Raw genomic sequence first — 72,089 nt, forward strand, 5'->3', positions numbered from 1 at the left:
TCCAACGGCCCCGCTCCTGAACAGCCGCCGTGGAGGACCTTGTGGCCGCCGCATGGTAGTCTCCCCAATCCGTAAGGAATGGGTACCAAAACCTGCACACTGCAAACCCAAGAAAACCCCAAAACACAGCGGCAAACTGCAACTTAGTGAGAGAACCAGCGAGCGCACGTAACAGCAACTGGTCATCCCCGGAGGCCCCTGTATACTCATGCGCCAGGTGCCGCGGGCAGACACCCACCTCCTCCAGGGCCTCGGACACCCAGCGACCCCGAGCTGTCTGATCCTACTTGGACCGCACGATCCTGCAGAGCAACCGACCATCCAGCAACACGCATTACCATCACTCGCATAATCTAAAAGCCTCGTAAGAAAGCCAAAGCAAAGGCTAAACTAAATAGGGGCCACCTCGAAACACCGATCCGGCGACACGAGGCTGCACACCCAGCATCTCCGCCAAAATTGCGACGTAACAGTCCCAGGTAATTGCAGGCGCGGGGCGCACCCTAGCCCAACCCTGAAGCGCTTATGAAAGGAGCAAAAGACCTACTTCCCAGATAGTACTCCCCCATGAAAGCCATAAAAACCGTCTCCCAGGGACATACCCGCTGAAGAAACCTACTGAAAATACCAGGCCGCCACGGCCCTAAGCAAAGAAGGAGCTAACGCAAGCCTAGCCAGAGCAGCTCCCCGGAATTAATACTGCAGCGCAAGCAGACAAGCAGATGACGGAGCAGTCGCAATGCCTGGGTGTAAGAAGCCGATTGTCAATAGCGTGACCACTCCCAGGCTGTCGTAAAGGACCAAACGTCCCTTAACCGAGAACCTGCCGGCCCCTAATACCAAGGATACCAAGATAGGAAACAACTCCCCACAGCCGAAATTCCAAATGAAAACCCGGGAGACCAAGAGGGAGGCCACGGAGCGGCCCACGATCAAACGGCAAAACCTCCCAGTAGAAAGACTCCAGGAATGAAAACCAAACCCGCAATCACAACCGATCCCGCGGGAGAGGTAAAACGCGTGATGCTACCTGGCGGCCCCCTCAGCGGCCCCTACAACGTTACTGTGACATATATACACCCATGGGAACAAACCTAACCGCAAATTTGAAGGGCAAGCAACGACCGAAACTACGTAAGCCGAACTTCGCGCTTTCCCAATCAAACCCAAAAGTTCCTGTGCTTTGTCAGCGGGGAGGTGACAGCACCGCCACTGTGAAGATATCAACTCCAGAGATGAGACGGTTGCCATAATGCCTTACACCCCATATGGGACCAGAACCCACCATCCCTGCTTGGGAGGCCAGTGCCTTATCCATTAGGCAACCGGCGCTAAGTGATAACAAACCCGTTCCAGGTAAGCCAAGAACTACCAACCTACGCGTTGACCTGGTAACCCACAAAAGTATTGCTGCAACCGAACTGTCCCCCGGACCTACGAAGAGAAAACCGGCCCGATGGTGAGAAAAACCAGGGTGCTGGAGGCAGATAGTATGCACCAAAGAAAGACAGAGCCGAATTTCTACCATAGGCACACGAGACGGAAAAAACCCTGTGGCAGGAACCTATAAACCTAAAACCCAGCACATAAACTGAAAGTGAATAGGGGCGCAGGGGCAGGGACGAAAATCCAACTACAAGTCCCAATTTAGCCAACAGGCCACCCAGGACCACCGTCCCGAACCAAATGCAGGGCCTACTGAAAGACTGATACTCACTCTGCACACGGCCTGGGGAATGGAGACCTAAACCAGGGCCGAAACTAGGACTAACGGCACCCAGGGCAAGACAGAAATTTAGAGCCCCCCCCCACAAAAAATAATAATTTGTAAATAAATAAAAATAAAATAATAATAATAATAAAAAATTATATATATAGATATATATATATATATATATATATATATATCTGTCAATAAAACATATAGAGGGGGCGCTCCATAGTGCATAAACTTTTTTTATTTTAAAAACAAACACGAAGGTGCTTAAAACAAATGTAGCTATTACACTCGTACCGGAAGGCAACCAGGGTGGGCTGGTTACCACATGATTCCACAGAAAATCACCAAACAGAACTGGAACAAAGATTGGACCAAATCGCGAAGGAATCCTCCACCCGCCGGCGGCGATTTCCCCTGAGGCTTACGGGCAGGATTACACACGTCCGTGACCACTCGCTCAGTCAACTGCAGGGATTTCGATACGTCACTCGACTCCGCCTTAACGAAGTCGATGACGAAATCGCCGCCGGCGGGTGGAGGATTCTTTCAGGATTTGGTCCAATCTTTGTTCCAGTTCTGTTTGGTGATTTTCTGTGGAATCATGTGGTAACCAGCCCACCCTGGTAGCCTTCCGGTACGAGTGTAATAGCTACATTTGTTTTAAGCACCTTCGTGTTTGTTTTTAAAATAAAAAAAGTTTATGCACTATGGAGCGCCCCCTCTATATGTTTTATTGACAGATATCTATCTTCGTGGGAGTTCGGATTGATTAAGGGGAGCAGCGATCCTGAATTATCCAAGGAGGATCTAGTGCTTTGAACACTTATATAGTGACTTGTGATTCCACTTACATATCCAGATATAAAAATTTTGTGTTCCATGCTAAATAACCAGCGCTGTATCTATTGTTTTCTTATATATATATATATATATATATATATATATATATATATATATATAAATAAAATAGAAAAATAAAATAAAAATAAAAAAAAAATAACCCCGCCAGCGCCGAAAAACAGAAGGAGGGCCAGGCAGGTGGAACAAGGCTGCCGCAGACGGCCGCGCCGCCACGATCCACACCGTCCCAGCCTGCAATGCGGGGGCACCTGCAAGCCGGGAAATGGGGGGGGTGGGGGCGCAGGACGGAACAGCCAAGCGTGAGAAGGGGGGGGCACGCAGGTGAGGCCCCGCTGCAAGCACCGTGGCCGGAGGCCCCCACTAAAGGGGGGGCCACCCAACGCACTCACGAAACGGTGCCCACCAGCGAAAACCTGCACTAAACCCAGGGAGCCCAGGCCGGAACACCCTGCCCACACCCAGCGAGGGACCCCAAAAACCTGCCCCCCGCCTGGGGGACCACCCCAGCTGCACCCAGCACAGCAGAAAGCTGTGGGGACGCTGCAGAGCTGCTGCCCACAGCTACACTCCGCTCATCAGAACACACAGTGCGCCCCCCCCGCAGCCAGCCCCGGGCCGCCAGCAGACAAGCGACGGGGGGGGGGGGGGAGGAGAGGAGAGACGCTGCATAGCGGGGGGGCACAGGAGCCACAAGCACCAAGAGAAATAAAGAAAGTCACGTAGGAAGGAGGGGACGGGGATGGGGATAAAACCAGTGTGATGAGAAAAAGTATACACGTATTAGAAGTGGGATAAGAACCCACACAAAAAGCAACAACTATGAACAATATATAATGCCAGCAGTACTCAGCCTTCCTGGGCCATTCCAAAATGGCAAGAGGAAGTCTGAGGCACCTGACTGGGATTATATATTGTCCTAAACCCACGCCCCCTAAAACCTTGATGGACAGCCCAACAATCCTAAAGGAAAAATTACCGCAGAACCAAAAAACTACCTAGTAACTGCTTAGTCATAGACAACCAATCACAAAAAATTGGGCTCTTATATGGCCTCAGGCTTATGCAGCCTTCAGCTAATCTTATTTCAATTTGTTTATGCTTTGCATACATTTCCTGTTTCATTTTGGTTCTGAGCTGTCTGTGCATGGGGGTAGGCTGGCGGTATGTGGGGGCGGAGTTGACATTGGACATCTACACAGTTTTCTTGTCAACATGGTAAATGTCATATCGTGGAATGTCAGAGGCCTTAATGATAAAATAAAGCGCTCCCTCGTACTGAGGCAACTCAGGGCCCATTCCCAAGCCTTGGTGTGTCTTCTTGAGATGCACCTTGTTGGTTTACGTGTTCTCTCCCTTAAAAAACCCTGAGTGGGTTGGGCCTTTCACAGTGGCGTAACTAGAAATTTTTCTCCCCCAAGCCAAAAAATCCTTCGGCGCCCCCCCCCCCCCCCCCATACACCCCGTAATTGGCACTAGCAAAGGTAGAAAAATGCGTGCGCCGCAGGCGCGCGCTGGCAAAAAGGGTGTGTGGCTTTGTCGGAATGGGCGTGGCATTGCGTGGAGGGCGTGGCATTGCAGGAAAAGACTACCGTATACCCCACTTTTGCAACCTGCACGCCCAGACGTTGGCCACCACAGGAAAGAAAAATAATCCTGATTCATGCCCCTTACATTATTTGTCATTTTTCCTCCTTATAGTAATGCCCAGTATACATTATTCCACATACTGCAATGGCCCTTAGACATTATTCCACACACAATCAGTGATCGCGCTGAGCCAAAAAAAAAGTGGGTCCCAGGGACCCTTCACTTTTAAAAATTGGGGTCCTACCGGTCTTTTTCTGGGTCCCATCGGAATGAAGGTTCTTATTAATTTTAATCTTGTTTGGACACTACAAAAGTGTTGCAAGATGGGGGGGATGGGGTGACAATGCTGCTGGGCTGTGTAGCATGCAGGACACCCTGCACCAGAGCTGTAACTAGACATTTTGGTGCCCTTAGACAGAAAGTGAATTGGTGTTAGACCACTCAGACCACAAAGAACAGGTAGTGCGCGCCTACGGCGCGCCGCAAAATTTTAGGGGCGTGGCTTCATAGGGAAGGGGCGTGACCACATAATAGTGTCAATTCACATTACACCACACAGTAGTGGCGCTTATACACATTGCACCAGGTAGAACCTCCTATGCACACTGATCCAGGTAGATCACGTCATACACTTTGCTCCAGGTACGGCACGTCATACACTTTGCACCAGGTACAGCACGTCATACACTTTGCACCAGGTACAGCACGTCATACACTTTGCACCAGGTAGAGCACGTTATCATACACATTGCCGCTAGGTAGAGCACGTTATCATACACAGTGCGCCAGGTAGAACACGTTATACACACTGCGCCAGGTAGAGCACGTTCTCATACACATTGCGCCAGGTAGAGCATGTTATCATACACATTGCCGCTAGGTAGAGCAAGTTATCATACACATTGCATCAGGTAGAGCATGTTATCATACACATTGCCGCTAGGTAGAGCAAGTTATCATACACATTGCGACAGGTAGAACACGTTATTATACACAATGCGCCTGGTAGAGCACGTTATTATACACATTGCACTAGGTAGAGCACGTTATCATACACATTGCGCCTGGTAGAGCACGTTATTATACACATTGCACCAGGTAGAGCACGTTATCATACACATTGCGCCAGGTAGAACACGTTATCATACACATTGCGCCAGGTAGAACACGTTATCATACACATTGCGCCAGGTAGAGCACGTTATCATACACATTGCGCCAGGTAGAACACGTTATTATACACATTGCGCCAGGTAGAACACGTTATTATACACAATGCGCCTGGTAGAGCACTTTATTATACACAATGCGCCTGGTAGAGCACTGAGGCACATTGCAGTAACCACTCACTTATCACCTCCAGTTGCACGAAGGGGCCGTTTGACACAAGTGGTTCCGCCCCCAGCAGCAACTCACTGACACTCACCATTTTTTCTGACAGCACAGTGCAGTGAGTGCACTGGCACAAGTAGCCAGCCTGCGCCTGTAGTAGCCGCAGCCTGGAGGAGCTCTATGTGAAATCGCAAGCAGAGGCTGTTCTCTGGCAAGAAGGAGCTCGTCCAATCGCTTCCCCTGACGGGCTGGCCACTGCTAAATATACCGATAATCAGTTCCAACTGTGTAAAGTAGTGGAGCCCCAGGTGCAATGGGAAAGTCAGTGTCACTGCACAGCTGTACTGATTACTGGTATATTTAGCAGTGGCCAGCCCGTCAGGGGAAGCGATCGGAGGAGCTCCTTCTTGCCAGCCTCTGCTTGCGATTTCACAGATAGCTCCTTCATGCTGCTGCGCCGGCTGGCTACTTGTGCCAGTGCACTCACTGCACTGTGCTGTCAGAAAAATGGTGTCAGTGAGGCCCTGACACTCTGAGCGGCCTCACATTGCACACACGGAGCTTGCAGCCCCCGGACATCCCACATCTGCACCAGCTACTCCAGGTGAAGCGGGGCGATGCAGCACTGTCTACTGCTTACCTACAGCGGGAGCTGCGCAGCCCGGCCGGCTCCTGCTGGAAGGTAGTTGTCGGGTCTCGGTGGGGCGTTGAGCGGGTCCCGGGTAGGGGGGTGGCGGCGGGCAGATCCGGAGCTGCACTCCCAGTCGCAGAGGAGGGTGCTGGCGGGAGAGCGGCAGTGGAGCCGGATGAGCGGGGCCAGTCTGTCAGCCCTGCAGCACAGATTCATGTGCTGGCGGGGAGCAGGATTCAAAGCGGGAGATGCTGCAGGCTGTAATTGGTTGGAGACTACAGGAGGTGATTGGCCGAGGAAACAGCCAGTCACCTCCTGCATTCCGCTGACAGGCTTAACACATGCAAACACATATTCAGATGAGCGCGTCCTGTGGGACCCGCTCATCTTCTAAATGTGAGTCCCGGGCGGCTGTTTCTGGGTAAAATACGCACCATAGCGCGTTTTTGCGATCACTGACAATAATGCACATGACACAATATGCACACACCGTAATGCCCCCTACACATTATGCCACACACCGTAATGCCCCCGACACATTATGCCACACACCGTAATGCCTGTGACACATTATGACAGGAATCGCAATGCCCGTTATACATTATGCTACACACTGCAATGCCCCTGATACATTATAGCACATACAATGTCTGTGACACAGTATGACACACACCACAATGATCCTGAGACATTATACCACATACCACAATGCCCGTGACATAGTATGCAACACACCGTAATGCCAGATACATTATGACACACACTGCAATGTCCGTGATACATTATGCCACACACCGTAATGCCCATTACACATTAAGTTCTACAGTAAGGCTTCTAATTACTCTTAAATTACCTGCTCGTTGCCAGGGGTTTCATGCTCTTGGTTCCATGCACGGTGCCAGGATGTCATGCTCGTTGCCAGGGGTTTCATGCACTGGGTGTCATGCTCGTTGCTAGGGGGTAGTGCTTGTTGCTAGGGCCGTGCTCCCAGTGCCACATATGCTCCCAGTGCCAGATATTCCCCCACAGTGCCAGGTATATGCACCCAGTGCCAGATATTCCCCCACAGTGCCAGGTATATGCACCCAGTGCCAGATATTCCCCCACAGTGCCTGCTTCCCCCCCCCCCCAGTGCCAGGTATATGCCCCCCCAGTCCCGGGTATATGCCCCCAGTGCCGGGTATATGCCCCCCCAGTGCCAGGTATATTCCCCCAGTGCCAGGTATATGCCCCCCCAGTGCCAGCTATATGCCCCCAGTGCCAGGTATATGCCCCCCCAGTGCCAGATATTCTCCCACAGTGCCAGATATTCCCCCCCAGTGCCAGGTATATGCCCCCAGTGCCAGGTATATGCCCCCAGTGCCAGGTACATGCCCCCCAGTGCCAGTTATATGCCCCCAGTGCCAGGTATATGCCCCCAGTGCCAGATATTCCCCCCCAGTGCCTGCTTCCCCCCCAGTCCCAGGTATATGCCCCCAGTGCCGGGTATCTGCCCCCCCAGTGCCAGGTATATGCCCCCAGTGCCGGGTATATGTCCCCCCAGTGCCAGGTATATGCCCCCAGTGCCAGGTACATGCCCCCAGTGCCAGATATTTCCCCCCAGTGCCTGCTTCCTCCCAGTGCCAGGTATATGCCTCCAGTGTTGGGTATATGCCCCCCCCCAGTGCCAGGTATAAGCCCCCCCAGTGCCGGGTATATGCCCCCAGTGCCAGGTACATGCCCCCAGTGCCGGGTATATGCCCCCCCAGTGCCAGGTATATGTCCCCAGTGCCAGATCTGCCCCCCCCAGTGCCAGGTATATGTCCCCAGTGCCGGGTATATGTCCCCCCAGTGCCAGGTATATGCCCCCAGTGCCAGGTACATGCCCCCAGTGCCAGATATTTCCCCCCAGTGCCTGCTTCCCCCCAGTGCCAGGTATATGCCTCCAGTGTCGGGTATATGCCCCCCAGTGCCAGGTATAAGCCCCCCCAGTGCCGGGTATATGCCCCCAGTGCCAGGTACATGCCCCCAGTGCCGGGTATATGCCCCCCCAGTGCCAGGTATATGTCCCCAGTGCCAGATCTGCACCCCCAGTGCCAGGTATATGTCCCCAGTGCCGGGTATATGCCCCAGTGCCTGCTCCCCCGGCCCCCCCCTATGTGTTGGAGGGACACGAGCGCATCGCGCGTCTCTCCTGTGTCCCTCCTGGCTCTCCCCCAGCTGTCTAATAAAGGAAGTGCCGTTCGTGAGCCAATCAGAGCTCACGAACGGCACATGCTTCCTTAGACCAGCCGGGGGAGAGCCAGGAGGGACACAGGAGAGACGCGCGATGCGCTCGTGTCCCTCCAACACATAGGGGGGGGCCGGGGGAGCAGGCACCGCAGCAAGGAGGGAGAGGAGACCGCAGATTGACATGCGGACGCTCGTCCGCATGTCAATCTGTTCTAAATCAGTGGCGCCCCCGCAGCCCCTGCCCCCAAGCCACCGCGAGGACTGCGGGGGCAGTAGTTACGCCACACCTTTCACACTAACTCTAGAGGGGTTTCCGTATTAATACATAAAAACATGGGCTTTGTGTGCCAGAGAGTTCACATTGATCCATTAGGCTGTTACATTTTCCTGGCAGGTACTCTGCATAATATACCCTTAGTTTTGCTTGCCATATATATCCCCCCTCCATACCAGCCCACTATTATCACTAAGGCTTGCACGTTTATTCAGGATTTTCCTTCTATGCCGGTCATCTGTGTTAGAGATTTTAATGCTGTTATGAACATGTACGGTATGTGTGGGTACCCCTCTTGTGGCAGCCCGCTTTTATGACCATTTTCAGGAGGTGTATAAGTACCGAGTGAATTATTCTGCATTATTATTATTATTATTATTATTATGCATTATAAGTTATCAGCTTATTTAGTTGGTATTGAGCTCCCTTGTTTGTGTACTGATTCCCAACAATCCTTAGAGGACCCCTTTACATTGAAGGAGGCTGAGCATGCCATTCAGTCCTTTCCCAATAATAAAGCCCCGGGTGTAGATGGTCTCCCTATTGAATTATTATTATACAAGATGCATCTACATTTTTTTGCACCAAAACGTTTGCTGCTATTTAATTCACTGTTGGAGGTGGCTCCCTTCCTCCCTCCATGGCAGAGGCATTGGTGGTGTTGATACCCAAGCCGGGTAATAACCCTCTCTCTCCTGACTCTTACCGTAATATCTCCCTACTGTCCACTGATATAATAATACTGGCAAAGCTGTTGGACCTTCTCCTTAATGCAGTGGTGCTTGAGCTGGTGCACTTGGACCAGACTGGCTTTATGCCTGGCAGACCGACTGCCCTCAACCTTAGACGTTTATTTACTTATATTCAGTGGGCCAGTGGGGGGATGGATGAAGCGATTATTGTATTATTGGATGCTGCCCGTGCTTTTGATTCTATAGAATGGGTTTATCTTTGGAAGGTTTTGTTGAAGTTTGGATTGGGCCCTAACTTTCTTGCATGGGTTAAATTGTTGTATTCTTGTCCTGCCGCTAGGATCACTGATAACGGCTTCACCACTGATTCTTTGACTCTGGGGAGAAGGACAAGGCAAGGCACCACTACTTTTTGCTGTTGCTGTGGAACCACTGGCGTGTCGCATACGGGTTTCTCCTGATGTGCAGGGATTTTAGGTTGGGGATAGAGAGGAAAAGATTGGCCTATATGCGGATGCAGATGACATGATTCTATATCTATCAGAGATGCTAAATTCTCTGCCTACGCTCCTTACTCTGATGGAAGATTTTGGTCTTTATTCTGGGGTCCACATTAATTGGGATAAATCAGTGGTGTTTCCGTTAATCTATCCTACTTTGTAGCCCTCTACCTATGATTTTCCTTTGCAATGGTGCACACAGTTTAAGTACTTTGGTATCCAAGTTACTCACTCCCCTGCCGACTTTGTTACCCTTAGTTTGGCCCCACAGGTTGATAATTTACATAAAAAGGCCCGCATCTGGCAGTCGCTCCCTTTATCAGTTACGGGCAGGGTTAACCTGATTAAAATGGTTGTCCAACCAAATTGTTTGTATATTCTTCAGAAGTCCCCTGTTTATATATCCCAGCTTCGCAATTTCAGCTTATTGCTCACCACACTGCTTCTTTTATTTGAGGTTGCAAGCGTGCTTGTAACGTTCTTAAGATGCTACATAGATCCAGACGTGAGGGTGGCTTAGCTTTGCCTGATATGTGCCTGTATTATTTTGCTACTCAGCTGGCTCAACTAGGTAAGTGAGTCACACCCGGGGAGTATGGCAACATTCTGGTGGCCCTTCTGGACAAGGTGGGTCTCCCTTTTTCACTGTTGCAGTTCCTGCTGGCCCGTACTCCACTGGCATTCCTCCCCCCCCCCCCTTCATTCTCCAGCAAACTCATAGAATATGGGTAGCAGTTGGGTGTTTGATGAGGGATCCTACTATTGACCCCTTTTCTCCTATTTGGAAAAATAAGAACTTTCCTGAACTTTGTACATTGGGGGGTCATATAGGTTGGGTATCCTTTGTGGTCTCTGCGCTGGGCCAACTGTATCAGGATGGGATATGTCACTCCTTTGACTATCTGTCTTCTACTTGTGCAATTCCCAGACATTATTTTTACCGCTATCTTCAGCTTCGCCATGCCGTGACTGCACAGTGGAAGGGGAATGCTTCACTACTCTCAGAAACCCCTATTCATGCGTTGATGCGCAATATGCCATGCCACAAAACAATTTTGGCCCTTTACTCCTCTCTCCTCTCCGTCTCTGGGACAGGCAGACTGTGTGCGCTTCGAGCTAAATCGGTGACTGATTTGGGGGCATTGGATGATGAGGATTGGGACCATTTTGTCCGCTCTCCTAGGGGTGCCACTGCATATGCCAGGTTCCAGCAAATTCAACTGTATATTCTACACCACAGGGTCTACTGGACTCCGAGTATATTGCTATGGATTGGTGGTTTACTATCAGATGCCTGCCCTAAATGCTCCACATCGGGGGCTGGTTTCTGGCATCTGCTGTGTCCTCCGGTGTCCTCCTTCTGGGAAAATGTAACTTCAAGTATTCGTAGTACGGGTGTTCAAATCCCGCTTATGTCCCCCTGCATTTGTGTGTTTGGCTTGGGATTGTAGGAATCCCTTTCTGCTCACCCCCAATTATATGTCAACAATCTCCTTACTCTGACCCACGTTTGTATAGCCCATACCTAGAGGGGCCCTGACTCGACCCTCTCATGCTGCCTGGGTTGCACTGGTTAACACCACACTCTCTCATGAGCGTTTCATGTATACCAAACGCAACTGCGCTGAAAAATATGACAAAATCTGGTGTCTCTGGCAGAATCCCCGAATCTACCTTGAACCCATTGATTAACTTGTTCTTTATCTGTCTGGCTCTCCTGTCCCTGGTTTGCGTCTAGCCACCCCCATGCACATGCTTATAACGTCATAGTCTACATTGTTTAATAGAATTACCTATAACGCACTACAGCTCTGCCTTTTTGATCCCTATCTTTGTTGTTTTTCCTGCAAGTATTATTGTCAGACACTTTGTCCTACAGGGGTGTATTGTATTATATGTTTGACTGTGGTTCTATGCTGCACTTACTACTATTTTCGACAGCTATACCCACTGTGTTCTATGTTTTCACTCTTAGGAAATGTAACCATTTGTCTTTGTATTGTTTGTATTTTATATGTTTTTCAAAAATATAAAACAATAAAATATACCTGATTTAAAATATGCTAATGTCTACAAAGCTTACCCAAGTATAGGGACACTCACTAGTATCTTCTCATATCTACCCGACTTTGGGGGTACTTCCAAGTTGATCGCAGCAGGAATTTTGATAGCAGTTGGGCAAAACCATGTGCACTGCAGGGGAGGCAGATTTAACATGTGCAGAGAGAGTTAGATTTGGGTGTGGTCACAGTGTGTTCAATCTGCAATCTAATTTGCAGTGTAAAAATAAAGCAACCAGTATTTACCATGCACAGAAACAAAATAACCCACCCAAATCTAACTGTCTCTGCAAATGTTATATCTGCCCCCCTGCAGAGCACATATTCTGTGGCTCACCTGACATGCAAAGAGCTGTCATGCTGCTGCGATGGAAATGACACGCCTACGTTTGTCTGACCACCCCCCTTACCTTCCCCAAATGCTGGCTATCTGTCATTTATTAAGTAAGTGAATCCTCTAACTATGCCATTAGCATTGTATTCAATCACTGCAAGTGCGCAGTACAGCTGTAGTGCATATGCAATGGATAACAACTGGTCCACTTGCATAAAATATATTCAGTTGTGTCTGTATCTAAATCAATCCCATTGTATTCGTTCTTAATATAAATGTTCTAGCAATATTTATTGACCACATTAACACAGTTAGACTGAAATATATTACCATTATTGTTATCTCCTGGGGGCCCTCTTTTCCCCCTGCACCCAGTCAGGATCCGGACTATAGATCTACATAAAAAAGGTCTACAGTCAATAGGTCAACCACTAATGGTAGATATGCATTAGGTCGACAGGGTCAAAAGGTTGACATGTAAAAGGCAGACAGTTCAAAAGGTCGACATGGTCAAAAGGTCGACATGCATATGGTAGACACAAGTTTTTTCATTTATTTATTTTTTACATTTTTTCAACTTTTCATACTTTACCATCCACGTGGAATATGATTGGAAATAGTAACCTGTGCTGAAGGCAGCGGTAGCAGAGCGAGGCACCTTGCCTGAAGCATAGCGAGCTGTGGTAATCTAAAGGGGCTTGTTTGTGGCAGAAAAGTGACAAAATGCCAACCCCCCCTCCATAAATTTGTCTACCTTTTTTGTGTCAACCATCGACCTTTTGACCCTGTCAAACTTTCCTACTGTCTACCTATTATATGTCGACATTTTGACCTTGTCGACATTTTTCCAGTGTCGACCTAATGCATGTCTACCATTAGTGGGAGACCTATTGACTGTAGACCTTCTTAGTGTAGATCTAATAAATCCCACCCCACCTAGTCATGCTGCAGGGTAAAGTCCCCACTGCTTGTCCTCTTCCTTCTAACAGATCACACTGTAGAGAGACTCCTGCCCAGCCTCATCCATCTAGCCATACATGCAGTAGAGAGGTCCCCGTTTCTTGTCTTTCTGGGATAGAAGGTATGGTCCAGGTGTGCACAGGAGGACCACCCCTTGCAGCTAATTTCAACTGCTGTTAATAAAGGCTTAATAGATAATCCTATTCAAAAATCACTATTGCAGCCAATTGTAACTGATATTAATGAAGTATTACTAGGTAATTTGATCGACTTGTACTTTCATTGGATTTAAATTATTTGTGTTTTTATATCATAGCAGTGACTAGCTGCATACCCGTGCTTTGCTACCAAATGGCAAGTATTTCTGTGCATATAACTTTAATTTTGAAGGACTTCCTTGTAAACTAATTAGACTTACAGTACAACAGGACATGCTCCGCCCGCCGCTGCCAATCTTTGTCAGGCCGCACTTCCGGACGGGCCTTCCCCAGATTCATGCTGTCAAAAGGCTGGCGCTGAGGGGAATAATCCGCCTCCTTCTCAAACTCGTCCCGCCTCTGATTCAGCCCTGCTTAGTGCTGTAAATGCTGGGACGACAGGCCAAGCTCCACCTACTTTATGTTAAATATGCAAGGTTTGCAGGGATGGGCTGACTCTATTCCAAAGGCCGTAGGTCTCCTTGCTTAGCTTCTCACTCTCCTTAGGGCTCCTCCTTTGAGGTAAAAGGTAAAGATTTTCGCACAACACTTAAGGTCACTGGGAGAGCTGCCGGTACACTTTACACAGCAGATAAGCAGTTGCTGACTATCAATCTTTCCTTTAATGCATTTAAGAGTCAAAATATCTATGTCTCCTTTCCTCCTATTGCTCTGTGAGAGGTTCAGCAATGTTTAGTTCAAGTGACAGGTGAACCTCTGATAATTGACATACTATCCTCTCCTGACTGGAAATAGGTTGGTTAAGTTTTTATATCTGAAATCTTTATATATAAATGGCAAATTCCACTGACTCATCACAAAATCTCCTGAACCATAATGCTGCACTTCCTTGCTAGGTGGCAGTTTTAGAGCAGTCCATTATTCAAATAGGGGAGCCACACTTAGCAATGTTTGACAGTGTTTAGGGGTGGCACTGGCAGGATGTGGCTCCCCTATTTGAATAATGGAGTACTCTGCAACTGCCACTGCAAAGAAGTCCAGGAAGAGCATTGTGTCCTTCCCCCTCCCCGTGACTTGGTACAGCCAGCACCATGCATTATAACTCCGGCTGGGTGGGCTGTCTTAACTCTCTTCTGTGAGTGGGGAACTATCTCACCCATTTTAACCCCTTTGTGGGTGGAATATTGAAAAATAATTTCTTAGTGGGTGCCTACGTCACAAAAGCTAGCTACTGTCCAAATTTTAAGTTCCTAGTCCTTATGGTTCAGGAGATTTTGTGAGGAGTCAGTGGTATTTGCCTTTTATATATATCTATATATATATTCCATTGCACACAGATGGAGCCACGCTCATTGAGTGTGGCTGCATCGCTGGCAGGAGCAAGCATTGTACCTAGGCGCACCTGCGACTCGGGCCGCCGCCGAGCGTACAGAGATGCTCCCATTCAAAGTGAATGGGGTGCATTCACGTCTACGACACACGCACGTTCCATTTGTTCTCCGCGGTCCGCCTCACCGGGCACACCTAGTCGCAGACCATCTGACCATCTGAAGTCAAAACTTTTGAAAGCTGTTATAAGTGGATTTATATCTGTACTATGTTAAGAACTTCTATATCAAGTGTGGTTTAATAACCTTACATTTATTAGATTTCATTAACACCTTTTGCTGGAGGTGGAGGGTTATTGTGTGGGGGTTGTAATCAGGATGAACCAGGGTCGACTCGTAACTAGGTATGGGCAGACGGTGCATTGCACACAGCGCATTTGTCCTGTGGGCGCACTGTCTGCAATCACCTCTGTTGACCAGCTCTTATGTGAGGAGAGCTGCAGCACTGGGGAGGCAGAGTCAGTGAGTCTTAAGTTTGTGTTTTACCTTTTCAGTGTTCCCTCTTGCTGTGCCCGTGCTGCAGACATGACATTAGGCAGCTCTGGGCAGGTTCCCCTGTGTTCCCTCGCCTCCTCTCCACAGAAGCAGCGCTGGCTCCAATACACCCTTCTACACACACCGGGGCGAGCCGCGTGCATGTGGGATGCCCAGTGCTGCTTACTGAAATATCCGCAGCACCGCTACAAAACAGGTAGGGGGGGTGTGTTTGTGTTTTAAGCTTCCAGTGCTCCATCTTTCTGTGACAGCGCTGGGCAGGTTCCTCGGTGTGACCTGGCTACTTGTAAAGTGCTACATAGAAGAATAGCCGGGTAGCGCTGCAGGTTGTGTGCCCCCCCTTGTCATTTTTTAATTTATTTAATCGTTTCGCTGTGGCACTTGCTGGTCTCTCTGCACCTGCGGCTCCTCCATCAGCGTGTCCTGATCACTGCTAGCCACAGTGATCGGGCTGTCCGTAGCATTACCCCCAGCACTATAGAGAATGCAACCAGGGCCAGCATGGAGAGGAGCTGTCCCCGCTCCATCCTCAGACTCTGGAGAGTGCGCCGGAGCCAGAAGGAAGCAGCCTGCATTACGGGGGGCTGGGAACCTACTTATGATGAGGGCCCGGGAATCTCTTAATCAAACACAGCCACATGTGTCTGCATGTCGCGCTGCAACACACGGAAGACCCCGGGCTTTAGCGCTCACCACTGCTGGCTCGGCTCTCGGCATGTCTGGTGACGTGCTGCAGTTGCAGATCATTTCTAAATAGCACATGAAGCCCAGGCAGCTGGTGATGTCCCAGGGAGCCACCCACCTGCAGGATAATGGTATGTCTCATATATGAGTGTGTGTGCGTGTCCCCTCTTTCTCCCCCTCCCACCCTTCTCTTTCTGTCTACTTCCCAAAATTTTCGCTTTCTCTACCTGCCACCTTTCTTTCTCTCTACCTCTCAACCCTATCTCTCTCTCAGTCCCTCTCTCTCTCTATCTCTCTCTCGTAACTCTACCTGGCGTAATGTTTAAAAGGGGACTCTGCCTGCCATGATGTGTAAAAGGGGCCTCTGCCAGCCGTACTGTGTAAAAGGGGGCTCTACCTGGCATAATGTGTGACAGGGGCTCTACCTGGAGTAATGTGTAAAATGGAGCTCTACCTGGTGTAATGTGTGACTGGGGCTCTACCTAATATAATGTGTAACAGGGGGTTTTCATGGCATCATGTGTAAAAGGGCACTCTGCCTGCCATAATGTGTAAAAGGGGGCTCTACCTGGTGTAATGTGTGTAAGTGGGAATACTGTGCATCGTAATTTTAATAATAAAGACTACTGTGCAGTGTAATATGAATTGGAATTATTTTGTGGCCAAGCCCCTTCTCCAAAAAGCCATGCCCCTATATTTTTGTTGCGCGCCGCAACCCTGTTATGAATATGAGGGGAGGTGGGGGGGCGCCAATGCTGTTTTTTTGCACATAGCGCTAAAATGTCTAGTTACGGCACTGGGATGAACACATGTTGCCGTAGTACTATTTATTCAGTATAGGTTAGGATGCCAATCCGTTAGGATGTCACAGTGCCTAGTATATAAAGTGGCTAGTTAGAAAGTGGCAACTCCTGTTTCAGTGTCCACTGGTTCCAGTTTCAATCATATCATACCTACATTGTACTGAAACTCTCCCTGAGTTAATTCAACTACTCAAAGCATTGATTACCTCATGCACAAGAGTTACCTCTTCCTACCTAACTTCCTGCTCAGAGAGCCCTCTACTAAAAAAGCACCAGAGTCCAAATCGAATTCATAAAAAAATAGCGTTCTTCTGACATAGGAATAGGGACTCAGGGGATGATTCAGACCTGATTGTAGATGTGCTAAATTTAGCACATCTACGATCAGCTTCCCTGTCATGCAGGGGGATGCCCAGCACAGGGCTAGTCCACCCCACATGTCAGGCCCCACCCCGTCATACAAGTACAAAAGCACTGCACAGCAGCGATGCTTTTGTACTGTAGGAGTAGCTCCCAGCCAACGCAGCTCCTGCGCGCTGGCAGGGAGCTTCTCGTCGCTGCCTGGGTCGCAGCAGCTGCATGTGACATCACTCAGCTACCACGGCACGCTCCCCCAATGGTCCGGGCACACCTACGTTGCTCAGACAGCGCCCCCTAAACAGCGGCCAAATGCCGCTGGCCCGCCCCCTCCCACCCAGCGACTGCCTCTGCCAGGCAATCAGGCAGAGGCGATCACAGGCCTAAGACAGCCATTCACTGTCTGCCATGCGCCTGCGCACTGCAGCACCGGTGCATGCCCACTTCAGACCTGATTGCTGCTGTGAGAACATGCACAGCAGCGATCAGGTCTCAATTAGCCCCCTCTGTGATGTGTATAGTGATCACTTTAATTTGTTCTGTGAAACCCACATGCACAAGTGGCTATTACTGGGCAAGATCCAGGGGAGCCCTAGAAAGAGACAAAAAAGTAAAAGAAAGGTATTTGGCAGTGGCACATGTGCAGTGCAGTGAGAGAGACACCAAGAAGTGGAGATGGAGAGCGGGGTGAGGTAATGCAGGTCTGGCAGCTGAGAATGAGTTTGAGGAATATATACTGACAATGTGATATATGTACTAATTGAGCTACCATTGTTACAGTGACCTCAGTTTATTTGTGTAAAGAAAAAATTAAGAAGAAGAAGCCATTTTGTGAGAAAGATTTATATGAGTGCTGATTAAAAGTGTACTTGGGACTGAGAGGCAAAATACTAATGAGTGCTGAAGATAACTGTGCTACTAAAGCAGAACTGTTGTTCATTGTGCTCATTATAAAGTTGAAGCTATTGTTCTCTGAAATAAAAAAAAAGACCTGCTTATTCTATTACCTTTGCCTTTTATGGATTACAAGCACATGCATGTAATAAGACAGTGACCACCTAGCAAGAGAGTACTCCAACAAAAGAACTCTTTGTTCTCTTTACAGGAAATAACTGATCAGTTTGGGGTTTTGCTAGTCTTCTAAATAATAATCTGTTTTGATATTCCATTATAAATGTGTTATTGAGAAAGTCATTATGTAGTTATAGTTTAGTGTATTGAAGTAATTGAGAAATGGTATTTCCCTAGTTGTATCCAAAGAAGTACTGAAGCAGTCAGGATAAAGAAACCTATTTAATCACTATAGACAATTATTGCCTATTATGAATTTACTACCATATAGCTAATTACTATCATATATTTCAAATACTGTACTTCATTGTGCCGAATTGACTGTCATTGGCATGGTGATTATTATATTTTCCATCGTGACCTGCCTGGACCCACGTCGCTACAGTAGTAGATTATTCTATTCCTCAAGGCTATCGTGTTATGTCATTTTACCTGTGTGTATGGGGTGAGCCTATCTGCTGCAACGTGAGAAGAATAAGCTTGTGGAGTCATTGCCAGAGAAGAAGAAAGATCTGCTGGAGTGGTAGATTTACAGTAGCTGCAAACTACCGTCAAGACCTAATTTATCTATGCTCACACCATATATGTAGCATATAGACTACATTGGCTTAAGTGTTAGCTAATGGGGCCAAGCTCCTGAATTCAAAAAGCACGCTGTCTCCCAAAATAATGTTACTAGAACAAGTGGTCATATCCTAGGCTGGTATGGGCAATTTTCTGTGGTGAATAATATGGCACCCCCTGAAAAAGTCAGCATTAAGCTCTGAAGGAAGGATGTCCAGCGCTCGTATATAAGAGTATCTTAAATTGTCCTCAGGCTGCAACCTCTTTTTTGAAGTACCTCTAACTTCAATCTAGATATGGGAAATTGCAGAGTCAGGTGCGCCAGATGGACAATTTTGGCTGAAAAAATGGGGATATGATTATAATAACACTCAGGCTAGTTGATTTTAAAGCATTAAGCTCTGACCATTGAGTTTCTATAATGGGTGCAATGGGTGCGGTGCACACTGGCCCCGGGGTACAGGGGGGCCCACACCGCACTCATTGCACCTATTTGAATACTTAGCTTTCTGGAGTCCAGCGGCGTGAGCTGTGATTGCACCGGAACTCGCAGCTAAAATGGCCGCTGCGCATGCGCGGGTTGCCAAATTGGTCTCCGGATCATGGCGGGCGCCATGTTTCCGGAGACCTGCGCATGCGCAGTAGACTCAGCACAATGCCGGAGTCTACAGCGCCGTGCAGAGGAGGGGGCCCACCCGGAGGGGCACACGGGCCCCCTCCTCTGTAGAAACGCCCTTGGCTATGACAGATTGTGCTGTTATTAATAATAACCTGGAAAGCCTTAGAATGTAGTCCCCCGGTCTTAATGTCAAGCAACTCTAGACTATTCTGAAATCTCTAGGAAAATTTGGCCAATAAAGAACCTAAGGGACTAAATTGTATATATACATTACTAAGGATTGGAGAGAGAGAGAGTTGGAGAGATAAAGTACCAACCAACCAGCTCCTAAATAAGTTTTCAAAAACAGCCTGTCACGTGGCAGTTAGGAGTTGATTGGCTGGTACTTTATCTCTTTCCGCTTTATATCTCTTCAAGGCTTAGTAAATATACCCCCTAACCCTCTGTAGAAAAACACACAATTGCTTAAAGCACTAGGGCTCTTCCCACATTCATGCTGCCCTTAGTGTGAGCTATTAATGAGTTAAGCTCTATAAATGTGTTTTCTGGCTTGTGGACGGTTGAGGCATTTTTTCTCCTGAGAGTGTAATAAGATGCTCTGCTTGGCTGTGTGTGTATAAACTGTAGCATGTGAGGATATGACATGCTGAATTATTTAGATCATAACAGTGGAGATTGTTTACAGCAGACAAGCATTACACTGGAAACTGCTGAGAACAGTGTACAAAAGCGCTTTCTATTAATCCACTTTGAAGCTCTAGCTGTAGATTGATACTTTGGATGTTACTGTGATAGGTGATGAAATTTTGTATCCAAGGCACTTTACGAGAGAGACGGCGCATTTTTCCATACAAAAGAAAATGAAATTGGGTGTTGGCTGGTAACATTGTTAACAATTTCTTGGATATTATGGATATACAGGTTGAGTATCCCATATCCAAATATCCGAAATACGGAATATTCCGAAATACGGACTTTTTTTGAGCGAGAGTGAGATAGTGAAACTTTTGTTTTCTGATGGCTCAATGTACACAAACTTTGTTTAATACACACAGTTATTAAAAATATTGTATTAAATGACCTTCAGACTGTGTATATAAGGTGTATATGAAACATAAATGAATTGTGTGAATGTAGACACACTTTGTTTAATGCACAAAGTTATAAAAAATATTGGCTAAAATGACCTTCAGGCTGTGTGTATAAGGTGCATATAAAACATAAATGCATTCTGTGCTTAGATTTAGGTCCCATCACCATAATATCTCACTATGGTATGCAATTATTCCAAAATACGAAAAAATCCGATATCCAAAATACCTCTGGTCCCAAGCATTTTGGATAAGGGATACTCAGCCTGTAGTAATAACACAATTTGAATTTACAGTATATAGGTTATGTCATCAGACTGCAAGTCACTTTGCAATACACATCTGATTTCCTTATTTTTATTTTAGAAGAATATTTTTGTCAGTAAGCTATATACTAATTTCCAACTGATAGATAGATAGATAGATAGATAGATAGATAGATAGATAGATAGATAGATAGATAGATAAGACAGCAGAGGCGTCACTGGGTGTGGTGACACCTGGAGCATATTCTGGCTCTCCCGCGCGGTGGACGCGCACTTGTGGGGAAAAGGGGGCATGGCCTTATAAAGGGGGCATGGCCGTATAAAGAGGGGGCGTGGCCTCACGGGGATCCCGCGATCATCACTCCAGGGGTGTGCCCACCATCTCCGGAGATGCTGGGCTGCCCCCGAGACATTCTTCCTGTACTGTCTGCTCCTCATCTATGACAGGAGCCTGGTGCTGCAGGAGTCACACAGCAGCACCCAGCTCCTGTCACAGTGGGGGAGCCGGCATTTTGGTGTCACATCCTCTGAGGGTGACACCCGACTGTTGGCTGCTCCCCTCTTATGACCTCATTGATAGATAGATAGATAGATAGATAGATAGATAGATAGATAGATAGATAGATAGATAGATAGATAGATAGATAGATAGACAGGAAACATTTTTAGGCTCCGAGATCCCACATAAAAATATTTTTTTTTCTCCTTTTTACTGTCCACTAAGAACCAGGATTATTGATTTGAAGAAGTCAGCCAAGTGTGACGCCTACTGTACCATCCGTACTTCTACAGTCAATAGAGTGTCAACCTACGGCAGTCACTTACAAGGCAAAACCATGCCTGGTAAGTGATTGCCCCTTGAAAAAAAAAGTCAGAGATCAGCCGGCATCACGCACCTCTGGCGATCTAGGACGCCATTAAATCCCACCCATGGTGTCCTGAGACATTAGTGGTTTAAGAAAGATACACACATAATTCCCTTCTGGAATCAGTGGATGCAAGAGGATCAATATGTGGCATTAGGAAAGAATTTCTTATTGCATCAACAGAAATTATTTTATTACTGTCATTTATAAAAAATAACAAAAAAAACTAGGAATTTGATCATTGTTACCATGCATGATCCTGGCATGATCCTGCATTGCCATTCTGTTCCAGCCCTGTTCTAATTAACCAAAACATAAAAAAAAAAAAACCAGGGCTGATCTCCCTAATAGGCATCCAAAAGAAAGACAAGTTGTTTGACTTCAGTTTGAATGTAGAGTATGCTGAGAGAAGTGGCTGGAAGAAATTGCTAAGACAGGCGTTATTTTCTATATAATATCATTGTACACAGTATTTGTCAAATACGGTTTCCCTAAGGGGCTAATTCAGTCCTGATCGCTGCTGAACTGCACATGTGCTGCAATGCGCAGGCACGACGGTCCGCAGCGACGAGGAGCGCGGGGGAGTGCCAGGAAGCGACAGGATAAAGCTAAAAATCCGATCGCACCGGAGATCGCAAGAAGATTGACAGGAAGAAGGCGTTTATGGGTGGTAACTGAGCATTTTCAGGGAGTGTCTGGAAAAACGCAGGAGGGACTTGGGAGCCGGGAGGATTTGTGACGTCAGCTCCGGCCCTGATCATTGCATTGGCTGAGCAAGTCCTGGGCTGTGCAGAGACTGCACAAACTTCTATTTGTGCAGCTATCCTGCACATGCGATCGCCAACCTGCACAGCGAATTCCCCCTCCCCCTGTAGGCGGCGACTACCTGATTGCAGGGATGCAAAAAACACACCCTAACGATCAGGTCTGAATTACCCCCTAAGTCAGATTACAAACAAACTTTGGTGCAGTACTTTGGGCAAAACTTAAATGGGACTTGGCCTACATTATCTAGCAATTTTCTCAATAATAGTGCCAATCCATCAGTGTATCTATCCTTTGAACTACTATTTGCATAAATAGATCAAATATTCAGTTAGACCACATAGATGTTTAAGCCTGGCCTCAATGACTGGCATTGATAGGAGCACTAGTAATAAGTACACCAATGATCAGGGCCGCCATCAGAAATGATGGGGCCCGGGACTGGCAAAATTTCTATGTCCCCAGAGCTTTGCCCCCAGCACCATATTATTCCCCACACAGTATTGCCCCAGTACCTGCATACTGGGGAGCTGCTTGTTGTCAGAAGTTCTGTTTGTCCCCCCCACCCCCCTGCTGCCGCTGGCGCTGCTGGAGCAGCAGCACCCCCCTGATGGCAGGCCTGCCAATGATTAATGGCAATTCTAAGCCATCAGCTTCACCCCTGCAGTCTGGGATCTGTCGAAGAACAGAAGCAGTTGACAGCTGGCACTTGGTGAAAGGTGCAGAAGATGTTAGTGGCATTGCTAGGAGGGTGAGGCAGAGTGGCTGTCAGCAAATGTACAGAGAGAGCTGAGAGATGGGATAAAAGGCTTCTTTACTAATGCAGTAATAAAGCACCATACTGCTCATTGCATTTATATCAGCCATGCTAGCTATCCATGGGCCTAATTCAGACCAGATCGCTGTGCTATAAATTTGCAGATGTTTGCGATCAGATAGTCGCCACCCAGGGAGAGTGAAAACCCACCCTGTGCAAGTGTGCAAATGCATGCGTACTTCATCAGGCAGCGGACATCTGCACATCCGTTCGCAACTCACTCACCATCAAATGATTTTTCAATACTGTGCAGTCTGTGCGTAGCCCAGGACTTACTCCTACATTGCGATAGAATCAGGCTGATCGGGGCCGGAGCTGAAGTCACACACCCTCCTAGAAAACGCTTGGGAATGCCAGCGTTTTTCCTAACACTCCCAGAAAATGGCCAGTTACCACCCATCAACGTCCTCTTCCTGTCAATCGTCTTGCGATAAAAAAGTTTTCACCATCCTGTCGCTGTTTAGCGTTGCACCTGGGCATTGTGGTGCATATGCAAGTGCAGTCATTCGATAATCGTCCGCTGAGCGATTTCGCACAACAGCGATCAGGTTTGAATCAGGCCCTATAGGTGCAGTCACAGGGGCATGTTGCATTTGAGAGACATTGGGGATCATTCCGAATTGATTGCTTGCTAGCTAGTTTTAGCAGCCGTGCAAATGCTATACCGCCGCCCACTGGGGAGTGTATTTTAGCTTAGCAGAAGTGCGAACGCATGTGCAGCCGAGCTCTGCAAAAACAGTTTGTGCAGTTTCAGAGTAGCTCTGAGCCTACTCAGCGCTTGCGATCACTTCCGCCTATTCGAACGCCCAGCCACGCCTGCATTTTTTCAGACACGCCTGCGTTTTTGCAAACACTCCCTGAAAACGGTCAGTTGACACCCAGGAACGCCCCCTTCCTGACAATCTTCTTGCGGCTGCCAGAGCGACTTAAAACTTCGCCAGAACCTGTGCACAACCACAACGGGCTTTGTACCCGTATGTCGCACGTGCACATTGCGAAGCATACGCATATACAGAAATGACGATTTTTAGCCTGATCGCTGTGCTGTGAACAACAGCAGCTAGCGATCAACTCGGAATGACCCCCATTGCTCCCAATATAAGTCATATGTAGATATTTATTAGAGGTTGATCAGAGACTAAGCTTAATGCAAGTTATTGGCGCCCTGTTAAGAGTAACAAAGTAAAAATGTGGAATATAAATTGATAATATCAACACAGCACTTATTACACGTGCTACAAACTATTAAGTTCCTCTTATCAGCTGTTGTTAAATTAAGATTCTATAAAATTGTTTAGATAGGGTGGGTACACAAAAGAAATATATTTTGTTTGTTCGAGAGATGAACAATATAGTATATCGGTAGTGGATCGGCAGGTGTGTACACCCAATATGTCAGTGAAAGATGTTGTCCAATGACATAGCTAATTGGCCCAGCAGCACAGCCAATGGTGACATCTTGGTGCATCTGCATGTGTGTACGGGCAACCCGCCAACCGCCCGTACACTGGCTGTAGGCACCGGTGACACTGACTTCATAGCTGGGTGGGCAAATTTTTGCGTGCCCTATTGATATGTCTGGCCGGATATATCGAGCGGTCCATTGATAAGTGAGTATACTGTAGCTTACCAGTTGCCCTCTTTATCTCTCTAGTGTGTACCCGCCATTAGGGTTGCAATTTTATTATGATTTACAGTGTATTACACCCTACATTATTTACAATTTACAGAACAGTATTTGCAATTTATCTTTCTCCCCCAATTCACCAATATCCTTATTCCCCTTTAATATATATACCATAGTGGTTCTTCCACAGTCCCAAATTAGTGTACATTTGAGCAATGTTATTAAATAGCCAGCAAACTGTACATAGGGACAATATTGAGGTATTTCTTCAGTTGAATTGCTTAAATAGATAAAATTATGAACAAGTTTAGGTTCAATTTATGAAAAATTTAATTGGTAAAGAAACATTTTTTTAGGGCTTTTTCATGCTTTTACAAATTTTTCCTCATTTACATTACTATCCATGTCACAAACTATTACCTTTAGTAACCTTGTGGCAAGCAAAACGGAGTGAATCACCAAGCACGAAGTGGTGAACGAAGCCCATGAGGGGCCGCATTTCAACAAATTTGTGTTAAAATTTTTTTAAAACACAAAAAAATGTTTTGTTTTGTGTCAACCTTTTGACCCTGTTTGACCTGTTGACTGTCGACCTTTTGACTCTGTTGACCTTTGACTGTTGACGTTATGGTGTAGTCATAATGACTGTCTTTCTATATAATATCTAACTTCTGTACCTCACCCATATACTAATTGGCAGCTTTACAAAGCTGCCATTCATTTTTGGCAGGAATGTAGAGATCTAGTGATAGTGTACACACACTAGATTAGATCTGCAGCTCTATATAATACTGTGGTGGTTTAAAAAAGCGTGACAACGTTTTAGTGCTTTCAATATTATTTTTAAGAAATGTTGGAAACTCCCTGTTCTCTCATTTTGGAGTGCTGCTCCGGTCTCTCTCATTCTCTCTAATATCTATCTATCTATCTATCTATCTATCTATCTATCTATCTATCTATCTATCTTTATATTTCCAGTTATACTGCCGTGTAATTCCAGTGGTACTGCCGTATAATTCCAGTGATACTGCCTTATAATTCCAGTGATACTGCCATATAATTCCAGTGGTACTGGCGTATATGTCCAGTGATACTGCGGTATAAATCCAGTCCAGTGGTACTGGCATATAAATCCAGTGGTACTGCCGTATAATTCCAGTGATACTGCCGTATAATTCCAGTGGTACTGGCATATAAATCCAGTGATACTGCTGTATAAATCCAGTTCAGTGATACTGCCATATAAATCCAGTGCTACTGCCGTATAATTCCAGTGATACTGCCGTATAATTCCAGTGATGCTTCCGTATAATTCCAGTGGTACTGCCGTATAAGTCCAGTCCACAGGTGCTGCCATAAATTCAATGGTGCTGTCCTATGCTGTATATTATTTACTCCAAATAAAGGGGTTATTAATATTCAATCCAAATAATTTTCACAGGGTTTGCCCTGTGTGGTTTAGAGGTATGCTCTCCTGTACCGCATATTGTTATATAACTCTAGAAAAATAATGGAGAACAAAAATTTTGAGGATAAAATAGGGAAAGCTCAAGAAACACTTCCTCCTAGAGCTGAAGCTGCTGACACTAGTCCTGACATAGATGACAAAATGCCACCAATGTCGTCTGCCAAGGCCGATGCCCAATGTGATTGTAGAGGGCATGTGAAATCCAAAAAGCCAAAATTCAGTAAAAATACCCCCAAAAATTAATTTAAATGGTCTGAGGAAAAACGTAAACTTGCCACTATGCCATTTATGACACGGAGTGGCAAGGAACGGCTAAGGCCCTGGCCTATGTTCATGACTAGTGGTTCAGCTTCTTATAATGATGGTAGCCCTCATCCTCCTGCTAGAAAAATTATAAGAGTTAAGCTGGCAAAAGCACAGCAAAGAACTGTGCGTTCTAAGATGGTATCACAAATCCCCAAGGAGAGCCCAAGTGTCTCGGCGGTTGCGATGCCTGACCTTCCCAACACTGGACTGGAAGAGGTGGCTCCTTCCACCATTTGCACACCCTCTGCATGTGCTGGAATTAGCAACCACAGTCCAGTTCTGATATTCAAATTGAAGATGTCACTGTTGAAGTACACCAGGATGAGGATATGGGTGTTGCTGGCACTGTGGAGGAAGTTGACAATGAGGATTCTGATGGTGATGTGGTTTGTTTAAATCAGGCACTGTGGGAGACAGTTTTTGTCCATGGGATGAATAAAGCCATTGTGATGCCTGGGCAAAATACCAAAACAGCCTCCCTTTTACGTCACCTGCTGCGCATTCATCAGAAGTCAGTGTCAAGTTGCGAAACTTTGGTTAAGAGCATAAGCAGTCCACTAACACCTAAATCCCTAGTTCCTCTTGTACTCAAGCTCCTGCAAGCCACACCACCAACTCCCTCAATGTCAACTTCCTCCTCAGTCAGGAAAGTCAGTAGTCATGCAGGACATGTCACTGTCAAGACTGAGGAGTCCTTTCCTAACCAGGATTCCTCCGGAGGATCCTTGAGTGGTACACCTACTGCTGCTGTTGCTGCCGCTGGTGTTGTTGCTGCTGGGAGTCGATCGTCATCCCAGAGGGGAAGTCGGAAGACCACTTGCACTACTTCCAGTAAGCAATTGACTGTCCAACAGTCCTTTGTGAGGAAGATGTCAGAAAAAGTGTCCTCATGGTCCTAAAAAAATGCAGTTGTACCCACTGTCCACTTAACCATGGACATGTGGACAAGTGGAACAGGGCAGACTAAGGACTATATGACTGTGACAGCCCACTGGGTAGATGTATTGCCTCCCGCAGCAAGAATAACAGTAGTGGCACCAGTAGCAGCATCAAACGCCAACTCGTTCCTAGGCAGGCTACGCTTTGTATTACTGCTTTCCGTAAGAGGCACACCGCTGACAACCTTTTCTGGAAACTGAGGGACATCATCGCACAATAGCTTACCCCAATTAGACTCTCCTGGGGATTTGTGATATCGGACCACGCCACTAATATTGGGCATGCATTACATCTGGGAAAATTCCAGCACATCCCATGTTTTGCACATTTAATTTGGTGGTGCAGAATTTTTTGAAAAATGACAGGGGCATGCAGGAGATGCTGTCGGTGGCCCGAAAAATTGCAGGACACTTTCGACATTTAGACACCGCGTGCCTAATCCTGGAGCACCAACAAACATTCCTGAACCTGCCCTGCCATCACCTGATGCAAGAGGTGGTAACGAGGTGGAATTCAACACTCTATATGCTTCAGAGGATGAAGGAGCAGCAAAAGGCCATTCAAGCCTATACATCCACCTACGATATAGGCAAAGGAGGGGGAATGCACCAGACTCAAGTGCAGTGGAGAATGATTTCTGTGTTGTGCAAGGTTCTCCAACCCTTCGAACTTGCCACACGTGAAGTCAGTTCAGACGCTGCCAGCTTGAGTCAGGTCATTCCCCTCATCAGGCTTTTGCAGAAGCAGCTGGAGAAATTGAAGGAGGATCTCAAACGGAGCGATTTCGCAAAGTATGTGGGACTTGTGGATGGAGCCCTTCATTCGCTTTGTCAGGATTCGAGGGTGGTCAATCTGTTGAAATCACAGCACTACATTTTGGCCACCGTGCTCAATCCTAGGTTTAAAGCCTACGTTGTGTCTCTCTTTCCGGAAGACACAAGTGTGCAGAGGTGCAAAGACCTGCTGGTGAGTAAATTGTCAACTCAAGTGGAACGTGACCCGTCAACAGCTCCTACTTCATTTTCTCCCTCAACTGGGGCTGCGAAGAAAAGGATAAGATTTCCTAGCCCAGCCGCTGACAGTGATACAGGGCAGTCAGAAGCGAGTGCTGACATCAGATCCAAACTGAAGGACCTGTCAACAATTACTGACATGTCTACTGTCACTGCATTTGATTCTGTCACCATTGAATGAATGGTGGAGGATTATATGAGTGAGAGCATCCAAGTAGGCATGTCAGACAGTCTGTATGTATACTGGCAGGAAAAAGAGGCAATATGGATTCCCTTACACAAACTGGCTTTATTTTACCTAAGATTCCTCTCCTCCAGTGTGTACTCCGAAAGTGTTTAGTGCAGCCGGTAACCTTGTCAGCGATCAGCATAGGAGGTTACTTCCACAAAATGTGGAGAAGATGATATTCATCAAAATGAATTATAAATTCCTCCAGGAAGACCTTGACCAGCAATTGCTTCCAGAAAGTACACAGGGACCTGTGATGGTGGATTCCAGTGGGGACGAATTAATACTCTGTGAGGAGGAGGATGTACGCACTGAAAGGGTTAAGGAATCAGGGGATGAGGATGAGGTTGACATCTTGCCTCTGTAGAGCCAGTTTGTGCAAGGAGAGATTTATTGCTTCTTTTTTGGTGGGGGCCCAAACAAACCAGTAATTTCAGCCACAGTTGTGTGGCAGAACCTGTCGCTGAAATGATTGATTTGGTAAAGTGTGCATGTCCTGTTTATACAACATAAGGGTGGGTTGGAGGGCCCCAAGACAATTCCATCTTGCACCTCTTTTTCTTCTTTGCATCATGTGCTGTTTGGGACTAGTTTTTTAAAGTGCCAGCCTGTCTGACACTGCCGTATAACTCCAGGGGTACTACCGTATAAGTCTAGGGGTACTGCCGTATAAGTCCAGTTCAGTGGTGCTGTCTTATGCTGTATCAGTCCAGTGGTGGTGTCTTGTGCTGCCATAAGTCCAGTGGTGGTGTCCTGTGCTGTATATTATTTACTCCAAATAAAAGTGTTATATACATTACTTATATTATTATCCAAATAATTTTTACAGGGTTTGCCCTGTGTGGTGTAGTGGTGCGTTCGCCTGTGCTGCATATTATTATAGCAGCTGCAAATAAAAGGGTCATTATTATCCAAATTAATTTTACAGGCATTGCTGTGTGTGTGTGTGTGTGTGTGTGTGTGCGTGCGTGCGTGTGTGTGTGTGTGTGTGTGTGTGTGTGTGTGTAGTTTAGGGGTACTCTCTACTGTGCCACCCATATTGTGCGTGTATTACATCTGGGCAAATTCCAGCATGTCCCATGTTGTTTGTGCCGCACACTTGTGTCGCTCAGCTTAGTCATACAGCTACCTTATTGCACCTCTTTTACTTCTTTGCATGATGTGCTGTTTGGGAACTAGTTTTTTTAAGTGCCATCCTGTCTGCAACTACAGTGCCACTCCTAGATGGGCCAGGTGTTTGTGCGCACACTTGTGTCGCTTAACTTAGTCATACAGCTATCTCATTGCACCTCTTTTACTTCTTTGCATGATGTGCTGTTTGGGGCTTATTTTTTAAATCTGCCATCCTTTCAGACACTTTAGTGCCACTCCTTAATGGGCCAGGTGTTTGTGCCGCACACTTGTGTCGCTTAGCTTAGTCATACAGCCACCTCGGTGCAACCTTTTGGCCTAAAAACAATAGTTGGGGGTAATTCCAAGTTGATCGCAGCAGGATTTTTTTTAGCAGTTGGGCAAAACCATGTGCACTGCAGGGGAGGCAGATTTAACATGTGCAGAGAGAGTTAGATTTGGGTGTGGTGTGTTCAATCTGCAATCTAATTTGTAGTGTAAAAATAAAGCAGCCAGTATTTACCCTGCACAGAAACAATATAACCCACCCAAATCTAACTCTTTCTGCACATGTTATATCTGCCTCCCCTGCAATGCACATGGTTTTGCCCAACTGCTAAAAAAAATCCTGCTGCGATCAACTTGGAATTACCCCTATTGTGAGGTGTTGAGAATAGACTGGAAATTAGTGGAAATTAATGTTATTGAGGTTAATAATACCGTAGGATCAAAATTACCCCCAAATGCTGTGATTTTAGCTGTTTTTATGATTTTTCAAAAATCATTAAGATCCAAAACCAAAACACGAAAGAGTGGGTTTGGCAAAACTAATCCAGATCCAAAACACGAGCATGGAACCAGAACTAAAACCAAAACACAAAACACGAAAAAGTGCCAGCCGCACATCTCTAGAGAAAACTCTGAAATCCAAATGTATGGAAAACTTAATTTAAAGAACTAAAATGTGTAGGTCTTTCTTTCTCTTACTACCTCCAACTTCATTGAGCTAACAAATGATATCAAAGGCAGTTAAATATTTGTTCTAAATATGAAAGCTTTGTAAAATCTTTTAAGAAACAAAAAAATTCTTTTTTTTATACTTTTTATTTTATTACTTTATTATCTTAGGTACTGTAGGTGCTGAAAGAGCAAGTAAGTAATGAAAATAAATGTTTCTATGTCATTGAATGGTTGTTATTATTATTAATGTGGTTAGAACAGAAGACAGGACTGATGATGCAAGCTAAGAATTAGCATTCAGCTTATAATGAAGTTATTCTTTAAGTTATTTTTCTATGGATGTAGCAAAAAAGGCACAATATATTATTCTACTATTCATTATTCAGATGTTTCTTGATAATTGGTGTAATCATATTTACTGTATGTTGGATCTGTCAGTAAAGGATATGCAAGATTGCTGCAGAAGCCATGGATGTTTTCTGCTCATAAATGACCTTCAATGAAAAGTTTTCCCACTACAGTACATGACCTATAATGTATGTTCTTAATTAGAATTGCATAGTGCCTATAGGTGTGATTCACAGATGGACACGGTTCATACATGAAAATATGCAAAAGCAGCAGGAGGCATCTTGAGCAAGTAAATCGGGTAGCACTTCTGCCCCCCCCCCCCCCCCCCCCGATGAGCAGGCAAGTCTCCCGGAGACCATAGGATGCCTACTCCCCTTCCAAATCTGCATGCAGACTTAATGCCCCCCCCCCCCCTAAACACCAAAAGGGGGTGGGGCAGTGACGCGATACTTGCTTAATCGTGTCATTGTAGCCCCGACACCTGCTTTAGATGCCGGTAATCAGGGCATTGTAAAGCGGGAGGCAGAGCCGCACAATGATGCAATAGCGTCTCCACGCCCCAGCACCGCCCACATTTGCAGATTCCTGGCACCCTGTTGAATCAACCTGGCTGCCTCTTCCCAGGGGAGGCACCAGAAGGTTGATTAGGTAAGGCAAGTAGGCAGAAGGCAAGTAGGTAAGTATGTTGCACTACCACGCTCAAAGTACCAATGGAATACGCAGTATCCGTTCTGCGTGTGCGCGAATGGGTCCTGCGACATCACAAGCAACCCAGTATCAGATTGTCAGTGATTGACAGTCTTATTCCATTTCAGAGGCAGCAAAGGGCTCCATTTGGAAAGATGGAGGCGTGTCACCACCATTTAGGGGGAGGGAACGAGGTCAGGGATCTCCGTCCTTGGATAGACATTTCCTGGCCTCTATGATAGGCCGATGGTGGGTGCTTTGATTCAATGCTGTGTCCCAGGACGCAGCTCGGATGCCTACTGCAGCAGGAGGCCTCTGCTTATATTAGACGCCTCCAGCTGCATCACCATACAGTGCTATCACTGCTTATTCCAAGGAAGCCCCAGTGATAGCTACACCACCCACCTCTGAATGACCCTCATTGTTCCCATAAATTAATATGGTGGTTTTCCTAGTTTAAGAAATGGTATGCCGTGTTTAAATATTATTTCTACAAATGCATTTTGTTTAAAACAGTGAAAGCTACATATGCAAAGTAAAAAATACATTATCATTTTCAAGCACAGGCTTTATTATGAAAACCTCAACACAGGATCCTTCTTCTTTCTGTTGTGTCTAAGCTGGAGACTGAGTGCTGCATGGACTGTGGGGTCTTAGCTGCACAGCACTGACACATATTATCAATGAATATAAACTACAAGAAAATCCTGAAATACACTTTGACAACTGATCGTGTTTCCGCATAATAGCACCAGTTGAAGAATCCTTAAAGAGACTAACAGATGAGCATATATATATTAGTACGAGGACACCTAAATTGGAAGCCACTTTTTTATAATGTCACTTATATTGCATTTTGTCACATTGCTTGTCTATACCTTGTATGTAATAGTGCCTGTCTTGTAACCTTTTTTCCCCATGAATATATTTCCTGTAGTACAATCAGGTATATTTAGTGGCAGGCAGCCACATTTATATTATTAAGGGGATTACCTAAGGTTAATTAATTCATAAATATTTTTGAATTATTATTTTTCATTATTTTTAGTCTGTAGTATAAATGGTTTTGAATGCTTGATCTGGAAAACTCCAGCCTACACTCACATCAGTGCTAAATCTCTGCTGGGTGCTCCTCAGTGTAGCCATGCAACATCCAGAGCTCACTCATATAATTATAAAAAGAAAAGGGCACTCACCAATATTCATATGTCCACAAGGTGTTGTTTTTTAATGGTTACATACCACCAGTGAAATTAGAATTGCCGATGCCGGACCTTTGTCAAGGTATAAATAACACACCCTAGAATATACAATACACATACAATACATTGGTTAAATACCTGCAGTAAAGGGGGTACACACAGAGAGATCCGTGCTTAAATTCTAAGCAATCTGACCAGATTGCTTAGAAATTAAACACAGATCTCTCCGTGTGTATGCCCATAGGGATAGCGATGCGCAGCTCTGCGCGTCGCTATTGCTGACTCTAGATTTGGCATGCATGCATGCCAAATCTAGTAGATCGCTCACATCACTGCTCTGTGAAGTGAGCCCCCACCCCCCCAGCCCCCACACTCAGCACACATCGCGCTGTGTGCTGAGCGGGGGGAGAGATGTGTGCTGAGCGGTCTGTGCTAGATCACTCAGCACACATCTCCACCGTGTGTACGGGGCTTAAGGTTGTACAGATCTTTCCAATCAACTCTGGCCATACATGCGCATTTTGCTGGAATTTACGGGGTTCACACTTCCTGCATTCAAACTCATTCTCTTGAGTGCTCATTCTCAGATCTCTTCGCTTGATCTGGAAAGCTTCCTTTGTTTATATGTGTGTGTGTGTGTGTGTGTGTGTGTGTGTGTGTGTGTGTGTGTATAGATAGATAGATAGATAGATAGATAGATAGATAGATAGATAGATAGACAGACAGATAGATAGATATTAGAGATGAGTGGGTTCGGTTCGTCGAGATCCAACCCCCCCCCCCCCCCTGAACTTCACATATTTTACACAGGTCCGAGGCAGCCTCGGATCTTCCCGCCTTGCTCGGTTAACCCAAACGAGGCCGAACGTCATCATCCCGCTGTCGGATTCTCACGAGATTCGTATTCCATATAAAGAGCCGCGTGTCGCGGACGTGGCTACGTTCTCTCCCTGAAAAGCTCCATATCTGTGCTCAGTGTGCTGCAAATATATGTGCTCAGTGTGCTGCATTGTGGGGTCCATTATATTATATTAGTACAGTACAGTAGGCCATTGCTGTATCTTGCAGCTCCGTGTCAGACTCAGTTCTAGACAGTATCCTGATCAGTGCTCAATATCTGCTGCATTGTTGTGTGACCAGTATATACTATATATATATATAGTAGTACAGTGCAGCATTTTGGTGACCAACAGTATATAGTTGTACAGTACAGTAGGCCATTGCTATATATTGCTATATATTGCAGTTTGGTGTCACTGCAAGTATCCATATCTGTGCTGCATTGTTGTGAGCAGTATATACAGTAGTACAGTGCAGCATTTTGGTGACCAACAGTATATAGCTGTACAGCACAGTAGGCTATTGCTGTATCTTGCAGCTCCGTGTCACTCCAAGTATCCATATCTGCGCTGCATTGTTGTGAGCAGTATACTGTATATAGTAGTACAGTGCAGCAGTTTGGTGACCAACAGTATATAGTTGTACAGTACAGTAGGCCATTGCTCTATCTTGCAGCTCCGTGTCACTTCAAGTATCAATATCTTTGCTGCATTGTGGTGAGCAGTATAGAGTAGTACAGTGCAGCATTTTGGTGACCATTATATAGTTGTACAGTACAGTAGGCCACTGCTGTATCTTGCAGCTCCGTGTCACTTCAAGTATCCATATTTGTGCTGCATTGTTGTGAGCAGTATATATAGTAGTACAATGCAGCATTTTGGTGACCAACAGCATATAGCTGTACAGTACAGTAGGCCATTGCTGTATCTTGCAGCTCTGTGTCACTTCAAGAATCCATATCTGTGCTGCATTATTGTGAGCAGTTTATATAGTAGTACAGTGCAGCATTTTGGTGACCAACAGTATATAGTTGTACAGTATAGTAGGCCATTGCTGTATCTTGCAGCTCCGTGTCACTGCAAGTATCCATATCTGTGCTGCATTGTTGTGAGCAGTATGTATAGTAGTACAGTGCAGCATTTTGGTGACCAACAGTATATAGCTGTACAGTACAGTAGGCCATTGCTGTATCTTGCAGCTCCGTGTCACTTCAAGTATCCATATCTGTGCTGCATTGTTGTGAGCAGTATATATAGTAGTACAGTGCAGCATTTTGATGACCAACAGTATATAGTTGTACAGTACTGTAGGCCATTGCCGTATCTTGCAGCTCCATGTCACTTCAAGTATCCATATCTGTGTTGCATTGTTGTGAGCAGTATATAGTAGTACAGTGCAGCATTTTGGTGACCAACAGTATATAGTTGTACAGTACAGTAGGCCATTGCTATATATTGCAGTTCCGTGTCACTGCAAGTATCCATATCTGTGCTGCATTGTTGTGAGCAGTATATACAGTAGTACAGTGCAGCATTTTGGTGACCAACAGTAAATAGCTGTACAGCACAGTAGGCCATTGCTGTATCTTGCTGCTCCGTGTCACTTCAAGTATCCATATCTGTGCTGCATTGTTGTGAGCAGTATACTGTATATAGTAGTACAGTGCAGCATTTTGGTGACCAACAGTATATAGTTGTACAGTACAGTAGGCCATTGCTCTATCTTGCAGCTCCGTGTCACTTCAAGTATCCATATCTTTGCTGCATTGTTGTGAGCAGTATATAGTAGTACAGTGCAGCATATTGGTGACCATTATATAGTTGTACAGTACAGTAGGCCATTGCTGTATCTTGCAGCTCCGTGTCACTTCAAGTATCCATATTTGTGCTGCATTGTTGTGAGCAGTATATATAGTAGTACAGTGCAGCATTTTGGTGACCAACAGCATATAGCTGTACAGTACAGTAGGCCATTGCTGTATCTTGCAGCTCCATGTCACTTCAAGAATCCATATCTGTGCTGCATTATTGTGAGCAGTATATATAGTAGTACAGTGCAGCATTTTGGTGACCAACAGTATATAGTTGTACAGTATAGTAGGCCATTGTTGTATCTTGCAGCTCCGTGTCACTGCAAGTATCCATATCTGTGCTGCATTGTTGTGAGCAGTATATATAGTAGTACAGTGCAGCATTTTGGTGACCAACAGTATATAGCTGTACAGTACAGTAGGCCATTGCTGTATCTTGCAGCTCCGTGTCACTTCAAGTATCCATATCTGTGCTGCATTGTTGTGAGCAGTATATATAGTGGTACAGTGCAGCATATTGATGACCAACAGTATGTAGTTGTACAGTACTGTAGGCCATTGCCGTATCTTGCAGCTTCATGTCACTTCAAGTATCCATATCTGTGTGCTGCATTGTTGTGAGCAGTATATAGTAGTACAGTGCAGCATTTTGGTGACCAACAGTATATAGTTGTACAGTACAGTAGGCCATTGCTGTATCTTGCAGCTCTGTGTCACTGCAAGTATACATATCTGTGCTGCAACCAGGAAACGGGATTCACTATCATGCATTCCACCAAACTCCGGTGGAACACATCACGTCACTTCTGCTTCCGGGAACAAGCCGCCCTTGACTATCGTTGCCACGAGTGCATTCCACAAACAGCATGTTTCCTGTGCAAGTAATTTTACAGGAAGTGATCTAATGTTTCTGCACTCCATAGTGTTTGGCTAATTTGAATTTGCCGCCTTTTTTGGGATCTCCCAGGGGTATTTTAGGGGCCTATCAGGCAGTATTTGGTTGCTGTTGGTCAGACATGGAGTGCTGCTGTTTGCTGTAACGGATGATAATACGTTTATCTTGACGAAGGTCCGGAGTGGACCGAAACATTGATCACCAACCATGCTGTTATGTGAGGAGTAAAATTTCTTAATACTCATTCATTGAATAAGAACCTCTTTCTGGTGAGTGCACTTCTCTATTTTCTATATATGGACTTCCTTCCTGGACTTTAAGTGGCATCCCATTGGTTGATTACTGAATTGATGAGAGTGTGACCCATGCATGTATATGTATATATATATATATATATATATATATATATATATATATATGGAGAGAGAGAGAGAGAACAAATGGGCGGCACTCCAAGGACTCCAACAGAAGGAACAGCTACACAAGCTTTAGTTCATCAACGTTTCAGGCATTTTAATCTACACCCTTCGTCAGGACAAATTCAAAAATACATGTCTTACCTTAAATAACACCAATGAGTGAGTGCGGACCCAGCAGCCCCTTGCATTTCCGGGAACAGTGCAGGGGGAATCGTTGATGAACTAAAGCTTATGTAGCTGTTCCTTCTGTTGAAGTCCTTGGAGTGTCACCCGTTTGTTCTATCTGTTCTATTGTTCCACTGGTCCGTAGGAGGGCACCCGAGCGGTAAAGTATTGTAAGAGGAGTGACGGTCAAATCAGATTATACAATATATTTTTTTTTTTCAAAATTTAGGAGTGCACCCACCAGTCCATTCATAGAGTCATCAAAGTTTTTATTGCAGCATCGATACAGTCAAGATACCACCGACGTTTCAGTCCTCCCTGGGACCTTTGTCAAGGTTCAAGTGCTATGCACACAGTACATCCATATATACCCCTTCCAATATAGGACTCAGTGTAACATAGAAAGCATGGTAAATACACATAAGGATAATCAACTACTGATACCAAGCTCACATAATACTATTATAATAAGAAACATCAGCTGTGTCTCTCACATTGCCCGCGCATCCCGTTGGTGAACCGTACATAAGCGGAAGTGAGGACAGCACACAGACCGGTGAAACGCATCCGCACTTCCTCTCTGTAGCACCTCATATCCCCAGAGTGTCCCACCAGTCAACCACATGCTCGTGGAAGTGAGGACAGTGTGCTGACCAGTGAAAAGCATCCATACAGGCTAGATGCACATCCCCGTATGAGTCAACACTTCAACTCACTGAAGTGACCGGCTCCGAATAACCATGAGCAGTACCTCATCAACAAATTAATTGATAAGCACATAGATATGGCCCTGGTCTGGTCACTGCTGGTCACCTGCAGGGGTGTATCTACCTATTGGCCAGGATGGCACTCGCCAGGGGCGCCAGGCAAGAAGGGGGCGCCGCCTGGCTGTGCCACCTGCGGCCAAAGGATAGAAAAGCAACTGTCAAAGTTACTGCCTGTGCCAGGTGGAGGTGGAGCTGGGGGCTGCAATACGGGAGCTTAGCAGCCATGGCTACTGTAAGATACGCATTCCTGGGGATTGCAGTTGCTGTGAAAGGTAGGACTATGCTACCTTTTTTAGGCAGCTGCAGCAGGCCGTCCCCTCAGGTCCCGGCGCCCCTAGGCAGCTGCCTAAAGCTGCCTAGTGGAAGCTCCGGCCCTGAAAAGCAGTACTGTCAGACTGTACCTGGTGAGAGTCTGTTACTGCTGAAGCGGTGCTGGTGTCCGGCAGCACCGCACTTGTAATCAGACTCAAAATAAACTACAGCTCCCAGCAGCCCTTGTTGCTGGGAGCTCCCGGCAGCAAGGGCTGCTGGGAACTGTAGTTTATTGTGAGTCTGATTACAATAGTCTGATCTAGTGCAGTGCGGTGCTGACAGACACCGGCGCCGCGCCTGCAATAACAGACTCTCACTAGGTACACAGCAATTGTTATATAGCACAGTACTATAGATCTATTTGTCGTTGAAGATAATAAAAAAGTGTCAGTGTTTGGGAGAAGGGACTGTAGTACCTGGAAAACTACACGATTTTCATGCATGTTAGATGTAAGTAAGTAGCGAAAACTTTAACTTGTTGAGTGTAATAAAGAAAATACATATCTTACCTACTGTATTTCAAAGCCATGTTCAAGGAAATGTATATCAGTTAATTGTATAATTGATCATTTTATCTTGGAAGTGATGGCACCCTGATGTTTTTGCTAACAGTAAGCACTTCTACCATCCAACTAATGGTGTTTGGTTAATGGCTGGGTTCATTTGAGGCTCATCTCACAGCAGCTCCTTAGCATTTAATTCAGGATGCAGTCAAGATGCCGGCGTTTGGCATCCTGGCGGTCGGAAAGCTGACGCCAGCATCAGGAAACTGCTTGGAATGCTGATGCTGGCATCCCAACATAGATAGCGATGCAGAATGCCAAAATCCGGATTGAGTTGGTGCAAAAGTCTCCACTGGCAAGCCACGTGAGAAGGTGAGGGTTAGGCTGCGAGGGCGGGAGGGCTAGGGTTAGGCTGCAGGAAGGGAGATTAGGAAGGGTGGGTTAGGGTTAGGCACCACTGAAGAGGCTTTTGGGGTGGGGGTCGGGTTAAGGTCAGGCTGTGGGAAAGGTGGGTTAGGTTGGAGGGATGGTGTAATGTGAATACGAGACACTACTGTGCGGTGTAATGTGAATGAGGGACACTACTGTGTGGCATAATTTGAATTGGAAGTACTATTGTGTCCACGCCCTTCCCCCACAAGACCATGACCCATTTCCAATACTCACACCTTATTCCAAATGTGTGTAGGGGGGGCGCCAGCCCCTTACTTTGCCAGGGGCGCTCGGACCCCTAGATACACCCCTGGTCACCTGGTCTGCTCTGGTCACTGCTTCCCATGCTCGAGTTCAAGATTTTGCCCGTGCTGCACCCCTTCAGTGGAACGTGCTCCCCCGCCCCATTAGACTCTCCTCAACCTTGCAAAGCTTCAAACGGGCCCTAAAAACCCACCTATTCATCAAAGCATACCCTTCCGCTGCATAACCTAGTCCTGAGGCTGCTTCTCCATCCCCCTGCCTTATGCCTTAAACATCTCTGCTTTGCTTACATACTGCCATCAGACTACCTACCACTTGCTTGCACCTCATGTCATCTGTCTGTCGTCCCTTCCCACTAGATTGTTAGCTCTTCAGAGCAGGGCCCTCCTTCCTCTTGTTGTCAAAGCCCTCTTCTCTACATATTTTACTCGCAGCTCTCTCCTACTCAGCGACCATCTTTACCTGCTTTTTCTCCTGCTGGTAAAGGCTCATTTCAACAATGATTACTCCCTCGCTACTTACATCTTAGCTGTATTATGTTTTGAGAATTGCAGTGCTCTTTGTTACTTGTACTCTATTTTTGTTATTTATTTACTGTAATGCTAAGTTTTGTCTCCCTGTACTATCCTTTGAACTATAAAAGTTGACAATATTTAAAAACCAGTTCAATTGTTAATGTAACCGGATGCAACTCTGATGAGGAGAAGTGCGAACTTAAATGAACAAGTTGCAAGTGTATTGCACTCCAACCCGCAAAACATTTAATAAGGAGAAAAGGGGAAAACAGATACAGAATGCAGTAACAATTGATCAAACCATAAACACCAATATACAGAGAAATGCAAGTATAGTATAATATACCAATAGGGGCTTACAGGTAACAGACCAAATACATACACTGCGCCACTTGATTACAGGCCTCAGTCGTCTAACAAAATGACCTCTGAGTAAAGGTGACTTAATCCTGGGCCAGGTGCATGTCCTTCTATACAATGTTCCAAAAAATAGTACAATGGGGAATGTAAGATCTTCCATTGGTCAAGGGGCGGGACATATTCAGTACACCGTGGGTCATTGGTCAGTTCGAACACTGGGCGATGCCTAATCTTGGGATGTGTTTACAGTTGTTTACCTCTGGTCTCCTGCCTAAAGACTAGTTTAAACCGACCACAGTATAATACAAGAATACACATGAATCCAGTATCGCTAATAACTTGTTGCTGCAATATGTGACAATATCCTCACAAACACCGGATTATTACTTATGTGACCCTGAACAATAGGATCCCACACACAGTGTTCTTATGCAGTCCCATCTCTGCACTAGACGTATGGCTGGATATCTAATGAAACAATACCTTTTTATGTATATATATATATATATATATATATATATATACACACACACATATATACACACACACACACACACACACACATATATATATATATATATTATATACACACACACACACACACACACACACACACACACACACACACACACATACATACACAGTTGACCAGTTGTGTAAAGGCTATGTGTAACTCATTGTGTAGTGGACAGGTCAGTACTGTGTAAACCATAAAGCCAGAATACATAATACATATGACATATTACTATTGATTAAAGTATCAATATCTGGTCTGTATTTTACTGAATATCACTTAAGATGCACACAAAATTCTGGTATGTGCAGAGGTATGTTTAAGAATGCAGAATTATAGCACATAGTCAGGAATCTGCATATCTTTAGAAATTGTATGGTATCTGGCTTCTTGTTTGTTATACTGTAGTTCAGAGACAATGACAGCCCAGGATCAATGGGATCATCACCATGCCTCCATTGTTCATGCTAACAATTGAGGCAAACAACGGTATTAAAAAGTCCAAGCAATCAAAGGTCTATATGACACAATGCCTGTCTGGACAGAATGCAATCTGATATGTTTCAGGACACTATAAGAATTTGTATTTCTGGCTGTAACACATTTCAGTGTATATTTTCTGTAAGTAAGAAATAATTGCTAATGTGTTACAGTATGATATTTATTAACAAATGCGTCTTCTACTGTAATGTGCACAGTAATGGTCATTCGTGCTCTACCGTATTACCTATAGCATGCCTACTTGACGCATGCATCGTAGACGCATCCATTAGTAAATGCCATAGTGTATTCTAAATATTGACATATGCAAATTGACTTTGACAGTACAGTGCTGCGAACACTTGTGACGCCTTATAAATAAAATGTAATAATGATGATAATAATAATAATAATAATAATAATAATAACAATAATAATAATAATAATATAGATTGTAGTATTATTAATTAATTAAGCAGGTGCGGTGTTCCACAGCCGGCTTATACTTCTATATTATGGACATTATATACAAACATCAGCATAATCTAATTGGCATAGTATATTCAGCACAATATAAAACTGGGAGCATGATAGCCATAAGGAATAAGAATAAGAAAAGGCACAGTTTAAGATATCCAGCAACATCACATATCATTATACAGTTAGTTACAGAAAATATGGACCAAATATAGTATAGGACCACTGATCGCTTTACACATCATGTAAAAAAAGAAAACAAAAAATGAAAAATAGTGAAAAAATAATAAAAATAGTGAAAACATAATAAAAATAATCCAGTTCGCATCATAGAACTCATATCTTCAAAAGTCCTGCATACATTAGGGTCTCACTATATCAGGGAAAGATATTACAGTGTATTGAGTCATTTAGACCTCTTGGCCACACAATATCCAATCTACAGTACAGTATGTATCCAATATGCTTCCCTGCGTAAGAGATCATATGTTCCAAATTGTCACAGAGTTTAAATCATTCCTCACCTTTTTGAGCTCAGTGCCCACTTCCTCAATTACCAGCAATACTAAATCTAGCGAACATTTATTGAGAATCCCACACCATCGGCTACAAAACACAGGGTTATTGCGGCCGATGGTGGGGAAATTCCTCACACGAAAACCCTGTGGGATCTGTTTCCTCCGATAATAATCGGAAAGAAACTGACCATGCAATAACAAATCAATCTCTTTTTTGTTCAAATTCAGTAGTCTATGATAGACATCAATAGCCTTCTCTCCTATTATAGTATTGAAATCTGTCAATCCAAAGAGTAGGCGTTCTGCATCATCATCAGTGTAAGATACCTGCCCATATTCAGCATTAGATCAGTTGCCACAATCTCCCAATTTTTCTTAATAGCAGTTCTGGTCGCAAACTACCAGTATCAAACGTTGTAAGGAAGACAAACTGTTCATTGTCTGTCTCAGCATTTAGTTGTCTATCTTGTCCATATTTAAATCGGCACTCTGCCTTATGTAGACACTTCTCGATCACATCAGGGTGATATCCTCTCTCAAGAAATCTGTGTTGCATTTCAACAAGCTGAACTTTCAATGTCTCCTCATCCGAGTTGTTCCTCATAACCCTAATAAAATGTGAAATGGGTAGACCTTCTTTCAGGGGTTTTGGATGATAACTGTTGTAATGCAGGAGTGTATTACAATCAGTGGCCTTCCTATATAATTTATGTCCATATCCCCTTTTAGTGGCAAACACGGTCAAATCTAGGAAATTGATTTCTTTACAATCACATTCCATAGTAAAGCGAATAGGTGCTTCCAATTGATTAAGGCATGCTACCATATTCTCAACTGAGTCCCTATCCCCAGGCAAGAGAAGGAATATATCATCGATATAGCATTTATTGTAGCTGATACTATCTTCAAACTCTGGGAATATGTAGCACTGTTCATATTCATCCATATATAAATTAGCATCCGCTGGGGCTATATTACTCCCCATAGCAGTCCGGGATGTCTGGAGGTAATATCGGTCATCAAATTTAAAGTAGTTACACATAAGAGTCATCTCTAAAAGATCCAAAAGGAAGCCTACAGGTGGAATTTGGTGGTGATCAGCCAAGAGAGTGCTTCTAATTGCTGCAATACCTGCTTCATGGGGTATAACTGTGTAAAAGGAAGACACGTCCATTGTTACAAGCAGATGTGAATTAACACCAATGGAAAGGGACTTAAGATCTTTAATAAAGTCACCAGTGTTTTGATGTAGCTCTTGCTGAATATGGGCAGGTATCTTACACTGATGATGATGATGATGATGATGATGATGCAGAATGACTCCTCTTTGGATTGATTTATTTGAATACTATACCAGGAGAGAAGACTATCGATGTCTATCATAGACTACTGAATTTCAACAAAAGAGAGATTGATTTGTTATTGCATGGTCAGTTTATTTCCGATTATTATCAGAAGAAACAGATCCCACAGGGTTTTTGTGTGAGGAATATCCCCTCCATCGGCCGCAATAACCCTGTGTTTTGTAGCTGGTGTGCGATACTCAATAAATCTTCGCTAGATTTAGTATTGTTGGTAATTGAGGAAGTGGGCACTGAGCTCAAAAAGGTCAGGAAAGATTTAACTCTGTTCGTGACAATTTGGAACATTCGTTAAAGACTGATAAAACTGAAGACTGGCTTTTGAAGGTAAATGCTCAGATTGATAAGTATAAAACTGATCTTGTTAACTTTAAAAGGAATAAACTGGATAAGGTTGAGAGAGACTATTGTGACCATAGGGTGTATGGTTGGTTGGTTGGTTGGTTGGTTGGTTGGTTGGTTGGTTGGTTGGTTGGTTTGTTGGTGGGAAATTATATACCCACACGCAGATCCAAAGATTCTAGATTTAGACGTGGCCCATATCAATTTGAACAATACTCAACAGCCTCCTCCTCTGAAAGGGAATTCTCTGATTCTCAGACTGGTCAATGCCAGGCTTTTTCTCACCTCACTATGCGATCACAACTATATCCAGTAAAGGTAGACACCAGAAGCCCTACCCAAGAAAGAGCACCCACAAAAAATACAAAAAAACCTCTGAAGAACCCGCAAACAAAATAATAAACATCTCATCAGTTGTCTTAAGTTTGGATCAGGAGAAGGTATTGTCATGTGGATTGTGTTTTGTACTGACTGTTAAGTTTGACCCTATGAGGTGGAAGATTGATAACTATAATCTCTCACGTAAACTGAGATTAAAAGAAAAATTTGGTCACAGTAAGCGTGACATTACTGATACTGTTGATAAAAGATTTAAAAAGAAAAGTACTTATGATCCTTTTTCTAATAATATTAAGATCAAAACATTTACATGCATGATGGACCAAACGGTTAAAGATTCCATGGAAAAGTGAGACAATTAGGTCTGATTCAAGCACTTCAGAAAATACTGCCCTCAAATAGCTTAAAGAAATATGTTAATCAGTATTAGACCAGCAGACAAGAGTGGCGCAGTGGTTATACAGGACACTGTTGCATATAATGATGAGATATTACGACAACTGGCCGATACTCAAACCTATAGGATCCTTGATACTGATCCTACTTCTGTGTTTAAAAAGAGATTGGATAGTGCAATGGATGCAGCATATAATGAGGGCATGATTTCTGAAATGGTATCTACCTTCATGCACACCGATTTCCCAATATGCCCAATATTATACACATTGCCTAAAGTACACAAATGTGTAGAAAGGCCCCTGGGCCCAGCCATCATATCGGACAGGGGGTCTTTAGTTCAACCAGTAGCATGCTATCTCGACACATATCTACAACTGTGTGTAAAAACCATACAGAGCTAGATCAAAGACACTGGTGGTTTTATTAAAGATCTTAAGTCCCTTTCCATTGAAGTTAATTCACATCTGATTGTAACAATGGGGGTCATTCCGAGTTGATCGCTCGCTAGCTATTTTTTGCAGCACTGCAAACAGATAGTCACCGCCTATAGGGGAGTGTATTTTAACCTTGCAAGCGTGCAATCGCATTTGCAGCAGAACTGTACAAAAAATTTTTGTGCAGTTTCTGAGTAGCTCTGAACTTACTAAGCCCTTGCGATCACTTCAGCATGTCCGGGGCCGGAATTGACGTCAGACACCTGCCCTGCGAACGCTTCAACACGCCTGCGTTTTTCCAAACACTCCCAGAAAACAGTCAGTTGACACCCACAAACGTCCTCTTCTTGTCAATCTCCTTGCGATCGGCTGTGCAAATGGATTCTTCATACAATCCATCGCTCAGCAATGTTCCACTTTGTACCCGTACGATGCGCCTGCACATTGCGGTGTATACGCATGCGCAGTTCTGACCTGATCGCAGCGCAGCAAAAAATCCTAGCATGCGATCAGGTCGGAATGACCCCCAATGGACGTGTCTTCCTTTTACACCCCATGAAGCAGGTATTGCAGCAATTAGAAGAGCTCTCTTGGCTTATCACCACCAAATGCCACCTGTAGACTTACTGTTGGATCTTTTAGAGATTACACTTACGTGTAACTACTTTAAATTTGGTGACCAATACTACCTCCAGACATCCCTGCTATGGGGAGTAATATAGCCCCAGCGTATGCTAATTTATATATGGATGAATATGAACAGCGCTACATATTCCCGGAGTTTGGAGGTAGTATTGGCTACTATAAACGCTACATCAACGATATATTCCTTTTGTGGTCTTTTGATAGGGCCTCAGTTGAGAATATGGTAGCATGCCTTAATAAACTGGAAACACCTAATCGCTTTAGTATGGAATGTGATTGTAAACAAATTAATTTCCTTGGATTTGACTGTGTTCGCCACTAAAAGGGGATATGGACATAGATTATATAGGAAGGCCACTGATCGCAATACACTCCTGCATTACAACAGTAATCATCCAAAACCCCTGAAAGTCTACCCATTTCACAATTTATTATGGTTATGAGGAACAACTCGGATGAGGAGACATTGAAAGTTCAGCTTGTTGAAATGCAACACAGATTTCTTAAGAGAGGATATCAGCATGATATGATCGAGAAGTGTCTACATAAGGCAGAGTGCCGATTTAAATATGGACAAGATAGACAACTAAATGCTGAGACAGACAATGAACAGTTTGTCTTCCTTACAATGTTTGATACTGGTAGTTTGCAACCAGAACTGCTATTAAGAAAAATTGGGAGATTGTGGCAACTGATCTAATGCTGAATATGGGCAGGTATCTTACACTGATGATGATGCAGAACGCCTCCTCTTTGGATTGACAGATTGACAGATTTCAATACTATACGGCTATTGATGTTTATCATTTGATACTGGTAGTTTGCAACCAGAACTGCTATTAAGAAAAATTGGGGGATTGTGGCGACTGATAACACTCTAAAGAACACTCTCTCTCTTCGTAACATACTCATGCGCCCAGATATGTCAGTAGGTAAGGAGATAGAGTGTTGGTTACCCTCTGCAAAGGTGGGATGTTTCAGGTGTCCAAACTGTATGACCTGTAGGAGCATGATCACAGGTAGCACCTTTCCCCACCCACATGGCGGTCAGAGAATATCAATCTAACATCAACTGATGTGTACATTGGATTATGTTGTTTATATCCTATTATGCCCCTGCTCAATGATATATGTGGGCAAAACAATTAGATCCTTTCGTGAACGAGCATCCAATCATCGTTCTACCATACAATTGGCATTAAAAACAGGTGGCTCGTCTAAACCTGTATCATGACACTTTGTACAGCATCAACATCAATTGTCACCTGTACGGTATATGCTGATTGACAGGATAACACCGTTACCCAGGGGGGGTGATCGTGCAAAAACCCTCTTACGCAGTCAATTGGATACATAGGGGGAAATTCAAATGTTTGAAAGGTCAGATGGGTGTCTGTTTTTTTTCTGTCTATTAGATAGGAAAAAACAGACTCCCAACCGACTTTTCAAACATTTGAATTAACCCCATAGATTGGATACTGTGTGGCCAAGGGATCTAAATGACTCAATACACTGGAGTATCTTTTTTATATATTGGGACCCTAATGTATGTGGGACTTTTGAAGATATGAGTTCTGTGATGCGACCTGGATTATTTTTATTATTATTTTTTCTTCACTATTTTAATATTTTTTCACTATTTTTCTTTTTTCTTTTCTTTTTTTACATGATGTGTAAAGCGATCAGTGGTCCTATACTATATTTGGTCCATATTTTCTGTAAGTAACTGTATAATGATATGTGATGTTGCTGTATTTCATAAACTGTGCCATTTCTTATTCGTTATGGATATAATGCTCCCGGTTTTATATTGTGCATAATATACTATGCCAATTAGATTATGTGGATGTTTGTATATGATGTCCATAATATACAAGTATATGCCGGCTGTGGAACACCCCACCTGCTTAATTAATTAATAATATGATAATGTCAAATATTACCTTTAAACATAAGCTATTTACTATTACGGACTAAGTACGCTATTTGCGTACTGAGTACCGTAGGGGTACGCACTTAGCGTAACAGACGCTAAGCCGTGGGCGCGACGCACGAACGATGCGTATGCTCACGGTTTCACGCTTTGTACCAAGCACGCTATAGGCGTACCGAGTACCGTACTGCTACGCTATTGGCGTAGCGGACGCTGCGCCGTGACAGTGAGACACAAGCGGTGCAGACGCTCACAGAATGATACGCAGTAAACCTTATTAATAACACACAGTAAGAATATGCTTATACTCTAAACCTTAGTAGTCAAATACTACAATGATGTAACGCTTAAAAACCTTAACTATGTGTATGCTGTTTGAGCGATTGAGACGCTAAGAAAAGCCCTTTGTGGAGAAGTGAAAACACAAGACCTGGTTTGGATTTAAAAACCACAGCGGTTCTAACACCGCCGTGGATGGTTTAGAGAAAAGGGGAAAAACACAATACAAGTTATACACTACAAACTAACATCAAAATCTTACACAATAACAGAGAATAATATAAACAATAACAAACAAGAGTGAACAAATTGAAACGAATGGCGAACAGAATGGATAACAAAATGGCTACAGAGAAATATACATACGTGGGGATGATTCACAAGCGCGTCCTGGATCCAGCCCTCAGCATTCAGAAAGAAAGCCTTCAGAGAGAGTGAGTGTCTGGCCAGGCAATGGTGGTCTTTATATACACAACATACATTCACAATACAATGGTCCTTATAATCTCATTGTTCATTGGACACAGGAATGTGTCTCCACATTATAGCAAAGGTCATAGGTGGATTTGAACAGGTGGGCTGTGTCTTTCTCCAACTGCTCTGGTGGGAGGTATCCTCAGGATTCCCGCCGCATGTGTAATTTACAGCAAATACAATATATGTTCATAAACGACTTTTGCACATAACTATACGCAGGAGCGAGCGATCCTCTCCTAACCAACACCGAAATGTTACCCTTAAAATATCCTACAGCTGGATACTAGACACCACCTTTCAACCTTTATCTGACCCTTCCTATCATGTAAAGAGGAATCTCTCTGTCCAGGAACCGTTTAAAATAAACATACTTGCTGACATTGTCTAGGGGAATATTAGCTATAAAACACACTATATGAGTTAAATATGCTACGATCGAGTCGCACGCTAGACGCTCACAAACTCTGCCGTAAGTACACATCTTATTCGCACGAGACGCTGGTGCGTCCCTTACGCAACCTGCGGGGATGTGTACGCACTGGGGAGTGGGTGCACGAGCAGCGCGCGTGTGCATGAGGGGTTAGTACAAGGCATATGCATCATGATATTTTTCGACTTTGACAAATACTACCATCTATATCTATGGGGGTATTCTGAGCTGATCGTAGCTTCAAGTTTGTTAGCAATTGGGCAAAACCATGTGCACTGCAGGGGAGGCAGATATAACATGTGCAGAGAGAGCTAGATTTGGGTGTGGTGTGTTCAATCTGCAATCTAAATTGCAGTGTAAAAATAAAGCAGCCAGTATTTACCCTGCACAGAAACAAAATAACCCACCCAAATCTAACTCTCTCTGCAAATGTTATATCTGCCCCCCCCCCCTGCAGTGCACATGGTTTTGCCCAACTGCTAAAAAATTTCCTGCTGCGATCAACTTGGAATTACCCCCTATGTGCAGTGCTACTAGTGTTGCTTAGCAACAAATTTGTTGATGAGGTACTGCCCATGGTTATTCGGAGCCAGTCATTTCAGTGAGTTGAAGTGTCGCGTCATACAGGGATGTGCATCTAGCCTGTATGGATGCGTTTCACTGGTCCGCACGCTGCTCTCACTTCCGCCAGCATATGGTTGATTGGTGAGACACGCTGGGGATATGAGGTGCAGCAGAGATGAAGTGCGGATGTGTTTCTCCGGTCTGTGCTGATCTCACTTCTGCCTGTGTGCGGTCCACCAGTTGGACGCGCAGGCAGTGTGAGAGACACAGCTGATGTTTCTTATTATATCGGTATTATGTGGTTTGAGGTAAGAACTGAGAGCATGATATCAGTAGTTGATTATCCTTATGTGTATTTATTGTTATACTGTGATGGTGGGTTACGTTGGAATGCCATGCTTTCTATGTTACACTGTTTCCTATATTGGAAGGGGTATATGTGGATGTACTATGTGTATAGCACTTTAACCTTGACAAAGGTCCCAGGGGGACCGAAACATCGGTGGTATCTTGATTGTATCCATGCTGCAATAAAAACTTTGATGACTCTATGAATGGACTGGTGACGTCACTCCTAAATTTGGAATATGTTTGCATGAGTGAGGATTATTTCCTCTAATTCATGAAGATTGGTTGTCACCCCAGCAAGCTGATAGTCTTATTGTTTGTGCAGACATCCTTTGGAGTATAAATATATATATATATATACATTAGAGATGAGCGGGATGGGTTCCTCGAGATCCGAACCCCCCCCCCCCCCCCGAACTTCACCCATTTTACACGGATCCGAGGTGGCCTTGGATCTTCCCGCCTTGCTCGGTTAACCCGAACGAGGCCGAACATCATCATCCCGCTGTAGGATTCTCACGAGATTCGTATTCTATATAAAGAGCCGCGCGTCGCCGCCATTTTCACTCGTGCATTGGAGATTGAACGAAGAGGACGTGGCTGCGTTCTCTCCCTGAAAAGCTCCGTAATCTGTGCTCAGTGTGCTGCAAATATCTGTGCTCAGTGTGCTGCAAATATCTGTGCTCCGTGTGTTTAAAATATCTACGTTCTCTGCCTGAAAATGCTCCATATCTGTGCTCAGTGTGCTGCAAATATCTGTGCTCAGTGTGCTTTATTGTGGGGGCTGGGGACCACCAGTATATAATTAATTATACTTATAGTAGTACAGTACAGTAGGCCATTGCTGTATCTTGCAGCTCTGTGTCACTGCAAGTATCCATTCCATATCTGTGCAGCATTTTTGTGAGCAGTATATAGTATTACAGTGCAGCATTTTGGTGACCCAACAGTATATAGTTGTGTACAGTAGGCCATTGCTGTATCTTGCAGCTCTGTGTCACTGCAAGTATCCATTCCATATCTGTGCTGCATTTTTGTGAGCAGTATATAGTATTACAATGCAGCATTTTGGTGACCCAACAGTATATAGTTGTGTACAGTAGTCCATTGCTGTATCTTGCAGCTCCGTGTCACTGCAAGTATCCATTCTATATCTGTGCAGCATTTTTGTGAGCAGTACATATATAGTATTACAGTGCAGAATTTTTGACCCAACAGTATATAGTTGTGTACAGTAGGCCATTGCTATTTCTTGCAGCTCTGTGTAACTGCAAGTATCCATTCCATATCTGTGCAGCATTTTTGTGAGCAGTATATATAGTATTACAGTGCAGCATTTTGGTGACCCAACAGTATATAGTTGTGTACAGTAGGCCATTGCTGTATCTTGCAGCTCTGTGTCACTGCAAGTATCCATCCATTCCATTTTCTTCCAGTGATTTGGACCAATAATACCATTGATTAGAACGAATAATTCCTGTGAATTTGTCATTTTCTTCCAGTGATTTGGACCAATAATACCATTGATTAGAAAGAATAATTCCTGTGATTTTGTCATTTTCTTCCAGTGATTTGGACCAATAATACCATTGATTAGAACAAATAATTCCAGTGATTTTGTCATTTTCTTCCAGTGATTTGGACCAATAATACCATTGATTAGAACGAATAATTCCTGTGATATTGAGGTGTTTGTGTCGCTTAGCTTAGCTGTCCAGCGACCACAGTGCACCTCTTTTTCTCTTTTCTTTGCATCATGTGCTGTTTGGGGCCAATTTTTTTAAGTGCCATCCTGTCTGACACTGCAGTGCCACTCCTAGATGGGCCAGGTGTTTGTGCCGCCCTCTTGGGTCGTTTTGCTTAGTCATCCAGCGACCTCGGTGCAAATTTTAGGACTAAAAATAGTATTGTGAGGTGTGAGGTGTTCAGAATAGACTGGAAATGAGTGGAAATTGTGGTTATTGAGGTTAATAATACTATAGGATCAAAATTACTCCCAAATTCTATGATTTAAGCTGTTTTTGAGTTGTTGTTTTTTAAAAAACACCCGAATCCAAAACACACCCGAATCCGACAAAAAAATTTCAGAGAGGATTTGCCAAAACGCGTCCGCGGAACCGAATCCAAAACCAAAACACAAAACCCGAAAAATTTCCGGTGCACATCTCTAATATATATATATATATATATATATATATATAAAAGCAGAAACAAACGAGGCGGCACTCAAAGACTTGAAAAAAGCATCAAACGTGTATTTAGTGCTATCAACGTTTCAGGGACCACCTCCCCTTCGTCAGGATAACTGCACAAGTGAACAAATCAAACTTATATAGAGATAAACTTACCCCCCTTGCAAGATTCCCCACGCTCGTTCTCCTCTGGCCACGCCACTCGGGCATCCCGTCCGGCGTCACCGCTCACACCAGCGGAACCGGAAGTGACGTCGCGGCTCCCTCCTGTGTGGCCATGGAGACGCTACAACAAACAAAACATAACATGTAAAAGCAATCGTGTCCATTTGCAAGACTGTAACATAAGATACATTACAGATATAAAGTGTACATTATCATAATAATAAAAAACCATCATCATAGTGAGAGATGTGAACTGCATAGTGCTACTAACACTCGTAAAAAATACATTGATAAATATGACATACAAACTACTGTAAAAAATCATCATGTATCTGTGCAAAAATAGGCTCGAATACAGTAACCATTAAAAAGAAAAGGACTGCGGCACCCCACGCTCAATATGAGTATATTATCACTATTAAATGTAAACACACATATATTTTTACAAAACCTGAGATGTAATTATTCTTATCCCCCTTCTAAAACCGTACCGGGGTTGCACAAACAATCAGTATGTATAACAAAGGGCGCTCCATATTTACAAGAAATTAATAAGACCTAGGCTATCATTGAGCCCACCCGGTTTGAGTGTATTGAGTCTATGTATCCACATAGACTCAAGTTGAAGCAATTTTTTGCCCCTGTTGCCCCCCACGAGGAGACTCAGGGACATGGTCTATGATGCGGTGTTTAAACGTAGCCATACTGTGTCTGTGTTCTACGAAATGTTTAGCTACTGGCTGTTCCCCGTTACCAGATGCCAACGCATTCCTTATGGCAAGTCTATGTTGGGCCATCCTCACCTTGAATTGACATTCGGTCTTACCGGCATCTGGTAACGGGGAACAGCCAGTAGCTAAACATTTCGATGAGCACCGGAAATTTTTCGGGTTTTGTGTTTTGGTTTTGGGTTCGGTTCCGCGGCCGTGTTTTGGGTTCGAACGCGTTTTGGCAAAACCTCACCGAATTTTTTTTGTCGGATTCGGGTGTGTTTTGGATTCGGGTGTTTTTTTCAAAAAACCCTAAAAAACAGCTTAAATCATAGAATTTGGGGGTCATTTTGATCCCAAAGTATTATTAACCTCAATAACCATAATTTCCACTCATTTTCAGTCTATTCTGAACACCTCACAATATTATTTTTAGTCCTAAAATTTGCACCGAGGTCGCTGGATGACTAAGCTCAGCGACCCAAGTGGCCGACACAAACACCTGGCCCATCTAGGAGTGGCACTGCAGTGTCACGCAGGATGGCCCTTCAAAAAACTACTCCCCAAACAGCACATGACGCAAAGAAGAAAAAAAAGAGGCGCAATGAGGTAGCTGTGTGAGTAAGCTAAGCGACCCTAGTGGCCGACACAAACACCTGGCCCATCTAGGAGTGGCACTGCAGTGTCACGCAGGATGGCCCTTCCAAAAAACACCCCCCAAACAGCACATGACGCAAAGAAAAAAAGAGGCGCAATGAGGTAGCTGTGTGACTAAGCTAAGCGACCCTAGTGGCCGACACAAACACCTGGCCCATCTAGGAGTGGCACTGCAGTGTCACGCAGGATGGCCCTTCAAAAAACTACTCCCCAAACAGCACATGACGCAAAGAAGAAAAAAAAGATGCGCAACGAGGTAGCTGTGTGACTAAGATAAGCGACCCTAGTGGCCGACACAAACACCTGGCCCATCTAGGAGTGGCACTGCAGTGTCACGCAGGATGGCCCTTCCAAAAAACACCCCCCAAACAGCACATGATGCAAAGAAAAAAAGAGGCGCAATGAGGTAGCTGTGTGACTAAGATAAGCGACCCAAGTGGCCGACACAAACACCTGGCCCATCTAGGAGTGGCACTGCAGTGTCACGCAGGATGGCCCTTCCAAAAAACACCCCCCAAACAGCACATGACGCAAAGAAAAAAAGAGGCGCAATGAGGTAGCTGTGTGACTAAGATAAGCGACCCAAGTGGCCGACACAAACACCTGGCCCATCTAGGAGTGGCACTGCAGTGTCACGCAGGATGGCCCTTCCAAAAACTACTCCCCAAACAGCACATGACGCAAAGAAGAAAAAAAAGAGGCGCAATGAGGTAGCTGTGTGAGTAAGCTAAGCGACCCTAGTGGCCGACACAAACACCTGGCCCCTCTAGGAGTGGCACTGCAGTGTCACGCAGGATGGCCCTTCCAAAAAACACCCCCCAAACAGCACATGACGCAAAGAAGAAAAAAAAGAGGCGCAATGAGGTAGCTGTGTGAGTAAGCTAAGCGACCCTAGTGGCCGACACAAACACCTGGCCCATCTAGGAGTGGCACTGCAGTGTCACGCAGGATGGCCCTTCCAAAAAACACCCCCCAAACAGCACATGACGCAAAGAAGAAAAAAAAGATGCGCAATGAGGTAGCTGTGTGACTAAGATAAGCGACCCAAGTGGCCGACACAAACACCTGGCCCATCTAGGAGTGGCACTGCAGTGTCACGCAGGATGGCCCTTCCAAAAACTACTCCCCAAACAGCACATGACGCAAAGAAAAATGAAAGAAAAAAGAGGTGCAAGATGGAATTGTCCTTGGGCCCTCCCACCCACCCTTATGTTGTATAAACAGGACATGCACACTTTAACCAACCCATCATTTCAGTGACAGGGTCTGCCACACGACTGTGACTGAAATGACGGGTTGGTTTGGACCCCCACCAAAAAAGAAGCAATTAATCTCTCCTTGCACAAACTGGCTCTACAGAGGCAAGATGTCCACCTCATCATCATCCTCCGATATATCACCGTGTACATCCCCCTCCTCACAGATTATCAATTCGTCCCCACTGGAATCCACCATCTCAGCTCCCTGTGTACTTTGTGGAGGCAATTGCTGCTGGTGAATGTCTCCACGGAGGAATTGATTATAATTCATTTTAATGAACATCATCTTCTCCACATTTTCTGGATGTAAGCTCGTACGCCGATTGCTGACAAGGTGAGCGGCGGCACTAAACACTCTTTCGGAGTACACACTTGTGGGAGGGCAACTTAGGTAGAATAAAGCCAGTTTGTGCAAGGGCCTCCAAATTGCCTCTTTTTCCTGCCAGTATAAGTACGGACTGTCTGACGTGCCTACTTGGATGCGGTCACTCATATAATCCTCCACCATTCTTTCAATGGGGAGAGAATCATATGCAGTGACAGTAGACGACATGTCCGTAATCATTGTCAGGTCCTTCAGTCCGGACCAGATGTCAGCATCAGCAGTCGCTCCAGACTGCCCTGCATCACCGCCAGCGGGTGGGCTCGGAATTCTGAGCCTTTTCCTCGCACCCCCAGTTGCTGGAGAATGTGAAGGAGGAGATGTTGACAGGTCGCGTTCCGCTTGACTTGACAATTTTGTCACCAGCAGTTCTTTGAACCCCAGCAGACTTGTGTCTGCCGGAAAGAGAGATCCAAGGTAGGTTTTAAATCTAGGATCGAGCACGGTGGCCAAAATGTAGTGCTCTGATTTCAACAGATTGACCACCCGTGAATCCTGGTTAAGCGAATTAAGGGCTCCATCCACAAGTCCCACATGCCTAGCGGAATCGCTCTGTGTTAGCTCCACCTTCAATGTCTCCAGCTTCTTCTGCAAAAGCCTGATGAGGGGAATGACCTGACTCAGGCTGGCAGTGTCTGAACTGACTTCACGTGTGGCAAGTTCAAAAGGTTGCAGAACCTTGCACAACGTTGAAATCATTCTCCACTGCGCTTGAGATAGGTGCATTCCACCTCCTATATCGTGCTCAGTTGTATAGGCTTGAATGGCCTTTTGCTGCTCCTCCAACCTCTGAAGCATATAGAGGGTTGAATTCCACCTCGTTACCACTTCTTGCTTCAGATGATGGCAGGGCAGGTTCAGGCGTTTTTGGTGGTGCTCCAGTCTTCTGTACGTGGTGCCTGTACGCCGAAAGTGTCCCGCAATTCTTCTGGCCACCGACAGCATCTCTTGCACGCCCCTCTCGTTTTTTAAATAATTCTGCACCACCAAATTCAAGGTATGTGCAAAACATGGGACGTGCTGGAATTTGCCCAGATTTAATGCACACACAATATTGCTGGCGTTGTCCGATGCCACAAATCCACAGGAGAGTCCAATTGGGGTAAGCCATTCCGCGATGATCTTCCTCAGTTGCCGTAAGAGGTTTTCAGCTGTGTGCGTATTCTGGAAAGCGGTGATACAAAGCGTAGCCTGCCTAGGAAAGAGTTGGCGTTTGCGAGATGCTGCTACTGGTGCCGCCGCTGCTGTTCTTGCGGTGGGAGTCCATACATCTACCCAGTGGGCTGTCACAGTCATATAGTCCTGAGCCTGCCCTGCTCCACTTGTCCACATGTCCGTGGTTAAGTGGACATTGGGTACAACTGCATTTTTTAGGACACTGGTGAGTCTTTTTCTGAGGTCTGTGTACATTTTCGGTATCGCCTGCCTAGAGAAATGGAACCTAGATGGTATTTGGTACCGGGGACACAGTACCTCCAACAAGTCTCTAGTTGGCTCTGCAGTAATGATGGATACCGGAACCACGTTTCTCACCTCCCAGGATGCCAAGGCCTCAGTTATCCGCTTTGCAGCAGGATGACTGCTGTGATATTTCATCTTCCTCGCAAAGGACTGTTGGACAGTCAATTGCTTGGTGGAAGTAGTAAAAGTGGTCTTACGACTTCCCCTCTGGGATGACCATCGACTCCCAGCAGCAACAACAGCAGCGCCAGCAGCAGTAGGCGTTACACGCAAGGATGCATCGGAGGAATCCCAGGCTGGAGAGGACTCGTCAGAATTGCCAGTGACATGGCCTGCAGGACTATTGGCATTCCTGGGGAAGGAGGAAATTGACACTGAGGGAGTTGGTGGGGTGGTTTGCGTGAGCTTGGTTACAAGAGGAAGGGATTTACTGGTCAGTGGACTGCTTCCGCTGTCGCCCAAAGTTTTTGAACTTGTCACTGACTTATGATGAATGCGCTGCAGGTGACGTATAAGGGAGGATGTTCCGAGGTGGTTAACGTCCTTACCCCTACTTATTACAGCTTGACAAAGGCAACACACGGCTTGACAAATGTTGTCCGCATTTCTGTTGAAATACTTCCACACCGAAGAGCTGATTTTTTTGGTATTTTCACCAGGCATGTCAATGGCCCTATTCCTCCCACGGACAACAGGTGTCTCCCCGGGTGCCTGACTTAAACAAACCACCTCACCATCAGAATCCTCCTGGTCAATTTCCTCCCCAGCGCCAGCAACACCCATATCCTCCTCATCCTGGTGTACTACAACACTGACATCTTCAATCTGACTATCAGGAACTGGACTGCGGGTGCTCCTTCCAGCACTTGCAGGGGGCGTGCAAATGGTGGAAGGCGCATGCTCTTCACGTCCAGTGTTGGGAAGGTCAGGCATCGCAAACGACACAATTGGACTCTCCTTGTGGATTTGGGATTTCGAAGAACGCACAGTTCTTTGCTGTGCTTTTGCCAGCTTGAGTCTTTTCATTTTTCTAGCGAGAGGCTGAGTGCTTCCATCCTCATGTGAAGCTGAACCACTAGCCATGAACATAGGCCAGGGCCTCAGCCGTTCCTTGCCACTCCGTGTGGTAAATGGCATATTGCCAAGTTTACGCTTCTCCTCCGACAATTTTATTTTAGATTTTTTAGTCCTTTTTTTACTGATATTTGGTGTTTTGGATTTTACATGCTCTGTACTATGACATTGGGCATCGGCCTTGGCAGACGACGTTGATGGCATTTCATCGTCTCGGCCATGACTAGTGGCAGCAGCTTCAGCACGAGGTGGAAGTGGATCTTGATCTTTCCCTAATTTTGGAACCTCAACATTTTTGTTCTCCATATTTTAATAGGCACAACTAAAAGGCACCTCAGGTAAACAATGGAGATGGATGGATACTAGTATACTTATGGATGGACGAGCGACTGCCGACACAGAGGTAGCTACAGCCGTGGACTACCGTACTGCGTCTGCTGCTAATATAGACTGGATGATAATGATATAAAAAATATATATATATCACTACTGCAGCCGGACAGGTATATATTATATAATGACGGACCTGCTGGACACTGTCAGCACTGCAGACTCCTAAAGTAAGCTACTAGTATCAAGAAGATAGAAAAAAAAAACACAACAGGTAGGTGGTATACAATTATGGATGGACGAGCGACTGCCGACACAGAGGTAGCTACAGCCGTGGACTACCGTACTGCGTCTGCTGCTAATATAAACTGGATGATAATGATATAAAAAAAATATATATATCACTACTGCAGCCGGACAGGTATATATTATATAATGACGGACCTGCTGGACACTGTCAGCACTGCAGACTCCTAAAGTAAGCTACTAGTATCAAGAAGATAGAAAAAAAAAAACACAACAGGTAGGTGGTATACAATTATGGATGGACGAGCGACTGCCGACACAGAGGTAGCTACAGCCGTGGACTACCGTACTGCGTCTGCTGCTAATATAGACTGGATGATAATGATATAAAAAATATATATATATCACTACTGCAGCCGGACAGGTATATATTATATAATTGTTATGCACACCAGTGCCTGCAGGAATGTACTGGTGTCAGAACTGTTATGCACTCCAGTGCCTGCAGGAATGTACTGGTGTTTGAACTGTTATGCACACCAGTGCCTGCAGGAATGTACTGGTGTCTGAACGGATAGGTATGCAAAACAAATGAACTCACAGACAGACTGGGGAATATGACATTACGTACACAGAAGGTGATAGGGTAACAAAATACACACAAAGTGAACAGAGAAGCCCAGAGGCTAAGGAACTGGGTGTCTCCCTAGTATTAGTAATGCTCAGATGGGAAAAGCAAGATGTTGTGTTTTAATATGTAGAGAACCCGAAATGCTGTTGCTAACGGCAACAGCAAAACCTTAAAGGGTTACCAACGGGTGTGGCAGTAAACTCCTTGGTCAGAGATGGAATGATAGACACAAGGAGAGTCTCCACAATCCTAATTCTCACTTGCAGTGCACAGGTTCAGCTTACTGCCACTAAACTGACACCTGACACCTTGCACAGTGAGACAGGATTTAGGCAGGCAAGTCTTAGAATACAGCCGCAAACTTGCTAAGTTCACAGAGTAGTAAAAGAATCCCAGCAAGCTAAACGACTGACTCCAGTCTTACTGCTAGGTCTGGATTGGCAGAGTGTAGTACCAAATCCCCAGGCCTATTTGCAGTAAGCAACAACAAATACAAAGCTACACAGTACTGGCTAACTTTCAGGAACTGACTAACCAACAAAGATTCAGCAGCATCTGCTTAACCTGAGAAGAGGCCTTATAAAGCAGGTGCTGTCCACGCCCCACTCAGACCTCACAGACTGTGAGCACAAAAACCAGCACCGGATCCCCTGCCGTGCACAGAGCCTGTAACCACTGCACAGCAAAAGACCCGAACCGGAGTATCAGCTGCGCTCAGGTTACTCCGCTAGCACTTGTCTCCCGGTTGCCATGACGACGTGGCAGCACAGAACAGGAGACCCTAACAGTACCCCCCCTCTGACGAGGGGTCAAAGAACCCCTACCACCGGGTTTATCGGGGAACTGCGAGAAGAAAGAGCGTATCAGTCTGGGGGCATGAAGATCACAACTGCGCACCCACGACCGCTCCTCCGGGCCATACCCCTTCCAGTGCACCAAAAATGACAGCCGAGCCCGAACCATCTTGGAGTCAAGAATCCTTTCAACAACAAACTCCTTCTGGCCACGTATCAGAAGAGGGGAAGATCTTCCACTGGAAGAAGGATTACTAATCGCCCGTTTTAAAAGGGAACAATGAAATGTTTTATTGATACCCAAAGAACGGGGCAGATCTAACTGAAATGCCACCGGATTGATAACCCTGGTGATCTTATAAGGGCCGATGAACCGGGGGCCTAACTTATGAGATGGCTGTCTCAACTTCAAATTCTTGGTAGACAACCAGACGAAGTCTCCTAATTTGAAGCTGCAGGGTCTTTTCCGCTTATCAAAAACCCTTTTGGTCACTAATGACACAGACACAAGGGCTTTCTTCACTTTCCGCCAAATACCTCTAAGGACCGAAACCATAGAGGAACCACCAGGCGTGGAGTCCAGGGGGTCAAAAGAATTGGCCTTAGGATGATGCCCATACACACAAAGGAAGGGAGAGATCCCTGTAGCAGAGTGAGCCGCGTTGTTATAGGCAAACTCCGCCATGGACAGATGAGCAACCCAGTCAGTCTGACACTTGGAGACATAACACCTGAGGAACTGCTCCAAGGACTGGTTCACCCTTTCAGTCTGCCCATTAGACTGCGGATGGTAGCCTGACGACAAGCTGACAGAAATCTGGAGATCGGAACAAAATGCCCTTCAGAATTTGGCCACAAACTGGGCTCCGCGGTCAGAGACCACATCAAGTGGCAACCCGTGGAGACGCACAACATGCAGCATAAATAATTCAGACAGGCGTCTGGCCGATGGCAGCCCAACCAGTGGAACAAAGTGCGCCATCTTCGAAAACCTATCAACGACAACCCAGATGGCTGTCATCCCCGAGGATTTGGGCAAGTCCACCACAAAATCCATTGAAATGTGGGTCCATGGCTTAGATGGGATAGAGAGTGGATGTAATGGGCCAACAGGAACCCCTCTATGAGTCTTATTTCGGGCACAGATGTCACATGCCCGAACCCACTGATCCACATCCTTAGCCACCGAGGGCCACCACACCGCCCTAGATAGCAACTCCCGAGTTCTGGCAATACCCGGGTGACCTGCCGACTTCTTGGCATGGAATTCCAGGAACACTCGCTGTCTTAACCTAGGAGGCACAAACAAAAGACCTACCGGAAGGTCTGGAGGAGCCTGCTCCTGTGCTCTAAGGACTAATGATAAGAGGTCCTGGGTAATGCCCACTTTAATACATGATGGGGACACAATGGGCAACGGCTCCTCGGTGGTCTTCTGGATTGGAGCAAAACTCAGCGAGAGCGCATCAGCCTTGATGTTTTTTGACCCAGGGCGATATGTTATCAAAAAATTAAAGCGAGCAAAAAACAAAGCCCATCGTGCCTGCCTGGCATTGAGACGCTTCGCTGACTCTAAATATGCCAGATTCTTATGGTCGGTGAGAATTGAGACCACAAACTTAGCCCCCTCAAGCCAGTGTCTCCACTCCTCGAGTGCATCCTTAATAGCCAACAATTCCCGGTTACCCACGTCATAATTCATCTCGGCAGGCGAAAATTTACGGGAAAAGTAAGCACAGGGATGAAGGCGATTATCAGACACTCCCATCTGAGAAAGCACTGCCCCAATACCCATCTCAGAGGCATCCACCTCCACCACAAAAGGACTCTCTGGATCTGGGTGTCACAGCACCTTGGCCGATATAAATGCCCTTTTGAGACGGGCAAAAGCCGCTTTAGCCTCACAAGACCAGTGAGCAACATCTGCCCCTTTCTTAGTGAGTGCCACCAAGGGCGCCACTATAGACGAAAATCCAGCGATAAATCGTCTATAAAAATTCGCAAAGCCCAGGAAACGCTGAAGCGCCTTCAAACTAGTGGGCTGCACCCAATCCAGGACTGCCTGTACCTTTGAACCCTCCATTTGGAAACCTTCTGGGGAGATAATATATCCTAGAAATGCGATTTGCTGAACTTCAAATTCGCACTTCTCCAGCTTCGCCCCAAGCCGGTGGTCTCTGAGTTTCTGGAGGACTAAGCGTACATGCTTCCGATGTTCCTCCAGGGAATGGGAGAAGATTAGGATGTCATCTAAGTATACAACTAAGAATCTATCCAAATATTCCCTGAGCACATCATTCATGAAATCCTGGAAGACTGCCGGGGCATTACAGAGCCCAAAAGGCATCACCAAATATTCATAATGCCCTGAGTGGGTATTAAAGGCAGTCTTCCATTCATCCCCCTCTCTTATTCGGATTAGATTGTACGCACCGCGTAGGTCAATCTTAGAAAAAATGGTGGCAGTACGAAGCTGGTCAAACAAGACCGAAATGAGAGGCAGTGGGTATAAGTTTTTAATCGTGATACGGTTCAATTCCCTGAAGTCGATGCAGGGTCGCAACGAACCGTCCTTTTTACCCACGAAGAAGAACCCCGACCCAACTGGAGACTGTGAAGGTCTGATAAATCCCTTAGTCAAGTACTCCTGAATGTACTCTGCCATAGCCTGAGTCTCAGGACGTGACAGGGAGTACAACCTGCTCTTGGGAAGCTTAGCATTTGGCAACAAATCAATGGCACAGTCATAGGGGCGATGGGGAGGTAGTACCTCTGCAACTTTTTTGGAGAACACGTCCGCAAAATCTGCATAACACCCTGGCAATCCTGGCAAACTTAGCTGCGAGAGCCTGACTGGAAGGCTCAAGCAACTCCTGAAACAATCAGTACCCCAACTAAGAATCTCCCCAGAGTCCCAGTCAAATTGAGGATTGTGGGCCCTTAACCAGGGTAACCCCAACACCAATGGGGCAAAAGTACAGACAGTCACATAAAAGGACAATTTTTCAGAGTGTGTGGTTCCAATAAACAAAGAAATCTGGCTAGTGCAAGAGGTAATTTTACCTTGGGATAATGGTTCCCCGTTTAACCCACAAATCTCAATTTCCGATGCCAAGGGTACTAAGGGAACAGAGTGTTTCAGGGCGAATTGGCGGTCCATAAAAACCCCGTCGGCCCCACTGTCCACAAAGGCCTCAGTCTTGACAGTTTGACCGAGGATCTTCAAGGTCACCGGAATGATAAAAGTCTTCTTGGGAAATTCTGACTTCTGGCCTGACAGGATATTTCCCATCACCCTCAGGCCCTGAAGTTTTCCGGCTTTTCTGGGCATGATACTACCACATGACCTTTATTCCCACAGTACCAACACAACCCCTGCTGTCTCCTCCGCGTCTTCTCACGCGAGGAGAGGCGGGTAGCCCCAATCTGCATAGGCTCCTCGGAAAATTCCTCAGAGTCTGAGGTTCCCTTGGGAAAGAAGGAAACCTCAGTCTCCCTTTCAAGCCTACGCTCTCTCAGCCGTCTATCCACCCGGATGGATAACTGCATGAGCTGATCCAAGCTATCAGGCAAGGGATATTGTACCAGTTGGTCTTTTATCTGGTTAGAAAGACCTCTTCGGTACTGGTGTCTCAGGGCTGGGTCATTCCACTGGGTATCATGGGCCAACCTCCGAAACTCCGTACAGTAAACCTCAACTGGCCTTCGCCATTGCTTAAGGATCGAAATCTGAGCCTCGGCTGAGGCCGTCTTGTCAGGGTCATCATACAACATGCCCAGTGCCGTAAAAAAAGCATCAACACTTTTAAGCGACGGACAGTCAGGCTGCAACCCATATGCCCAGACCTGTGGGTCTCCTTGTAGCAAGGAAATCACTATGCCCACCCGCTGAATCTCCGACCCAGAAGACTGAGGCCTAAGCCGGAAGTATAGCTTGCAGCTCTCCTTGAAACAAAAGAACTGCGAGCGATCTCCAGAAAAACGATCCGGGAGATTTACTTTCGGCTCCTTAACCCCTGAAGGTGCTGCTGCTGCGGGAGCTCCGCCAGCGGCCTGGGAGGTGTGCATTTTAATGGACAAATCATTAAATTGTCGAGTCAGGACCTGCACCTGATCGACCACCTGTTGCAACTTATTTTGAGGGGTATGCTCCATATTCCCACAAAATTTCAACAGGAGTATTTGGCTGCTGAATATGTTATGCACACCAGTGCCTGCAGGAATGTACTGGTGTCAGAACTGTTATGCACTCCAGTGCCTGCAGGAATGTACTGGTGTTTGAACTGTTATGCACACCAGTGCCTGCAGGAATGTACTGGTGTCTGAACGGATAGGTATGCAAAACAAATGAACTCACAGACAGACTGGGGAATATGACATTACGTACACATAAGGTGATAGGGTAACAAAATACACACAAAGTGAACAGAGAAGCCCAGAGGCTAAGGAACTGGGTGTCTCCCTAGTATTAGTAATGCTCAGATGGGAAAAGCAAGATGTTGTGTTTTAATACGTAGAGAACCCGAAATGCTGTTGCTAAGGGCAACAGCAAAACCCTAAAGGGTTACCAACGGGTGTGGCAGTAAACTACTTGGTCAGAGATGGAATGATAGACACAAGGAGAGTCTCCACAATCCTAATTCTCACTTGCAGTGCACAGGTTCAGCTTACTGCCACTAAACTGACACCTGACACCTTGCACAGTGAGACAGGATTTAGGCAGGCAAGTCTTAGAATACAGCCGCAAACTTGCTAAGTTCACAGAGTAGTAAAAGAACCCCAGCAAGCTAAATGACTGACTCCAGTCTTACTGCTAGGTCTGGATTGGCAGAGTGTAGTACCAAATCCCCAGGCCTATTTGCAGTAAGCAACAACAAATACAAAGCTACACAGTACTGGCTAACTTTCAGGAACTGACTAACCAACAAAGATTCAGCAGCATCTGCTTAACCTGAGAAGAGGCCTTATAAAGCAGGTGCTGTCCACGCCCCACTCAGACCTCACAGACTGTGAGCACAAAAACCAGCACCGGATCCCCTGCCGTGCACAGAGCCTGTAACCACTGCACAGCAAAAGACCCGAACCGGAGTATCAGCTGCGCTCAGGTTACTCCGCTAGCACTTGTCTCCCGGTTGCCATGACGACGTGGCAGCACAGGGCAGGAGACCCTAACAATAATGACGGACCTGCTGGACACTGTCAGCACTGCAGACTCCTAAAGTAAGCTACTAGTATCAAGAAGATAGAAAAAAAAAAAACACAACAGGTAGGTGGTATACAATTATGGATGGACGAGCGACTGCCGACACAGAGGTAGCTACAGCCGTGGACTACCGTACTGCGTCTGCTGCTAATATAGACTGGATGATAATGATATAAAAAATATATATATATCACTACTGCAGCCGGACAGGTATATATTATATAATGACGGACCTGCTGGACACTGTCAGCACTGCAGACTCCTAAAGTAAGCTACTAGTATCAAGAAGATAGAAAAAAAAAACACAACAGGTAGGTGGTATACAATTATGGATGGACGAGCGACTGCCGACACAGAGGTAGCTACAGCCGTGGACTACCGTACTGCGTCTGCTGCTAATATAGACTGGATGATAATGATATAAAAAATATATATATATCACTACTGCAGCCGGACAGGTATATATTATATAATGACGGACCTGCTGGACACTGTCAGCACTGCAGACTCCTAAAGTAAGCTACTAGTATCAAGAAGATAGAAAAAGAAAAAAAACACCACAGGTAGGTGGTATACAATTATGGATGGACGAGCGACTGCCGACACAGAGGTAGCTACAGCCGTGGACTACCGTACTGCGTCTGCTGCTAATATAGACTGGATGATAATGATATAAAAAATATATATATATCACTACTGCAGCCGGACAGGTATATATTATATAATGACGGACCTGCTGGACACTGTCAGCAGAATGCGTTTATAGAATAAAAACACCACACGACGAGTGTTTAACTTTTTCAGGCAGACAATCACAATATACTGGTGGTCAGTGGTCACTGGTCAGTCACACTGGCAGTGGCACTCTGGCAGCAAAAGTGTGCACTGTTAATGTACTCCTGCTATAACTGCTCCCCAGTCTCCCCCACAATTAAGCTGTGTGAGCAGTGAGCACTCAGCACAGTCAGATATACATAGATGATGCAGCACACTGAGGCTGAGCACAGATATGGTATACTGTGTCACTGTGTATCGTTTTTTTTCAGGCAGAGAACGGATTATATTAAATAATAATAAAACTGCACTGGTGGTCACTGGTCAGTCACTAGTAAACTCTGCACTCTCTGAGTACTCCTAAGCTCCAGTAAATCAAGTGTCTCACTCTCTATCTATTTCTATTCTAAATGGAGAGGACGCCAGGCACGTCCTCTCCCTATCAATCTCAATGCACGTGTGAAAATGGCGGCGACACGCGGCTCCTTATATAGAATCCGAGTCTCGCGAGAATCCGACAGCGGGATGATGACGTTCGGGCGCGCTCGGGTTAACCGAGCAAGGCGGGAAGATCCGAGTCTGCCTCGGACCCGTGTAAAAAGGCTGAAGTTCGGGGGGGTTCGGATTCCGAGGAACCGAACCCGCTCATCACTACTAAATACACGTTTGATGCTTTTTTCAAGTCTTTGAGTGCCGCCTTGTTTGTTTCTGCTCATGTACTGGGGTGACCCCCCGGGGGAAGGCACCTAAGCAAGCTGGTCCGGTGGGACTTCTGGAGTGCCGGAGTCAAGTGGTTGTTATATATATATATATATATATATACATATACATAGGCGTGCGCACGGGGGGTGCCTGGTCCGCACAGGCACCCCCTAATGTCCGGCACCCCCTGCACGTCATACCTGCGATCCGATCATCGCTGTCTGTGTGCTGCTGTTGTAGCAGTGCTACTACAGCAGCACACAGACAGCGATGACTGGATCACCTGCTGCGCATCGCTGCCCGTCCCCCTCCCACTGCGCTGCCGCCGTTCAGACAGAGTTGTAGTGGCTTGTGGGTGGCTCAGGCCCGCCCCTACGCATACGCCGACTACGCGGCTGCGTAGAGCACGGGACTGATGAGGGCGCTGCTGCAGTCAGTATTCTCTCCCACTAACCTCCCAGCAACCGGCCTCCACACCTGCACTACACCGCTGCTGGACCCTGCTGCCTCCTCTCCCCTGTCACACTGCGCTGCCCGGGGCGCTGTCACACTGATTCTCCCCTCTCCTTCCACATGTGCCATCCGTCCTTTGTCTACTCCTCCCATTCTCCGGCCCCTCCCTTTCCTCTCACTTCCCCTACAGGAGGTGACATGTGAGCCAGCCCATGTGACACTATCCCCTGCACTGTCAGCACCAGTGCCTGCTACAGGTGCAGTGTCCCACTCAGACTCTGCTCTTGTGACTGGGTCCCCCTGCAGAATGAAACTGATCCACACAGGAGCTGGGGACTGGAGTCAGCCCTGGCACTGGGTACAACAACAATGTGCTCCCGAGTCCCTGCCTCCTGCCCTGGCCTATCCTGTTCTGGCTTCTCCCCTGCAGCAGCCAGTGTGTGAGGAGAGCACAGCCACCCTGCAGGCAGTGGTAAGTACCTGGGCTTATTCCTTTTGTCTGGAATGGTGGGTGGTCATGGTGTGTGTCAGGGGGTGCATACTAATATTACCTGGGCAGGGGAGGTGGGTTGGTGGATATAGTAATGTATAGGAGAGGGGTTGTACACTAATATTACCTGGGAGGGGGGGGGGGGGGTGAGGGGAGAGGAGGGGAGGTGGGTTGGTGAATAAAGTAATGTATGGGAGAGGGGTTGTACACTAATATTACGGGGGGGGTTTGAGAGACAGCAGTGGGGAGGATAGATGTGTGTGTATGGGTGGTATAGACAATATTACTGGTGGAGGAGTTGGAATGTGGTGTGTAGTAATGTATCAGTGAGGGTTCTGTACACCCTACGCATACGCCGACTACACAGCTGCGTAGAGTGCAGGACTGATAAGGGTGCGCTACAGTCACTGTTCTACCACTAATCTCCCAGCAGTCGGACTCCACGCCCACACTAAACCACTGCCAGACCCTGCTGCCTCCTCTTTCCTGTCACACTGCGCTGCCTCCGGTGCACTACCCTCCTGTAGTGTAACGTATACTACTGTGCTGTAACGTGTATAACCGACTCTACTGTGCTGTAACGTATATAAGCGGCTCTACTGTGCTGTAACGTATATAAGCGGCTTTACTGTGCTGTAACGTGTATAAGAGGCTCTACTGTGCTGTAACGTATATAAGCGGCTTTACTGTGCTGTAACGTGTATAAGCGGCTCTACTGTGCTGTAACGTATATAAGCGGCTTTACTGTGCTGTAACGTATATAAGCGGCTCTACTGTGCTGTTACGTATATAAGCGGCTCTACTGTGCTGTAACGTATATAAGAGGCTCTACTGTGCTGTTACGTATATAAGCGGCTCTACTGTGCTGTTACGTATATAAGAGGCTCTACTGTGCTGTAACGTATATAAGCGGCTTTACTGTGCTGTAACGTGTATAAGAGGCTCTACTGTGCTGTAACGTATATAAGCGGCTTTACTGTGCTGTAACGTGTATAAGCGGCTCTACTGTGCTGTAACGTATATAAGCGGCTTTACTGTGCTGTAACGTATATAAGCGGCTCTACTGTGCTGTTACGTATATAAGCGGCTCTACTGTGCTGTAACGTATATAAGAGGCTCTACTGTGCTGTTACGTATATAAGCGGCTCTACTGTGCTGTAACGTGTATAAGAGGCTCTACTGTGCTGTAACGTGTATAACCGGCTCTACTGTGCTGTAACGTATATAAGCGGCTTTACTGTGCTGTAACGTGTATAACCGGCTCTACTGTGCTGTAACGTATATAAGCGGGTCTACTGTGCTGTAACGTGTATAAGAGGCTCTACTGTGCTGTAACGTGTATAAGCGGCTCTACTGTGCTGTAACATGTATAAGCGGCTCTACTGTGGTGTGGCGTAGCATGTATAAGGGGCTCTTTTGTGGCGTAGCATGTATATTGGGCTTTACTGTGCAGTGTAATGTGATTTGATACTATTCTGTGGCCATGCCCCTTCTCCATGAAGCCACATCCCTATATATTTTACTAAGGGGTGCCAAAATATATTTTCGCATACCAAAATAACCACGCTAGGGCGGCCCTGGGGTGGCTGGCCGCACAGCCCAGCCGCCGCCATGATCCCAGTGACTGCCTAGCACCCTGCGCCCTTCCTCCCTGCGCTGTCCTCCCGGCTCCCGCCCGCGCTCAGTCTCTCTCCAGTGACTCCATGAGTGTGCCCTGCCCTGCCATTTCCTACAGCCCGGCCGACACACAGCAAGACTGGAGCCTAAGACTAGACGCCGCTGCCTGTGTCCAGCTGAGCCCTCCTGCCTGATTCAGGGTGAGAGTCGGTGGGGGGGATAAAATTCTGTATAAAAGAAGGGACATTACTTTATATATATATATACCGTATGCTATAAAGTGAATTTCGGCTTTTGCCGTGTGCTATAATGTGAATTTCGGCTCATACCGTGTGCTATAATGTGAATTTCGGCTCATACCGTGTGCTATAATGTGAATTTCGGCTCATACCTTGTGCTATATTGTGAATTTCGGCTCATACTGTGTGCTATAAAGTGAATTTCGGCTCATACCGTGTGCTATAATGTGAAAGGGGCACCAGTACTAGATAGTATAAGGGGTCCTACTATTGTGATGCATAATGTATATAACGGTTATATGGTGTGTTAAACTACACTGAAGGGCATGCCCCCTTTTGACGGGCCACACCCGTCAACGCAGTACTAGTAGGAGGAAGCGATCCAGCCCCTCCTCTCACCTTTTCTTCTCCTCTTTGATCCTGTTGCCTGACATCACACTCCAATGGAAACCAGAAGAGGAGGACCGCTGCTGCCGGTGCTGAAAGGGGGACCCGCCACTGCCTCAGGTACCCAGTGCCTCTTGTACTGAAGCAACACACACATTCAGTAATGCTTGTACTAGGGGGTACAGTGACAGAACGAGGTACACAGTGCCACCTGTACCCCCTCTCTACCCTGGCCCTCTCTCTCAACCCTCTGTCTCACCTCTATTTTTCTCCCTCTTTCTCTCTGACTGCTAATATATGGTGCTAAGCACGCCACTCCAGTCGTGCACCCCCTTATAAAATGTGCTGCGCACGCCTATGTATATATATATATATATATATTAATTTTAGTTCACTGTATTGTAATTTCAAGAAAATAACACCCAGCTATTTTGGTTACATTTTACTTGACATGTAAAAAGATAGTATTCTCTGAAAAGTCAAAAGCTTCTGAAAGGAATAAGAAGTCAAAAGCTTCTGAAAGAAATAAGATATAATATGTGTGGTTACTGACCCAATCCATTGGGACATAGATGTACGAAAGCTGATGATTTATGTACATCTCTTAGGGGGTGTGGCCGGAGAGACCCCCAGCCCACGTGGACAATGGGCGCTGCAGCACTGAAGGGGTTAACCCCTAGTGCCCGGTGCCATGTTGCGGACAATAGGCGCTTGGCATCACTGTAAAATGTACTTACGGCGCTGGGCGCAGACTGTTTAACAATATGTTTAATGATGTGTCTTAACATGTCATATGTAGTGCTCTGTGCACAATTGCAGGAATGCATGTTTAACTGTATTTATTTTATATTCAAGATATGGTCACCTGTATTTTAAAGGGGAAAATGCACTTACTCTTATCAATGTCTGAATAATCATCTCCTGTCAGTAGGAAGTGGCATGCTAATGGCCCTGTCCTAGCAGAGAGGTGTGAATGACAAAACCTTTTGATGTGTAAGTACCTTAGAGAGGGATGTTACTGACGGGGAATCTCCTTATCCCATATGTAAAGTAGTTCTGGGCTTGGAACCTGTTTCATGTAATGATTTAATTGATATACGAACCCTGAATGGCAGATGCAGGAAGGAAGACTGTTTGTTTGTATTGTAGCCTTTCCTGTTGTAATCTCAAACACTGGGTTTGCCTGGAGATGTGAATGAGACAGAAACATTTGTATTTTGAAGCTATGTGGTACATTTATCAATAGTGAATGTTAATCTGATACCAAACGTTGTCTGGGTGACAGGAAGGAGGATATTGTTTTTTGCACTTACTGACATCCTTGTAAAATGTAATTTATTTATATTTTGTGCGATAACCTGATTGGTTGGAGAAGACAGGGAGGGCTTACCCCCCTGTGGTACTGTGTGGAAAATTGACATAAAAAGTAGAGATGAGCGGGTTCGGTTCCTCGGAATCCGAACCCGCCCGAACTTCAGCTTTTTTCTTACGGGTCCGAGCGACTCGGATCCTCCCGCCTTGCTCGGTTAACCCGAGCGCGCCCGAACGTCATCATCCCGCTGTCGGATTCTCGCGAGACTCGGATTCTATATAAGGAGCCGCGCGTCGCCGCCATTTTCACACGTGCATTGAGATTGATAGGGAGAGGACGTGGCTGGCGTCCTCTCCGTTTATAGAGAAGAGACTAGAGTAGAGAGAGACACAGTATTTAGTAATTTGGGGAGCATTAGGAGTACTACTACTTGCTGAAGTGATAGTGTGACTGTGTATATCTGACTTGTGGGGGAGACAGTGGGGAGCAGTTAGAGTCTGAGAGCAGGAGTACATATTTTAACGTACAGTGCACACTTTTGCTGCCAGAGTGCCACACTGCCATTGTGACCACACTGACCACCAGTATATTGTGATTGTCTGCTTAGGAGTACTACTTGCAAGTTGCTGATAGTGTGACCAGTGACCTGACCACCAGTTTAATAAATCACCACCAGTTTAATATATATATATATATAATTGTATATATATATAATTGTAATATACCACCTACCCGTGTTTTTTTTTTTTCTTTCTTCTTGATACATACTATAGTAGCTTACTGTAGCAGTCTGCGGTGCTGAGCTGACAGTGTCCAGCAGGTCCGTCATCAGTCATTACATAATAAATATATATACCTGTCCGGCTGCAGTACTAGTGATATTATATATATATATATTAATTTCATCTCATTATCATCCAGTCTATATTAGCAGCAGACACAGTACGGTAGTCCACGGTTGTAGCTACCTCTGTGTCGGCAGTCGCTCGTCCATCCATAATTGTATACCACCTACCCGTGTTTTTTTTTTTTCTTTCTTCATTATACATACTACTATAGTAGCTTACTGTAGCAGTCTGCGGTGCTGAGCTGACAGTGTCCAGCAGGTCCGTCATCAGTCATTACATAATAAATATATATACCTGTCCGGCTGCAGTACTAGTGATATTATATATATATATATATATATAT

Source organism: Pseudophryne corroboree, chromosome 8 (genome assembly GCF_028390025.1).
Source record: "Pseudophryne corroboree isolate aPseCor3 chromosome 8, aPseCor3.hap2, whole genome shotgun sequence".
In the NCBI taxonomy this organism is placed as follows: Eukaryota; Metazoa; Chordata; class Amphibia; order Anura; family Myobatrachidae; genus Pseudophryne; species Pseudophryne corroboree.